Genomic DNA, 71,237 nt, shown 5'->3' with positions numbered 1-71,237 from the left:
CAGAGCAACGAGTAAACTGTTTTGGGAGTATTTGTCAAGAGCATAAAAGCTAAGAACACAAAATGACAGGCAATCTAATCTACCCAATATTTCAGCAGAATTAGTCCTGATACATTTAGAACCAAGAAAGTAGTCCTTAGAAGGTATATTAAATGGGTGGTATCAAAGGACTAGAGTTTCACTGTATTATAAACTGTTTTAACCATTCTATCACTATTAACAACACAGTCTCATATATAACTAAAACCTCAGTGACTTAGAAAATATTTAACCAAATTTGTTAAGAGATTTAAATATTTTTAGTTTGGTTATCTATTCTATGTCTCGAAAAATGGTCCAAAATTTGGTTCTTTTTATGGCTCAAAATATGTTGAAGTAAAAGAAATCAGTCGGTAATAATTGTGAGCATTATCTAATTTTCTTTCTCACTAACAGGAACCATATGTTAAGGGTAAAAATTTAAATAAACACATTTAATTCAAAACTGGTAGAAAAGAAAAATGAACTGTGTTTAATCTACTATTCTTAAACAACCTAAAAGATGGACAGTTAAGGGATAGAGGGTATAGACATAAAAGATTTGAAAAAGATGTGGCACAGCAACAATGGCAATGATGGTGGAAAGTATGAGGATAATAGCTTTAACTTTTGTTAATCAAGCCGTCTTCTTAACTAAATAGGGTTAACTGAGGAATAGATTTTATTGAAGGAAAATGATAAATTCCTTCTTAATCAGCATTTGAATCCATGTCCTCCATGACTTAAGGCTTAGAATGGCCAGCAAGCAACCTAACCAAGTCCTGGATACGTCCATTTAACATTTACTTTGTAGAACAAGCAAATTGTTGCTTTACATGTAGAATCACATGGGCCAGGGTAGATTGCACTCTATTGTCGATATTTGTTGAGAAATCCATCTCATAATCAACAAAATTATGCCTCATCACTATGTTTTGCATATTAGGATACTACATAAATCATTTCACACAATTACATTTTATTTGCATCAAGCGTTTGCCCATGCATGTTCAAAATTAGTGGGATCGATGTTTGGAGTGTGATCATTGATGGTATGTTATGTGATTACACAAACATGCTAAGGTGTTGTTTGGTAACAAAGAATGGAATGATGAGAATGAGAATGAAATTTTTATTCCTACATCATAGGTATTTTGTTAAAAGGAGTGAAATGAGAATAGAAATGGAGAATGGGAATGGGAATGAAAATTAAATATAGTTTCATTTCTATGGGGGAGGTAGAAACAAGGAACAAGAATGAATTTCCTTCTTAAGAAAGATATATTGTTTCTTTTCATTATATATCAATTACTTCTACCATCATCACTACCTCAATAAGTATTGTCATTGTCATCATTGGTGGTGGTGGTGACGACTTTTTTTTACAAAAAATATTATTATTATTATTATTCCACCACCTTCACCACTTTTCTTCCACCGCCACCTCCAATTGTGTTGGCATTAATTTTTTTAAAAATAGATAATTGTTATTATTAAACTATTATTATCACCACCACCACCTACTCCTACATCATCATACCACCACCACCGCAATCTTCTTTATCACTTTTAGTACCATCATAGTTTATGAAATCATTCTTTTAATCATTATTTACTTTTATCTTAAAAATAAGGCTTTAAAAATTTTAAATTTCATTTCAACTTCTTGTAACTATTCCAAATACAGTATTATAATTAAAATGTCATTCCAATTCTTTAGTTTTCATTCCAATTCCTCCATTCTGGATCTTTCATTCCTGATAACCAAATGACACCTGAATTTGTGTATTTATCACATCTTTTTTGGACTTTGATTATGATTGCGTATTCATCACCATTTATGACAGTTTATTAAAAAAGGATTATAGTCCTTAGCTACCCAAAAACATTTATTCTGCATTTACTAGCAGGTACTGCAACTTAGTAGAAAGGCAAAATCATAGTTTCTTTCCTTTCCCTTATATTCAGCTAAACATTAGGTATGAATCGATGTACTGTTGACTCCCATAATAAAGCATCACTCTTATGAATTATGTTATATTCTCAAAACCTTTCTTTAAGACTAAGTTTTCTTGAAAATTGAATCCACTCTGGTAAATGTACTGTATGTTTACCATATAGTATCAAAATTTCTAACTTCTTACTAATAATTCCATGTATCTTTGTAAAATGAAAAGGCAAAAGCATACAAGTTAAACATTGTAACACAGGAAGTTGCTGTTTTGTCAATGTATTTTGTTGTTTACTTTAAATTATTCTATTAACTGCATTGACTTTCATGGAACAAATAGTTTGGGGCCTTGTCAAACCTATTTCTGCCTTTTGGTTTCCATGAATGATATTATTGCCTGGTTTTTTGCTACATGCACCTTTGAAAACACAATTTTCTATAACTGCTCTTTTTGTGCTTTTTTATTGCATGTAAACATTTAGTTAAGAAATGCTAGTGCTAATGCATCAACTAGTTGAATTAGATTTGGTGATGTAAAGTTGATGTTTTCATTCCTTTCTCTCGAGTTGTTTTCAAGACTCTAGGAAGCGCCGGAGACATTCATTGGTGTATCAAAAGAAAAGGAGGAGACTGTTGCCATTTATTCCATCAGCAGATCCCACCCAAAGGCTGAAACAAATGGGCACCCTTGCTTCTGCGTTAACGGCATTGCACATGGAATTTAGTGATGATTTAACCTACTTGCCTGGCATGGCTCCTCAATCAGCCAATCAGGCCAAGTTTGAGCAGGGTGGCATGCAGGTCTGAATTTAAAATTTTCTTTTTTATCCTTATTTTTTCTCCAGACCTTTTATTGTCTTGTATTGCATGTTGGTTGCTTTATCTGGTACTTCTATTAGGTTCTTTCCAAGGAGGACATAGAGACATTGGAACAGTGCAGAGCTATGTGCAAAAGGGGCGAATGCCCTCCTCTTTTAGTTGTTTTTGATTCATGTGAAGGGTACTTGCATCTTGAACAGATTTATTGAGGTAGCAACTATATTTTGGGTACTGCATATTTGAGTAGGTTCAACTCTATTCTTCTGTGCAGATATACAGTTGAGGCAGATGACCAGATAAAGGATTTGACCATCATAGCAGAATACTCAGGTGATGTGGATTACATCAAAAACCGAGAACATGATGATTGTGATAGCATGATGACCCTTCTTTTGGCAAGAGACCCATCCAAAAGCCTTGTCATCTGCCCTGATAAACGTGGAAATATTGCTCGCTTTATCAATGGAATTAACAATCATACACCGTAAGCCCGCCTAACCCATTGCTTCTCCTATTATGATATATATTGAAGCAAAATATGACCAGTTTATTGTCAAACCTTTTTATTACTTGTCTTCTGCTCTATACGACACATGATGCCCTTCAACATATCCTATGTGACCTCACATATAAAATTCTACTTTTTCTGTGAAAATTGTATCCGAATTAGAAATTATCAGCCCATCCTCTGTTAAGCTTAAAGTTATATCCAATTCTGTGCAGGGATGGTAAGAAGAAGCAGAATTGTAAATGTGTGAGATACAGTGTAAATGGGGAATGCCAGGTCATTTTGGTTGCTACTCGTGATATTGCTAAAGGGGAGAAGCTATACTATGATTATAATGGATATGAGCATGAATACCCTACTCAACATTTTGTTTGAGAAAACTTATAGATATCTAACAATCCTACGGAACTGGGATGCAATTTTGGATCCAGCTAGATCCTTTCTCATCCGGCGTTTTATTTCAGGGCTTACTCATTGCTATTGCAGAGTCAAAAAGCATTTCTTCTAATGTATCCATGGGCTATTTAGTAATTTATCATGTAGAGCTGGCCTTTTCTGAGACCATGACATAAATAGAGCAGGAGAGAAACTTTCCTTAGAATTTAGCCTAGGAATATTTTGAAGGAAATTTTTTTGTAATACAGATTTCAATGGAATATTGTAATTCTCATTCCTTGGCATCCTCTGTGTTAATAATCTGTTGGTCATTTACAAGGTATTTCCATTTAAAAATATCCATTCGAGCTTTTTTTTAATTGTTTCCCCCTCTACATTTCACTAACTAAATTTTTTTAAATGCAATTTTGCATTTTCACCTTTGTTATGATTTGCTGGTTCATAATTTGTAGGAAAGCAAGTATTGCTATCAGTTGCTTTACATATTGATGCTATATTTTCTGTCAGCCCCATTTGTGATTCAATTTGATCCATCATGTTGAACTAGAACACTGGAATGAATGCTTAATTGCAGAGGCTTTCATGGTGTATCTAATCAACTCTGGTTCAATATATGCTGCAGCTTGTCATGAAATTTCACTGACATATCTTTCTGTATTCTCTTCAGTTTTTACATTCTGACTTCTCAATTGTGAATTTTGAGATATTCCATTTATCCATGGATAATTCAAAGGGATTCTTCAAAGCTGCTGATAAGAGTTAACTGGGACATGAGATGTGCCGTGCTTCTTTGGATGCTTGTTGCTGGTTGTCTCATGTTGGCCCCCTATTCCTATGCATACAAAATTTATGTTTATTTTGAAAGACCAATTAAGGTGCTGGGTCCAGTGCCTATACACCAAGGCTGTTCAAGATATTGATGTGAATGCCCTCGCTTGTTGCTTAATGCATGCATTATAGAGGCTGTTTCTAGGAATCACAAGGCTTGAGATTCAAGTCTCGAGAGCAGCCAATTAATTCATTTGGCATAACTGAAAGGGTTGTACAATCTCCAAATTCTCGTTCAAATTCACTTATGTGGATTCGTGGAAATTTTGGTTTCACTTATATTTATACCTACTCATCACAATGCACGTGTGATGCATTATTTTCAGGTTTGACAAGATGGTTTGCTTCTTTGAAGTTGCTGTTGTTGATGCTTCATCTAAACAGACAGTGAGAATCCTTATGGACAGCATCACCACTCTAGTTGCTTCCCTTTGTTTTAGGAGGTATGAATTTTGTCAGCTGGAAATTTCATCAGATGAAAAAATCTTCACAAATTTTGAAATCTTCAAGCCGAGGTGCTCCCCTTCTCTTTTGTAAAATACATTTGTGAATTTGAAAAAATACATAAGAAAAAGATAAATAAATCTCCGATCAAATTTATAGTATAAATTCTGAAATTTGTTTTGAAAATTCATACCGAGTTTTTCCAAATTGGAATATGTAAACTGATAAGCAAATAGGCTATAGGATGCTCTGGCATCCATGACCTTGGCCATGTTATTCTCCCCTGATGATGTTTTATTCTTTGACATATAGAGTTCCCATTTCATTAAATTTTGAATTAGATGGCATCTTTCTTTTCAGGGTTCTACATGCTTGAGAGTCAGATTCAAGTTGTGCATCTAAAGCTGTGTTCCAATTATTTGATTTGCAGCTCAGCATTGAATAGAAAGATCATTTCCAGCTGCTGATCTTAGGTATCGGGCAATCACAGGTGACTGAAACTAGATATCGAATGACTAAGACAGTTTTGATGCAGGTAAAATATAGTTAGTTCATCTGTTAAGCTTTCAAACTGTGCATATCACGGTCTGTACAGAATGTCAAGCTTGGGTAACGTTTCTTTTACCTGTTGTTAGCTTGCCTAACTGATTAAATGAACTTGATGTTCAATGATTTGTCAGATATTCCGCACTCTATTAAAAGTTTATGCAATGAAATTAAATAATGTAATCCTCTTCCCTTACCAATTGAAGTCTTCCACTGTCTATAATGTCAAAAGTGAGTTCTGTGTTTGGTATTGTGGCAACTTTTTGTGGTTGTGGTTTGAAAAAAGTTGTTTTATGGTACTGCACCTGCGTTGTGTTCTTTTGTTGGGACTTACAGGTTGAATTTTGCATGGTAAAAACAGATTGCAAGGACCAATTGCTAGAAGTTTCTCAAGGTATCGCATTTTATGGACCTGGGTTCACTTTCCTGAGTAGGTGAGGGCACCTGAATCTAACTTTTGGCTTGTGTGGTGAATTCTAACCAATTCAATGGTCTATTAATTTTGACATGGTAATAGAAGCTCGAAATGCCAAATTCATGATTACATACAGAGGTTGTCACCGTTATTATTTCAGTCCCAGTTAATCCCAGTCCCACACAAGGTATCCTTGTGCATCGATTTCTTCAGCTATCATATCTTGTTTTTGCAGGGGATTTAGCACTTATTGATTTTAATTAAAGTTTCCAAAATCCAATATAACAATCAAAATTGGAAGTGTCCCCCATTATTGCTTGCCTTCTCACAGGACAAAATCTTGGTCATGCGATTTGCCTACACCAAAACGCATGCCCTAACCTTCAATATAACACAGTTTCATTCTGATAGGACCCGTTGTAAAAATCTGAAAACAAAAGCTTTTCTGCAAAACTTCATACTCTTCTTTAACAGATAATTAACCAAAACTCTAAACTGTGAGGGTTTTTCATTGTAGTAGTAGATATAGTTAACTGTGAATTGCTATTGTCAAATCACTCTTTTGCCCATGAGTTAAAAAAAAAAAAGTGTAATGGTATTGAGGATGTTTTGGTTTTTATAATTGGTCCATTAGTCATTAAAAAATTATTTAGGGATAGCTTAATATTTTTTTTAACAATTTCTTGAGTTATTTCCCAAGAGTTTTTTAGTCTTTTTAAAAACATTGAAATAGTTAAAATACTTATTTTACCTTTGAAGTAAAAAAAATGAGTTATTAATGGAGGGTTTTTTTAGTTTTTTGTACTTTGAAATACAATAGAAATACTACTATAGAAAAGATAAAAATCAAGATGTGTTTAGGGGTATTTATGTATTTTTATTATGGTTTTTTTTTTTTGTGTTCATGAAGGGCATTATGATATTTCTATATCAAAAAAATAATTATTTTATTTAAAAAAGATACTAGCGTGTTATGTTCATGCGCTAGTGACAAGGTGTCATATTGATGTAGTATTATGGTTAGTTTCTTATTGGTGGTTTTTCTCTTTCTTTCTTTTTCTCTTCTTCTCTCTTTTTTAGAGAAAGTGCAAATTTGTTCTTTAAAAAAAATTGTCAATTTCAATCCTTTTATTTTTTTAATTGTTTATTGATGTCCTTGGTCTTATTAAAGTTTTAGTTATCTTCAATTTAGTTCTTGAATTACAATGTCATAGATTATTATTTTTTTAATGCAATTCTTATTTTTTTGATTTCTAATTTTTTTTTCTTGATGCTTTTGTTAAAATTTTGTTGATTTTTAATTTAATTCTAGGTTTGTTCTAGTCTCATAGCCAAAACTATGAGTTTCGCATGTTTTTTTTTAATAATTTTTTTAAATGATTTTTTAATTTAATTTTTGAATAATTCTTTTTTATTTTATAAAGGTGAGCTTTATTTTATAAATAAAAAAATATTTATTTTTAAATAATATTTCTTATATGTTTGGTCTTGTATGATGTTTTCAGTTCTGTATTTGTTTTTGTTTGTATCATTTTATATTGATTTTAATAAGTAAATTTGATAGACATAAATAGGTAAATATCTCATCCTACATCAAATATCTTAGTCTATATCTATCTATTAATTTTTCTAGTTTATCTTTTAGTTATTGTTAATGGTTTTTTTTTTACACATGATTATTGGTTTATTTGATTAGACATGAGCTTTTTGATTTATAGTTTGATTTTATTTTTTTAGAAAATAGCTTGCATACCTCGGGGTTTTTTCTATATAAAAACAAAATGCAGTGCGTGAGTTAAATTGTTAGTATAAAGTTAAAAAACGTGGGAAAACAGAAAACACTATTTTGCCACACTCATTAGCATTAGAGATTATAATCATTAATTTTTTTTCTTTTGCATTTTGACCCTCTTTTCCCTTTAATTATTGATTTTTTTTTTAATTTAGTCTTTGTATGATATGTTTGTAGGGATTTAAAGTTGATAATTTATTTTCATTTGCCTTTTATATGGTTATCATTATATCAAAAAAATCTCAACATTGCGATATAGTCTATTTTTTAAAAGTTTAGTTAAATAAAAAATGATTTTGAAAAAAAAATAGATTATTAAATTTTATGGAGTTAAAGATCTAATTTGCAAGTTTGGCGAGACAATCTTAGTTGTATCAGTTCATGGTTTAGTAGAGCTTTTTATTTTTACTCATTGTACTTGATTATGTAATCATGTATTCTTCTTTTTATCACATAGTTTAAAAACATTTTTTAAAAAATCAATGTTATTAAATTTTAAGAAGTCCATGGACATGTTGACTAGTTTATCAAGTTTAATTTTATTAGGTAAAAAAAAATCAACATGACATAGTTCAACATGTTACTTTAAGATTTGGTCAAATATTGTCAACATGCTAAATCATTTAATTTATTAGATAAAAAAACAGTCAAATGGTACTACCAAAAAAATATTTGTATTCTTTAACATTTTGATTGATTAGATTGATAAATTTCAAGATTGAATTGCTTAATTAGATTCAAATGATACTATTAAAAAAATATTTGTACTCTTTAACATTTTTTTTCAAGTTAAAAAAAAAAAGAATAATTCAATTCACAGTGAAACGCAAACGAATGTACTAATATAAAGTTAAAAAACATTGTTTCCTTACACCTATTGCCACTGTAATTATAATATATATATATATATATATATATATATATACACATATATATATATATATAGTGTTTTGACCTTTGTTATTTATTTTTAAATTTTTTAATTATATGATGTGTTGCTAGGGATTTAAAGTTGATAGTTTATTTTAATTTATTTTTTATATAATTATCATGATATCAAAAAAATATCCTAACATAGGGTTAGTATCAGAAAAATATTTCAGCATCGCAATATTAATATGGTATATTTAAAAAAATAGTAAAAAAAAATTCAATTATGAAATTTTATTTTAACGAGCTAATCTTGGTTGCCTCGGTTTGCAGGTTTAGTAGTGGTTGTTCTTTTTACTTATTGATCATGATTGATCATTTATTTTTTTATAATATGGTTTTAAAAAACAAAATCTTATTAAATTTTAAAAAGTTCATGAGCCTATTGACGAGTTCAACTTAAAAAAGTTATTTTTTTTTAATTTTATTTTTTAATATTATGCTAATTGAGAATTGAGTTTTATAATTTGTTTAATTTTATTTTTTATGAGTTTATTATAGTCTTAAAAAAAATCCTAGTATTTGTTTGATAGTTGATTTTATGATTGTCTATTTTTACTATTATATAGTTAAATAAACAAGTTTTTTTTTAAAAGAAGTTATTAATTCTAATAAAGTTCCTTGCCCGATTTACAAGTTTGACGTGTTGACCCGGTTACCTGATTTATAAGTTTAGTTGGTTTACTAATCAAACTTAATTTTTTTTTTATTTTTTTTATTTTTGGTCCTTTAATATTATTTTTTATTTTTATTTTTCTTTAATATTGGATTGGCTGGGAAATAAAATTCATGATTTATTTATTTTTACTTTTCTATAGAGTTATTATGATTTCAAATAAATGTTTTTTAGGGTGAATGATCGATTTTGCCAATATCTAATTTTATCATAAAATTAAATAAAAAAATTTACAAAAACAACAAAGTTAGTAAATCCATTTAAGTCTGTGATTTATTTAGGTCCCTAGACGATTGAGGTGATCCAATCTAACTTCGTCTCACTATTAAAAAATATTATCTAAATTTTTTTATTATTATTCTAATTATCTTTGGACCCATTGAATATAAAACTCAAGTTAAACAAGGAGTCAAATTAGTAGGTTTTAAAATCAAACTATTTAATTAAATTTATTGATATTGCTAAAATATTTCTATACTTTTAATATTTTCTTAAAAAAATTCTAACATGTAACGAAGTGCAAGAGAATATGCTAGTATTATATATAATATGGTTTATTAATTTCTAGATGGTTAATAATTTATCATGTCAAATTATCTAAACCAAATCCCAGGTTCCTAATATTGACCATAGTTATTAAAACTAGACTAACTGGGTAGATCGACTATGGACCTGGTCTACTTGGTAGCTAGATCAATCCAAGTAAGATAAAAGACTGATAAAAGCTGTAAAATAGTCAAACTTGGTAGACCTATGACTTGAGCGACCTAGCAAAACTTAATAATAACTTTTTTTTTAAATATGTTTTTTTATAGCAAGATTCTATTTTTTAATATTTTTTAATCGGTTATTAATACTTTTTGAAGTTCACTGTATAAATATTAAAAGAATTTTTTATTTTTTCAATGAAGGATTTGAAACTTTTTAATATATATATTTTATGTTTATAAGAAAAAAATTATGTTTCGTCAATGTGGGATAATTTTTTTTATTTAAATGCTTCAACTTAAAAAGATAATATAATATCTTTTAAATATGAAATAAAAAATCTTTTAAAATAATATTTTAAACTTTGTTATTTATAACATGTATAACATATATTTAATTTCTTAATTTTTTTATATAAAATATTAAAACTTGAAAAAAAAATTAATTTTTTTCAAATTAATTTGAATTGAACTAAATTAATCTATATAACCTAAAATATGATTTTTTAAAATTAAATTAACCCGGATAAGGTTTCGATAATACCGACAAATATCTAGTGCATGGGCAAATCCAAAACTATAAAAAGCAAAATTGAAGATGGACATGCCCCTCCATGCACGTGAAGGCCTTGTGAACTTTTGTCCTGGCCATGAGGTTCAACCCTATTCTGCATAGGGCAAGCATGAGTATCTGATCGGTACTGCTGCCTCCGTCAGGCCGTAATAAAGACCACAAATTGCCTGTGAGAGAGATGCCCTCAACCACTTTATAGTGCACTACTGTATAGGATTAGTCCTTACAAACACGTTCTGAAATCTAGATCATTATAATTAACCTTCTATAAATTATTATAATTAAAGTACAGGATGTTTTGATTCATGTTATATATATATATAAGTTGCATATAGTTCTTTTTAAAATATCAAGATACTATAAACAAATATTGGTCAAATTGAACACATTAACTTCCACTGTTATTACTAATAAAACGTTAATTTTTTATTAATAAAAAATTAATTCAAGACGTGATAAGATTATGGTCAAAAAATCAATTTTCAATAGGTTTGATAAATTTCTAGTAATTTTAAAAAAATTAAAATGGCTTATAGTTCAAATGTTGAAATAGAAAGAGAAATTGAAGTGCTATGGGTTTGTAGTTAAAAAGAGATAAATAAGGACTTGAAGTGTTAAGTGCATGGAAAACTGCATCCGAGATCAGGACAACTGGAATAGGACAATATCTCACTATCACTTTCACGGTCTTTTTAAATCTATCAAAGATAAGGATATCCTCTTCTAGTATTCTCTTCCTATTTATAGTTTCCCATCAATATTTACCATATAATGCCACCTCCGGTTGTGACCTCATCTGTCATCCTTTTAAGGCTGTAAATTCAACCGCCTGCTATAAAAGCAAGGCTTTCAAGAACACAATAGCCTGTACTAAGAGGAAGAAAAACCAAGATAAAATCTTCATCAAGTTCTTAGTTCAAAAGGGATGGTTAGCTTAGAAGAAGAAAGGCTGGTTCAAATGGTACATGACTTCATAGAATCAGAATCATCAACACCACCCATATTTCCTGCTTCCTCAAACTGCCTTTCTATCAACCAAGCCAGGTGTTTTACTTTACAGGTAAATCTTTCTTTAATATTGTCGTGTCTTGAAATATTCCTTCTTGTTCTTTGTCTGGCTTTGCCTTTATCCATGTGTGTCTCCTAATATTATGGGTTCATTTTGATCTTATTTTTTGTTAGGAGATACTTGGGAGAGTAACGGAAGCTGAGACTAGAGTTCTTGAGACTCTATTGAAGAATATGAGAAGCAGAAATGATGCAGAGAAAACAACCAGTTCGAAGATGTGGCTCCTGAAGAGGCTGAAAATGGATGGTTTTAATGCTTCTATTTGTCGAACTTCTTGGGCCACTTCCTTAGGATGCCCAGCTGGTGAGTCCCTCTCCCCTCTCTCTATTCACACACCTCCACACATACTCAAGTCTATAACTCTCTCATTTTCTCTGTTACGTATCCCTGTAAATATCTGTTGGAGTACTTGATCTTGATTGACATGTCTAGGCTAGCTAGTTTGGCCTTTTCCCTTACAAATTAGTTTTCAAGAAGCTGTTTTACAAGTATGTCTCACAAATTAATTTTCACAAAGTAGATACAAACTTCTTTTTTTGTGTGGGTGTGTGTACGTGGGTAGTGCCAGAAATCTTCAGCATAAAAAAAAATAAAAAATCAATCCCTTCTTAATCAGAAAAAAGTCAGACATGGCATGTAATTACACTCTGAACAGGACGCTTCTTGTCGACAGCACCCTTATCTTTGGAGATCTTGTATGCAAAGCTCTGGCTTTTTTCTTTTTCTTTTTCTTTTTCTGTTTCTGTTTTGAACTTCAAGCTCTGGCTCCTAGGGAAATGGTGTAGAGTCCAAGGGAAGTAATTTTAATTTTCTGAAGCTCATTTATGTGTTTGTTTTTTGTGGGAGGTAACTCTCTTCTTTAATGCTGTTTTACAGGTGCTTACGAGTACATTGACATCACATTGAAAGGGGAAAATGGTGACACAGTGAGGCTCATAGTGGACATAGACTTCAGGTCCCAGTTTGAACTGGCAAGACCAACCCCATTCTATAAAGAACTAACAGACACACTCCCATCTTTTTTTGTTGGCAGCGAAGATAAGCTCAGCCAAATCATCTCCCTGCTCTGCTCAGCTGCCAAACAGTCTCTTAGAGAGAGAGGGCTCCATGTGCCCCCTTGGAGGACTAGCTCATACATGCAGTCCAAATGGCTATCTAGGTGTTGCAAAGTCACTAATGACAGTAACATTGGTCACAGCAGCAGAGAAAATGGTGAAGCTAAAAATGGCTCACGTCATGGGTATAGCAGTCTGTGGACACCTCCAATGGTTAAGCCCAAGATAAGGGGTTTGGGTGGTGGGTCCAGCTTATCTAGTCAGCTCTCCAGCGTGGGCATAAATTGTTGCTGACCATGTTTTGCTGCAACCCAGTTTTTAAATTTGACAGACTGATAGATTATTTTTTTTAGATTAATGTGGGTGTCCGGATTAGTTTGTGTATATCACAACTAATTACACGGGCCCTGAAGGTAACGATCATGTAAGTCGTAAACTTCCAATGACTATCATATAAGTAACCAAGGACTCGAATCTGAAACCACAAAGGAAATAAATCTCTTAATCCCGAGTCCTTACCCCGAGGAACTTTTTGTAATGTAACAGAGATATTTGCAAGAATAATACATTGTGCTACTGTTAACTCCCAAGCACACAAGTCTGTAGTGCAGAGCAGTCCCTCTCTTTTCCCGTCTTCAATTATCAAAAGCAAGTTGCGCTTCAATTCAATTGATAAAGTCTTTTGACATGATTTATTTTATTACAGCTGTTGCTAAAAAGTTTTTGGTAATTTTTATTGTATAAAAAAATAGAGTATTATACAAAAAATATAATAAAACAATGACAATGACAAGAAGGAAAAAAAAAGGGGAGTGAAACAGCACGCTGGATACACGCAATTCCACATCACTCATGCGTAGGTGGCCTATATTTTCAGTCCTGTATTTTCAATGATTTGTCACTTTGGCCCTTATAGTTTGGATTTTGTGAATATCATCCCTGATGTTTCTAGAATTTTACTATGCAGCCCCTAAATGTTAAACACCCAACTGCAAGAGCGAATTTTGAATCACTTCCTCGAATTAATTTGTTCGAAGCTTACAAGCATATTTTTGGTATTATCACATGGACGAGGGTGTGTGTGTGTGTGTGTGTGTGAGGGGGAGAGAGAGAGAGAGAAGAGAGCATGAAAAAAGTGGATTTGTCACTAAGATCCATTATGTTGGTCAGGGACTATATTGAAACATTCTAAAAACGTTAGGGTTGATGTTGGTAAGTGTAAATTGTAACTGCCGAAAGGGGACGAACTCCTCCGCTGTCCAGCTTTCGTGTTTTTTTTTTTTCTTTTAATTATATATAGTTATTCAATTTGGTTTATTTACAAATAAATATAATAATTTATTAAACTAAAATCTGAATTAAATTGAGTTTTTTTAAAAAAAATTATATTAAAAAACCATCTATAAATTATTAAATAAAATCTTAATATATAATTTATAACTAGTTGGACTTGAAACTTGGATAAATTTATATTATTTTATTTTTTATTTTTTATCAAGTAAATAATAATAGAAATATTTTAATTTATGATTGTTTTATTATTAAGATTTTCATATTATATTAAAAAATTATTTTAATTTAATAATTTAAATTATTAGATAAAATTTTAAGATATAATTTATATTATTTTAAGGTATTATTATTTTATTAAAAAACTTAATAAATTTTGACTGATTGGCCATCAAAAAAGCTGATCACCCCAGCTCATAAATCATGGATAGAACTAGAACATCCGGATTAAAGATTCCTAGCACAAGATTTAAACTAATCAGATCATTAAATCGATCGTAACAGTCATTCTGATCATATCCAACCATATTTTTTCATGACACAGTGCAATAATTATCAAGCACATCCAAGAGTGACGTTGGGGCCGCAAGCTAGCAGGTGAGAAATACAAGACAATGACACAGTCTTGAAAGGCAAAAACCAGTGGCTCTTCTAAAAACAAGTGGCAAAAAACAGGGGGGAGGGCAGGCTTTCTTTTTCCTCTCGCAGATAGAAAGGAAGAGTATATATTAATGCTTTTGGTTTTTGTTTTTGTTTTTGTCAGGCTTTATTGTATTTTGTCTATATTTGGCGTATACGCTACAGAAGCGTGAGTATTGACAGCACAAGCAAGAAGACAGATGCCCATGGTGATCAATCATGGAGTTATTAGATATTTAGATCTCCAGAAAGCTTGCTAACGTTCACGTTGCGGTCCATGATTCTATGATTTTCTTAAGTTAGTCCATGATTATCTTATCTCTGATCCTCGATCCTTATCTTCAAATAGTGACCGCAGCTTCTGAGTAGAGAATGGGGTGTTCATATTCAATAGTTTGATTTGTCTTGAGGATATATACTAGGTTTGCAGATTGGCTTGTGAATCAAGGCTTGTTCGCTTCAATTGGAGTGCATTGTTTTGATTCCTCGCCTATAAGAATTATTGATAAGAGCAAGGGGTTGCTGTTCTTTGTCTCTGTGCTTTGTTGTCCTTTTTTTTTTGAACATTTATCACTTTAATTTAACAAAAATAAATTAAAAAATTATTATTAAATAGAAACTACCCCTACGAACAAAGACTTAAGAAATTTGCAATTGATTATCTCATTGAAAGCAAGAACATCTATGATTAATTATCTCCTTGTTAAAAAAACACCAGCAAAAAGTTAATATGTAGTGAGCATGCATGACTTTCATGCCCAAGGAAGAATATATATATATATATTAGTTTGTTTATCTAGACTCTATCATTAAACCCATTATAAAAAGTAAATCTTTAGAAATTAACTTGAATTTTTGTCAATTATATATGAAAAAGTAGTATGACTCAATGTTCAACAAATTTAATATTAAATAATAAATTATCATTAAGCATTACTATTTTTATTATCATTATTATTATTATTTAACATTACTATTTTTATTATTATTTTATTATTATTGTTATCATCATAATTATTACTATTATTACTATTAGAATCGTTATTGGTGCTTTTACTATTACTAATATTATTTTTATTTTTATTTTTATTATCACTATTATTATTATCATAATCACTACTATTATTATTATGATAAATTATTATTATTACCACTACTATTATTATTATAATAAATTATTATTATTAATATAGTTACTGTTACAATTATTAGCAACACTATTATTATTATTATTATTATATCAACGGTTCATATGCAAATATTCTTCTCTTTGCTCTTTAAAAATACAAGATTTTCGAGGCTTAAAGCCACAGTACATGGAACAGACAAGACGAAATGCAAGTAAATCCATGAATATGCTTCAGGTAATGGAATGAGAACAGGAAAATTTCCATGATAAGAATATTAATCTTTAATCAAATTCATTAGTTCAAATTCACTGATAGCAAAAAATAAGTTTTGTTTGTCATTTCAAATCCTCCACTTCTCCTCTGTCTAGCAAATAAAAACTAGCCAAACTAAAACAGAAACATCCATGAATTTCACCACCAATACTAGCGTGACTTTCGCACAGTTGAATTACTAATATCTGCATTAATTAAATATCTCAAATGTCATTAGAAAAGGAGTCCAAAAATAAAAAAGAAAATTTCAAACCAGCAGCCTCGAGATATATATATTATAATTTGTGCTTGAAAATAACTTTTAACTGGTTACAATGAAATGATTCCTTGTAGAAATAGGGAAGTGGAACACATTGACAAAACTTTAATTCAATTTAATAACCACATTAAAAGTTCATCTGTTTTCATCATCAAATTTGTTTAACTTATCAAGACTTTTATATATATATAGTGTTTCATGTTAAAAAATCATTTTTATTTAATAGTTTAAGTTTTTAAATGATATCTCAAAATATAATATATATTATTTTTTTAATATATCTCTTTAAGGAAAATCTTTTGAGTTTGAGAAATTTGGACAAACTTATATTACTTTATATTTAATTTTTATTAAATAAATAAGAATAATAAGAATCTAATTTTTAACTACTTTGATTATTAAAATTCTAATATTATACAAGAATTATCTTTACCCAATAACTTAAGTATTTAAATAAGTTTCCAAGGTATAATATATATTATTATATAATATTTCATATGTCTATTAAATATTTTGCTCCATCTCAAAGCTTAACAAAAAAAAAATATTATGACATCATTTATTGTGACATAAATTTAGTTTTTATCTTTCCAAAATAAATTATAAAAAAATGGCTAAATTAACTAGCTAAGTGGTGTAACCGGTTTTCTATATAATAACGATGGCTTTCAAGCAACTACTTAGCAGATCTTGTATGAACGTTGAAGCAATTTAGCATACGGTTCACCTGATTTGTTTTGTTCGTTTATAATAACAGTGCTCAAATATTAATTATACATCAACCCATTTGCTTACCAAATCTTCTCTCTCTGCTCCTCAAACATTAAAAAATAAATTATATTCTCTTTTTTTCTTTTTGTTTCTTGAAAAAATTAAAACACAAAATTTTCACGTAGCTACAGTCATAGTACAATGAAGTGATCCAAGAAGCGCCAAGCAATCCCATATATTACTCCAGTACGTAATGGAACTTCTACTTTTTTCAAATTCATTTGGCCAATCTGATAAATCAATGTAGAAAAGTAAGCAAACAAATTATTTATTAATGCCATTTCACGAAATTCTGAAGTTTCCTGATTTAGCAAATAATAACTAGAGAAAAAAACACTCTATGATGATATTTTATGCTATTTAACGACGACTTTAACATCTTATTTTCTTGCGCAGCAATAAATCTTTTATAGACGTACCCAAAGTTATTAAATCAAACTTAATTTTAAGATTGACTTACAAGTTAAATGAATTAATTCATATTTTCCGTGTTAATTTAAAAGAATAATATTTTAAGATTTTTTAAAAAATCAAATTAAATCAATCAAGTAGCAAGTTGATATGTGGGATTGATCAAGCTACACCAAATTAATTGTTATTTAAAATCTAATATATATCAAAAATAAATTAATAAATCATCAAGATAACCTCCTCGTTCAAGTTTAATAATACCGGCTGCATGTATTACAAATTCGATCCCTGATAAAAGATTTTCAGATGATACAAAACAAAAAAGCCATAAATAAGAGTACCCTTGCTGAGTTTACCGATGGAAGCTTAGCTCAATGGTTATAATAATGCCCCCCGCCATTAATTATACGCCGCTAGTTATTGCTACAGGGCAATATTTGTAAGATCATGCAATGCCAAATCCTTGACTGGTGCTGATCTTCTGTCTAGCAAAGAATGAGTATATCTATTCAAGCCAAACCAGAAACATGAATGGATCGAGTTCACCACTCACTCACAGGAATCTCTTTCTTTCTTTCTTTCATGCATGCATATATTAATTCATAAGTTGAAACCACTACATAAAATGAAATCATAGTTCTTGGAAAATTAGCAGAATTTGAATAAAAATATCATTTGGTACATTTCCTTTGTACGATTTGTTGGCCACCAATTTGATCCTTTTCTTCTGATTTGGTGTTGTATTAATATCAAAGAAGAAAATGATGGGAATCTGGCTAATTTTTGACTATGTACATTAGCACTGGATTAATTTATTTGAATTAATTTAGGTGTTGGTGAGGAAAGAATATTATATATTAGATGGCTAATCCTGACTTTAACAACACCAAACACTGGACTGTTATCCTGCAGATTCATGTTAGGTCTGCTATAACACTTTCTTTATATGTTTTTTTTTAAAAAAAAGCCATATATTTTTTTTCTCCCAATACCCAACTTCATCCCTCTAAGGAACCACTAGCTTTGGTCTCGGAGCTTCTCCGTAGATATTTTTGTGCAGAAAATAATATTCAAGTGTGTTTTCAAATAGACTGAGTTATAGGTGCGATGTTTGGCATCCTTTTATAATGCAAAACACTGCAATGTTTATTGTGCATGTCTTTTCATACTCTCTGGTCTTTCTAGCATAGTTTTTAGATTTTATATTTGGATCATGGAATTGTATTTATGTCATATTTTTTAATTCCTAACCAAAAAAACATTAGGCGTGTACATTTCGACAATAAAAAAAATATTAATCTTGATATTACTAGGGTTTTTTTAAACAACATAGTTTAATGTTGGTCATTTAAGCTTTAAATTATGTAAAAAGAAGTATATAAAAATACAATGTATTTTGATTTAATTTTGAACTTTTTGATTAATTAGAATGTGTGTTAGGGTTGAAAATAAAGTCATAATAGTTTATATGATGTGATTTTTTATATTATTTTTAGATGCAAACATATAAAAAATATATTGAGTTTTGAAGGTCAACAAACTGGGAGGTTGATTTTTCAAACAATGAGAATAATATATTTAATGAGAATAATATATCCATTTTTAATTTTTTTAATTTATGATTTTTTAATTGAGTTTTTTTATTTTATTTTTTATGAAATCACATAAAAATTATCAAAATATAATATATATATATTTTTTTTATCAAAACTTGCCTTTTAAATTATGATAAGTTTTTATATAAAAAAAACTATGATACGATAAAAAGAAAAAAAAAATGAATGAAGATATGCATTAATTAACTGGAGAAGATAGCACTAACTAAAGAAAAATTTGGCGAAAACTCGTCAGATTAAAACTGTTTGTCCAACACAATAGTATCTAGCTAGATAGTTAATTTCTTGAAAAAAAAAGAGAGATTTTTTCATGTCAAAGACGTATTATTCCTTACTTTATCATTAAAAAAAATTGATTTTCATGTACCATTATGAAATTACTATGTAAATAAAGTAAAGCAAACTGTGCATATTAAAAAAATTTTCGATTTTGGATAAAAAATAAAGAATAAAAAAACACAATTAATTTATTTTCATCTACTCCTACAAAGTATTCATAGATTAAAATAACAATCCGTAGCATAGCATGGTTAATCAGACTAGTTAGATCCTAATTTTGTAATGGCGAGATTCACGATTCATTACTGGTGGAGGAGATATACACTTAGCTAATTGATCGAGACTCTAATTTGAAATTCATAATGAAACAATAGCAACAAGAACAATGGCTAGTGAGAGATCAATGCCATGTATATATGACCTAATCTACAGAGAGGTAAATGGGCTGAAGTGATCTTCTTATTCGAGCACTTAGACTGATCAGAGGCCTAACAGCTACTAAATTTGATTACCAGGCTGATCCAGCAATGCAATAAAGGCATTGAAGGTCATCACAGCTGAAACTTGGGTTGATAGAATAAAATAAATCCAGTGGCCAAGTTCAATGCTTGTGCAATGTCGACACAAAAGTTTTTTTATTTTGTTCTAGCGGTGTTTTTGGATAATAATAATAATTTTTAAAAATATGTTAAAATTTTTGTTTTATTTTTAAAAAAATTATTTTTAATATCAACCTATTAAAATATAAAAAAATATTTATTTAAAAATATAAAAAATAATTATTTTTTAAAAACATTTTTAAAACATAAAAACAAACAATTTTTTACTCCTATACCTCATTAAAGTTTAATTTCTTCCTGTTTGAAATCAACCCTGCTTATTTTTCCAGAATATTAATAGCAAATGCTATATATATATATATATATATATATATATATATTATATATATGTGTGTGTGTGTCAATGCAAGTCAAGACGTTTTTAATTGTAAGTCTGAGCCTTACCCCATGTATTGGCTGCGTTTTCTTGTTAAAAAATTTATGGTACTCAAACTATAAATTATCAAATCTTATAAATTACAGCTTGATAGGAAATATTAAATCCTTAACACCAGCACACATTTTAAAGGAATATATTTATATTTATATTAACACTTAAATTAAAGATCTCGTGAATGCATTTAATTCGAACATGAATATGTTATTTTTTGAAGAAATAATTATATTAATACATGTATAGTAAAAATGAGATAAAAAGAAAAGACTCCCCCGAGTTTTTTGAAGAAATAATTATATTAATACATGTATATGTTATTTTTTGGTTCTTTACACACGAATACGTAACATATTCTGTACTTACTAGCAAGTATGTGCCTTTCAGCTATGGAAATGAAGAGAAGATCAATGAAATCAAAATTGAGCTTAGAAACGAGGCTGTTTTTAGCCATTTCATGTTTTTTCTTTTTTTGAAAAAAATAATTGGTTGCTAGTTGATTCTCTTTGCAGTGGGTATGACATCCGATGATAACCCAACCCAGTTGATTTAAAAAACTTGAGATTTGAACTCTAGATTTGATCTGGGTTTTTAGTTGAATTATACACTTAATTACATTAATTTGATAAAACTTGAAACTAAAAATTCGGAGCATATGATGATTTACAATAATTAGATGGAAATCTCTCCTAGAGAGAACATATAAATAATTTATTTTTATGAATAAATATAACAAATCTAGGCTCTAGAGAAGATTTCATTGCGTTAAACTAGAATAGTAACTTAAAATAGTAACAACAAGAGATCCGATCTTTGAATCATTTTTCAAATGTTTTTAGATGATTTTACAAGTATTTTTTAAAAATTTATTTTATCACTCATTGAACTGTTGAATTTCACAAAACTTTTGATTACAAAGTTTATTATTATAATACAAATAAATTTATAATATATAAAATTATTATACTCTTAAAGTTAAGAAGTAAAAAAAGTTAGAGAGTCTTTATTGAATATTCATGAGATTGGAGTAATAATAACTTTAACTCGATGATGAGTTTCTTTTATTCTGGAGAGGCTGATGCAACATAATTTTTAAAAGAATTTATTTGTTTTTTTAATTGTTTTTATTTTTATTTATTATAGAAAAATATTTATTCTTTCTATTTAGTTTAAAAATTTTATTTAGTTTAGGTCTAAAACAAATACAAATATGGTTATTTGGTTTATATTCCAGGAGATTACTTGAAAAAAAATTCAAGAGTAAAATTTTAAAATTAAAGTTTTATGAATTTTATTTTTATTATGTTGTGGCTCTCATTTTTCAATTGGCCCTATTAATCATATTTTTAAAACAAATTTTCTAACAAGGTGTTTGAAGGGAAATATCTTTTCTACACCTTAGTAAACCAGCCATGCCTTCACTGAAACTATCATCCACGTTGATATCTATAATGGAACTTTTATGCAAATCAATCTTCATGCCTAAACGAAGCTCAAAACACATCAAAATCCTTTTTATATTAAGCGAGCTGTCCTGATCATCCATGCTGAAAATCACTATATCATTAGCATATTGGAGACGGGTAAATGTTCGACCATGTCCCAAGGAGATACCAGTAAAGAATCCGCCATCCTCAGCTCTCTCAGTAAGAACAGACAAGCCTTCTGAATTCACTAAGCTAATTGGTCTGAATTCCGAAAAAGTAACAGCATCCTTCTCCTTTGAAATCAAACTAATATAGGCATCATTGATTCTTCTTGGTGAAATTCTCTTTCTGGAAAATCTCGAAGCCTGATAAAAAAGGTCTCCACTGAAAAAATTCCAAGCCCGTTTGTGGAAAATGAAGTTATAACATGAGGTCCTGGAGCTATAGAACAATCACAGCTCCGTACAGTAGCGTCATTTCATTTAAAGACACTTTCCTCCAAGAAACCATCCGAGAGACTGCTGAGCTTTCTGAAATCGTGTCCTCCAATACTCAGTCTCGCAATTTTCGGTTGAAGACAGACCTGAGAAGAAATTAACTGCTTTGGCCTTGAGTTCTGTAGGGTCAGTTATCAAACCGCCATTGGATTAAATCCTCTCTACAAAATTTCTTCTTCCCCGATTAGTTGCTGGTGGCTGGAAAAATCTAGTATTATGATCACCCAATTTTACACCAAGTACGTAGCTCTAGACTTCTGACGCCACAAAGATTCCAACCTTTAGCTAATGCTCCACATCTTCGCGGCCAACTATCTGTATGTGTTCTTCTCCTTTTTGGATAATCCTTGTCCTTCTTTGATGATGTCTAGGCCATGGATTTGTCCTTCCTCCTCCATTAGCTGATGTTCCAAATTATCAAATGAAGAGGCATTCCATTGCCACAGCTATACTCTCAGTTTGCTCAGTTTTCTGACCACTCTGTATTGATTTGGCTCTGTCAACCACACATCTTCCCACCTACGCTTAGAAATTCGTAATGAATTTGGATAATCCCACCAATAGTCTAATAATCTTAAAGGTCGTAATCCCCAGTTGACTAAGTTTCTTCTCATCAGAATAGGGCAATGGCCAGAAAGCCCTCTCTTAAGACGTGTTACACAAAGGAAGAGAACTGAAGAAGCCATTCTAACTTGCAGAAGTCCTATCAATCCTGCTCATAGAGTCACCGTCTCCTAGTCAAAGGCAACTCTATGAAGTTGCAGACATGCAAAAATCTCTCTATGAACTCGAGCCAGTATTGTGCAGAAAACCACCACTTGTGTCTTCGGGCTGCAAGGTTTCATTAAAATCTCCTATCAATACCCAAGGAACACCCTAGGCACACCTTAACATGGTTAATTCTTTTACAGTATGTCAAAATGTAAAGAATATTACAGAAAACAAGTTTAATTCTAACACAATTTTCATTATTTTTATTTTTCTCCAAATAAAAAACAACATAATATGATCATATTTTCTAGTTTTCTAAGTTGGAATAATATTCTAAAACTTAAAAAAATGAACATGTTATTTTTATTTTTTATTGGAATAAAAAAAACTGGGGAAAAAAAAAAGAAAACTGGAAAAAGGAAAGGAAAATGTTCTCTGTTACTGAAAAGAGTGTGTTTTTTTTTTCCTGACAGTAATTCTGCTCATATCTTGAGCTGATTCTAATTCATTAACACTAGCCTCCACTAGCTCATCATTTTCTTCATGGACAGTTCTAGCCTCACACTCCCTGCATAATCTAAATAAGATTCAAGAAATTTAATATAGAAAATACATGAAAAACGAGTAAAAAGACTTCAAAAAAAATTATTAAAAAGAAAAAACCACTATAAAAACGAATACTAAATCACCAACGACAGAAAAAATATAAAAAATCTTCATAATATGTGATAAAAATAAAATGATGAAATTAAACCGATAATTGATAACATAAAAAAAAAGAGATAAAAAAAACATAACACAAGAGAATCAAAACCAATTCAGATTGCAAAAATAAAAATGGAACTGATTTTAGTATATTATTATTAGCAAATTATTTTTTTATTATAAGAAAATAAACATGATTTAAAAATTAGATAGAACAAAACGATACAAAAGTCATCAATTAAAAAGATCAGAAAATTAACTGGATTGAATATATTTGAAGTTATCACCAAACATTCTCTTCCTTTATTCATCTATGTAGGAAATATCAACATGAATTACGTAGAAAGTACGTATTTAAAAACTAAATTTATAAAATGAATGGATTTTTCTTATATAAATAGGGGCTGGATGATTAGAATAAGCATGCCTTCTCATCACTCCAAGGACATATCTCAATTTTAATTTATTAATAATAATAATAATAATAATAATTTCTTCTCGATACCTGTTGTTTCATGGTAATGTTGAATGATGTATAAAATTCATTTAATTAACAAATCTTGAGTAAGTATTTGAAAAAAAATATTAAATTTGTTTAAATATACTAGGTTACTACGGAAATGTACCCATAAAATATTTTAAAAAAAATAAGCTCAATTTTTATTGGAGTTATTGTTTTCATATAAAATGGAGTAATTAATAGTATTTTATTAGTTATTTTATGAACTTATTTTAAAGAAAGATATAGACAAATGAAAAGGAGAAAAAAAATAAAATTCATGATTCATAAAAAATAATAATAATGTCAAAGAACCATATGAATCCAAAAGTTTAAATTTTTAGGTAAAGTTTAAGATATAATTTATATTATTCTTTTTAACACACCCTCTCAAATGAAAGTCTTTTGGGCTTGAAACTTGCACCTCATATTATCTTATATTTAATTTTTATCAAATAAATAGAGTTTGTGAGATTTAAATTTAAAATCACTTAGTCATCAAAACTTTAATACCATGTCAAAGAATCATGTTAATCCAATAGTTTAAACTGTTATGTTAAATTTTAGGATATAATTTATATTATTTTCTAATAAATAATATCTCATATTTTTCTCTTATTTGTTTTCAACTCTTCTTTTAAATAATAATTAATAAAATATTATTTTTTTATGTACCATCAAATTATTAGATGGATTGATCCTCAGGATTTTTGAGTGCAGGTTACATGAACAAATGTTTATATATAAAAGCATTTGAAATTAAATATGATTTTTTGAAAACTAATTTGAAAAAGTCAGTACCACTACAAAGAAAAAAACAAAACAAAAAAAATAAATTACTGTAATTTCTCCTTAATAGATTCTCCTTCCATATGTACGGTTGGATCTTCCAAAAATACCTTTCTTTTATATAATCAACTTCCGGACGGTAATTGATTTCATTCCATATAAAATAAATGTCACTGTCATTTCTTAGAAAATGCCTATTTTATCTTTTGCATTTCTTTCGATTAGCAAACAATTAAAAAGTTATTTAAAAAGAAATATGATTCAATCATGATAGCTCAAAACCTCCTTAACAGATAAACTATTTCGTCCCATACACACACACACACATTCTATCCTTAGTGTATATTTGAGATTGCCGTCGAAACAAAGATGAGTTGAAGTTTATTATTTTATTTAATATTAATTATTTTTATATTATTTTAATACATGATTTGAAAAATAAATTTTAAAAAATAAAAAAATATATTGTTTTAATTAAAAAAAACTAGAAAGCAAACCATCTCAATCCACGAGGGCCAAAACATCGGCCTCGTCCAATGGGTCCCAGTCAATCTCCAAACCCAAAATTATCGATCGCAATTAAAATTCCGTTAAAAACAAAATTAAGTTATTACACAAGGTCAAATAGACAGCGAAAGAAAGGAAACAAAACAAATAGAGAAAATCGGACGACCCCTTCAAAACGGCCTCCCTCCATCCCGAAAACGGCGCACCTCCACTCCCCTTTTCATCTCTATTACCACCCTCGCTCTCATTCCCCTCCACGTGTCCTAAAATGTACGGACTAACAACGCGCGCGTTTTTTTGTGTTTCCTCGTCCATTTAATCTCTCAGTAGACTCTCTTTCCCTCTTTGCCTCTCCTCTCGCCTCTCTGCGAAAGGTTATTAAATTCCAAAGAAAAATCTGTATCTCTCTCTAACATTTTCTTCTTTCTCTCTAGAAATTTCCGGTTTTCCATCATAAACTTGATTTTGTTTTTGTTTCTTTATAGGCGAAGTAGGTGATTAAAATACTCCTCTATCCATCTCTCCTTGTAAAACGCGTAAGCTTCATGTTTCTGGAATCTCCTCCTCCTTCTTTGTTTTGTGTTTTCTGTTTGATTGCTGAGAAAAGATAAGGAATAATGAATGCGAGATTTATTTTTTATTTCGTACATTTTCTGCATGTCCTTACGTATAGTTTCTTGTTACTAGACGGAGTTGGCTGGTAATTATTAACTTGATACATATTATTGAAGGATTATGAAGCATTTGCCTTTGCTTGGCTACGTGGCCATTAAGATAATCAGTATTTGCATCCGTTTAAGTCGTTACTGTTTGGTTTCTGAGAAACGGTAGGAAGATTAAAGAGAATGAGTGCTTGTTGTAGAGAAAGAACAAATTAGACGGAGAAGTTTGAGTTTAATTATAACGTGCGTTTTTATTTTATTTGTTTTTCTCTGTTTGTTTCCGAGAAACGAAAAAGAATTCTGAAATATTTGTTTGTTTGTTTGTTCATCTCTCTGTTTGTTTTCTAAGAAGGAAAGCAAAAATAGGTTAGAAGTTATAATTGCTAATATATTGTTTCTCTTTGTGCTGTTTGGTTTATGAGAAACCACTGGAAAAGAAAGGAGGGAACGTATGTGCACTGTTGTTTTCTGTTTGGTTGCCGGGAAAAATAAAAAGAAAAGGAAAAACGAGAATCTGAGAGTAGAATTAAATGAGATTTCATACATATTTATTTGCTTTTACTTCTTTGTTTTTTTATCTGTTTGGTTGCCGATAAATAACAGGAAAATCAAACGAGAAAATGTAACTGCACCATTAACAAGGAATAAGCCGAGTTTTAATTCAATTAGATGCTAAATAAATGAATTTCACGAGAGTTTTTGCTTTAATTTATTATTTCCAATTTAAGCTATAATCAAGCTGAAAATGTAGCTGTAGCGCAAAAGCAATGTTCAGATAATTAGCTTGTTTCTTACGTTTTTTCGTCTCTTTCCTACATATTTTCTCATTTCCCAACCAGACTTAAAAAAAAAAAAAAAGAAGAAGATAAATTCATAATTACTGATTTTCATTACTTTACTCTCTAGCAGGTGGTTAAAATTAGCGAAATAAGACACTGTTAGGAGCAAAAGGTGGCTAGCTCACGAGCTAGCATTTGATTGAATAACAATGTCGAACCTGGAACCATCTGGGTCACAGATGCTGAGCCGGAGGCCGTCTCGCAGCGCTGCCACCACTACATTCTCTCTTGAGGTTTTTGATAATGAGGTCGTCCCTTCCTCACTCGGTTCCATCGCCCCTGTTCTCCGCATTGCAGCTGAAATCGAACATGAACGCCCTCGCGTTGCCTATCTCTGTACGTAATAATATTGCGTCAATTTTAGCGACTATGTTGTAACATGGAAATCGCTATTCTTTTAATCATTGTTTATTATTTATTTTCTTTTTCTTCCTTTCTTTTTTTGATTTGGGGGAATATAGGTAGGTTTTATGCGTTTGAGAAAGCCCATAGACTGGATCCAAATTCAAGTGGTCGTGGTGTGAGGCAGTTCAAGACATCTTTGCTGCAGAGATTGGAGAGGGTAATTTTACTTTTGTTAAATTCTGTTTCTAAATCATCAATGGTTTTGATCACATTCTTTCTTGTGTTGTTTTTCTTATCTGATTTGAGTGAGCATAAGGGGGGGTAATGGAACAGTAATTATATCTATTAAGAATTATGACAAGCCAAAGATCCTCACTGCCTGGTCGAAACACATTCATCGGCGGAGTTTTTGGAAAAATAAAAAAATGTTAAAGAGGAGTGGTGATCAAATGTGCTCAAGTTCATAAAAACCTGTTTGCACTTTAGTACTTTTAATGGGGTCTCAATGGTCATTTTCCAATCTTAAATGCCCGGAGCTGGCGGAGAGAATTTGTGGTCTCATTTGGAAGTGGGAGAGAGAAACCAATTAATTAAATTGCATTGCATTTGTCATTTGTGGAATAAGGAGAATTTCAGAATAGCGGGAATGCGATAATCCCCAAAAGTAGGTAGTTGTCACGATAATTTATTTGTTTCCTTTGCTAGTCTCATGGTGAATGCGTTCTTGGCGTGTTCATTCACATAGATAGCTATTGCACTCAATTTGTTTGTAGGAATGCTTCTTTTTTGCATTTTCTAAAACCAAATCAAATTATCGGGCCCTTTTCATAATAATCCAAAAGAACTTCACATAGTTTTGCCATGGATTGTTTTGAAGCATCAGAAGAAGTCACGTGAAAACTATTTTATTTATCTCAGGACAATAATTCCAGTCTTGCCTCTCGGGTTAAAAAGACTGATGCGCGGGAAATCGAGAGCTTTTATCAGCAGTACTATGAACACTACGTTAGAGCACTTGACCAGGGAGAGCAAGCAGACCGGTAATAGCCTAAATGCTATTTCACTCTCTCAGTTGTTTTATTTACTTCTTTTTCTTTAGAGCATAAATGCTGTTGTGATGACGAACCTTTAATATCTTTGTAGAGCTCAACTTGGAAAAGCCTATCAGACAGCTGGTGTTCTTTTTGAAGTGCTTTGTGCTGTTAACAAAACAGAGAAAGTAGAAGAAGTTGCTCCTGAGGTTAGTCCATGTTATAGTCTGTCGTTTGCTAGTTCTTATGCAGTTGGCCGTTCTACGGCATGAATCCTTTTCAGGGTAGTGAAGTATTTTTTAATGACTTTACTCTGAGCAGATTATTGCAGCAGCCAGAGATGTCCAGGAAAAGAAAGAAATATATGCCCCTTTCAACATCCTTCCTCTGGATTCTGCCGGGGCTTCACAGTCCATAATGCAGCTTGAGGAGGTTACACATATTCTTCATAGTTATCTTGCTGCTGTTGTGATTACTCCTTTTCTCTCGATGCATAGTTTGATATGCTGCTTGAGAATTTCCTGTCCATATGTACCAGGTCAAAGCTGCTGTTGCTGCACTGTGGAACACTCGTGGCTTGAACTGGCCCACTGCATTTGATCCACAAAGGCAGAAAGCTGGTGATTTAGACCTTCTTGATTGGCTAAGGGCCATGTTTGGCTTTCAGGCATGTTCTTGACCCAAGAAAACTTTCAAAAACAAGAGAAGAATAGAGAATTCAATTGCAGAGAGTTACACTAGAATCTTCAGTAACTAAAAATTTGGTTCTTAAATTTGATGAACGCAGAGAGACAATGTCAGGAACCAGAGGGAGCATTTGATTTTGCTACTTGCCAACAAACATATAAGGCTTAATCCTAAGCCTGAACCTATTAGCAAGGTATGCTCTAATCCTTAATCCTTCTTTTTTTTTTTTCCTGTTGTATAGTAGATGTTGCTACAGCTCTAGCATTATCCTACCTTTCGATTGCTATACCATCCAGGATACGGGTAATTGTGATGTTTGTGGTGTTGATTCAGGGTTCGGAGCTGAAGTGAATGTGTATATGTGCATGTGCATTTAATCTGCAAATTATTTGAATAACTTTTGAACCTTTCTAGTTAATCCCTTTTCTAATTCACCAAGTATCCTTGATTAACTATTACTTCCATACTTAATTAATGGCTGTGCTATGCTTAGACTCTCATCTCCTATGCAGCTTGATGATCGAGCTGTTGATGAAGTTATGAACAAGCTTTTTAAGAATTATAAAACATGGTGCAAGTTTTTAGGGCGGAAACATAGTTTAAGGTAAGTAGGTGGACTCTTTTTTATTCATTCAGAACTTAAAGCAAGCTGCAAATGAACGATCATTAATTTGCGATGTTAACATCTATATGTGTGGTTCTTGTAGGCTCCCTCAAGGCCAGCCAGAAATCCAGCAGAGAAAGATACTGTACATGGGCCTTTTTCTTCTGATCTGGGGTGAGGCAGCAAATGTTCGCTTCATGCCTGAATGTCTATGCTATATTTTTCATAACGTAAGTACTGATCATAACATTAACGGACTCCTTAGCTAGTTCAGGACAGAAAATGGGTGATTCTAAGCCAGAATTCAGGATGGAAGGCTGGTGTGCGTTGGATGCTCTTTCCTTTATTTATCCTTTTTTAAAGTAATTAGCACATTTTCTGTTATATAAAAGCTTCATAAGGTTGACCTCTCATTTGTTCAGATGGCATATGAACTCCATGGCCTGTTGGCTGGAAACGTCAGCATTGTTACTGGAGAAAATATTAAGCCTTCTTATGGTGGAGACGACGAGGCTTTCCTGAGGAAGGTTATAACACCAATTTACCATGTAATTGAAAAGGTATGTCATTGTGCAAGGATTCATTTCGTCATCAAATTTCTGGTCCTTTTGTTCTCAATATGAAAATTGTGTTCCAATTATTGCAGGAAGCCAATAAAAGCAAAAATGGTAAAGCTTCACACTCACAGTGGTGCAATTATGATGATCTAAATGAATACTTCTGGTTAGTTTGGATATAATATTAGAATTCTGACTAAGAACAAATCTTTTTGAATTTTTTCTATCACTTCGTTCTGGTTAACAATTAGCTTTGCTTAAATCTTTCAGGTCATCGGACTGCTTTTCTCTTGGTTGGCCCATGCGTGATGATGGAAGTTTTTTTACATCTACAAGAGATGTGGTACAGCGCGCTTATGTTGCCAGTAATACACTACCGTTTGAAATGATTTACCACTGTCTGCTTAACATGATTTCTTTGTCAGGGGAAAAAGGCTTCTTCAGAAAAACCCAGAAGCATGGGCAAAGCATATTTTGTAGAGACACGAACCTTTTGGCATATTTTTCGAAGTTTTGACAGATTGTGGACCTTTTATATTCTTGCTCTTCAGGCATTCAACTTTATTAACCTTTTGGCGCATCTTTCTAGTTTTTATCTTTTTATATAATCTTTTCCAGTAAGACATGGGTTTATTGTTGCAGGCAATGATCATCATTGCTTGGAGTGGGGTCTCGATTTTGAACATTGTTCAAAAGGATGTATTGTATCAGCTATCCAGCATTTTCATCACAGCAGCCTGTCTTCGCTTCCTCCAAAGTATGATGCTCTTAGCCTAATGCTCCCTCTATCCATCTTATTATTTCCTCTCTTAAATCCCAATGTTAATGGGAAATTAATGTTTTCCATAACCTTCTTCTTTCATTATGCTTTATAATCAAGGTAACATGGTAAAGTTATTGAATTTGTTTTATAGAAAACCTGGAAAGAGTATAATTCGTCACATAAAAAAATATAAGCCTCAAATTTCAAATTGTTTTTTTAACATTCTTATTACATTTCTTTTCTTCTTCAACAATTTTCGGACTTTTTTATGACTCTTTTACCATGCAATCACTGCCTAATTTTGTTAACATTATTTCACATGTGTTTTGCATTTTCCGTGACCACCCCCTCCTTTGATGATTTGGTGAAGCTTGTAAGATGACATGAGAGTTAAAATATTAATCAGCATTGCTGACAAAACCTGATAATTTTCTGTTTTTGTTTTAATATTTTATTTTATGTTGACATTACCTTCAACTTGAGCCCAATGCTCTCGTCATTAACCTGGGACCTGATTTGCTGTCTCTGAAATAGCTTTTGTTTCAAGTGACTGTTTTGTCTCACCATTCTTCCTTTTAGGTCTTCTGGACCTTGTTCTGAACTTCCCAGGGTTCCACAAGTGGAAATTCACTGATGTCCTGAGAAATGTTCTCAAGATCATTGTTAGTCTTGCATGGGCAATCATTCTTCCACTATTTTATGTGCATTCCTTCAAAGTGGCCCCTGATAAAATCAAAGATTTGCTGTCATTCTTTAAAGAAGTGAAGGACATACCTGCACTATACCTTTTGGCAGTGGCTGTATACATGCTTCCAAATATATTGGCAGCTGCTTTGTTTATCTTTCCCATGCTCCGAAGATGGATTGAAAACTCAGACTGGCTGATTATCAGATTTCTCTTATGGTGGTCACAGGTATGCTCGCTGGCCTGATTCTCCCACAAGTTATTTGTTTCTCCTAGATACCATTATCTCAGTATCAATTTCATGATTTTTTTATGTCATCCGGCTATAGAAAATTTATCTCTTCTCCTGATTAACTGAGTAAATCTATATTTCTGCAGCCAAGAATTTATGTTGGCAGGGGAATGCATGAGAGTCAATTTGTACTCATAAAGTGAGTCTGATGGGAGTTTATATTTATGCAGTCACCAACATATTTGGTTCAAGTTCACTTTGTTACTAGGTTTTTCTTTTTGTTTCAGGTATACTCTTTTTTGGCTGTTACTTTTATGTTCAAAAATAGCATTCAGCTATTTTGTCCAGGTTGGCTATTTTTAGTTGGCTGTTATCAGCATAATTACCATCATTGTTATTATGGTCATTCATTTGGTATTCCTGTAACCCTTTTACATGTCCTTTGCCCAGATAAAACCTCTGGTGAAGCCAACGAAAGCTATAATGAACATTCGGAATGTAGATTATGAGTGGCATGAATTTTTTCCAAATGGTGTGCATCTCTTTCACTTCATTTTTGCTGTGCTTTTCAACTGAGGTTTTATATTCACATAAGCTTACCCTGTGTATGCAGCTAAAAACAACTATGGAGCTGTTTTGTCACTCTGGTTACCAGTAATCTTGGTTTGTCTGCTGCTATCTCTTTCCTATTTTTCTTTTCTCATATCTTTTATTTGGTAAAATTTATATTTATTCTATGATTGATGTCTCTGGACATGTTACAATATAATCCAGGTCTATTTTATGGATACTCAAATTTGGTATTCTATTTTCTCAACCATATATGGTGGCTTTGCCGGGGCCTTTGATCGTCTAGGAGAGGTAATTATCTCAATTATTTTTGTGTTTCTTGCTTTGCATTGTCATTTTCTGTGTTCATTTGAAATGAGGCATTTGGATGCGTTTACATAAACCATATACAGTTACAAACCTTCATATATCATTTGAAATGAGGCATTTGGATGCGTTTCTTGCTTCCATGTTACATATTCTAGTGAGATAATTGGCCTGTTTTATGTAAACTTGGCTGGGACATTGTATTTTCTGTTCTATTGAGAGATGGAACTTGGTGCATACTTTGGAGATGTGCAATAGACGTCCTTTTCTGTGAATTCCATTTTACCTCCAATGACTAGTTTCTGTGTTTCACATTGTTTACTTGATTTTTTGAAGTTCACCAATATTTTCTATCACTCTCCTTTTCTTGTAATTTATGGAAGATATCAAACACCTTTTGAGAATATAACTCTTATTTAATTTTCACTCTCCTTTTAGTGATTTTTCAAATGTCATTAAATCTTTGGGTGAGTTATGTCAGTGAGCTTAGGTTGCAGGATTTTTTGTATCTCAAGGCTAAAAACTGTGGCCTATTAATTTCCTCCTTCTCTTCTAACAGATTCGAACTCTGGGCATGCTGAGGTCACGGTTCCAGTCCTTACCTGGTGCATTTAACACATATTTGGTTCCTTCAGATAAGAAACGGAAGAAGGGCTTCTCTTTTTCAAAGAGATTTTCTGAGGTTGGATTGATGTTTCAAATTCTCTATATCATTATCATTGTTTTGCATTTTCATGCATCTTACTCAGTTATTACAATGTCATTCCTGTTAGGTTACTGCAAGCAGGAGAAGTGAAGCTGCCAAATTTGCTCAGTTATGGAATGAAGTGATATGTAGTTTCCGTGAAGAAGATCTCATTAGTGACAGGAAAGGCCTCATAAGCTTGATAAAATTTCATTTCTATCTGTTCCTTCCCCTGTTGAGACTAAATCTTTGGTCTCTTTTAATTCAGGGAGATGGATCTGTTGCTGGTTCCATATACATCAGATCCTAGCCTCAAATTAATTCAGTGGCCACCGATTATGCTTGCAAGCAAGGTCAGCATGTATTTTCTTTCCGCAGATTGAGTGAATGGAACTTGTTTTTAACTGTTGAATATTTGCTACATTTACAGATCCCGATAGCTTTGGATATGGCAGTGCAATTCCGATCAAGGGATGCGGACCTCTGGAAACGCATATGTGCAGATGAATACATGAAATGTGCAGTCATTGAATGCTACGAATCCTTTAAACATGTCCTGAATATTTTGATAGTTGGAGAAATTGAGAAAAGGTTGTTGGTGGTGTTCTTTTCCTTACCCCTGATAATCCATATCCATTTTATCCATCCTTTCTTTAAACAACTAATCAGAAACCCCCCCACCCCCCCCAAAAAAAAAGGAAAAAAAAGAGAGAAAAGAACAGAAAGAAACTTACCATAGAAAGATGACTTGTCCTGTGGATTTAAATCTTTTAAATATTACAGATACCTACTTTGGAGAGCAGGTTCTTAGCTGACAATTTCATTATTCCCAATCAAAGCTTAAGTTTGCAAGAGTCCAATCTACGTTATAGTATTTCTGCTACAGCATTTGCATTCCTTCTATGACATTTTGAGTTCCGGCCCAGTATTTAGTGCTCTACTAATATATATATGAGTTTAAAAAAGTTAATCATTTTGGCTGTTAATCTATCTGCTGCAGAATTTTACCTGGCATTTGAATGAAATTAGGATGATGGTTCAGTGTAGTGTGTAACTGTGGTTCTAATGTAACAGGATACTTAGCATCATCTTTAAAGAAGTTGAGAGTAATATTTCAAAGAACACACTTCTTACAAATTTCAGAATGGGTCCCTTACCAGCATTATGTAACAAATTTGTGGAGCTCGTGAGATTATTGGTGAGTGATTTATGAAACTTGGCTAATGGTATATTCAGCTTGCTTTTGTGAATCTGAAATTCTCTTTGCAGCTGTGCATTGGAAAGTGACCACTTCCTTTTTCCTTCCACCTTGCAGAAAGATGCTGATCCCTCCCAGCAAAATACCGTGGTGTTGATACTGCAGGACATGTTAGAAGTATTTACTAATGATATGATGGTGAATGAGAATCGGTTGGTGAACCTTGCATCTTCTACTTGGATTAGTGGCACAGACTTGTCCTTCATATGAGTGCTAACAGTCCAGCCTGTTCTTGTGTGATGATTTTCAGTGAATTGGTAGACCTCGGGCAAAGTGGCAAGGATTCTGGAAGACAAGTGTTTTCTGGTACTGACACAAAACCTGCTATAACATTCCCTCCTGTAGTTACAGCACAATGGGAAGAACAGGTACCCTAGCACTTGCTGAGCTTCAATGATTATTTTAAGTACTAACCCTTCTAGTGTGTGCAAGGATTGACGAAAGCTTTGATTAATGATCTCTTAGATAAGACGCATTCATCTCCTTTTGACTGTGAACGAATTTGCCAATGATGTCCCAACAAACCTTGAAGCACGTAGGAGGATTTCATTCTTTACGAATTCGTTGTTTATGGACATGCCACGTCCTCCTCGAGTCCGTAAAATGCTCTCATTCAGGTCTGATTCATTTTTAATAAAAAATGATAGCAAAGTGAATATTGCAGTGACTTTTCCAAGTTGCAAAGAACTGCCTTCACATTTTGTTGAATTCAGCTGAATTCAACTAATTGTTAACTTACAGTTGTTCTAATAATTGTCTGCCACCTTCAAGTTGTTCAATTGACAAGTGACTAGAATTTGACCAAATACTGGTCATTGGTAGCCACATTGGGTTACACCTGACCGGACATTGTACAACATATGTTCAGAGAATATGATCAAGTTGAGTCTACTTCTGGCTAACAGTCAGCCAAAAGAAAGGCAGTGCCTTTTCTCAAATTCTGCCTTTTCTCAAATTCTGTGATAATATTGCTTGTTCAAATATCATCCTACATGCTTCTATTGAGACTCTTTACTCTCCCAAAGTCAGTGTCTGATTTATTATAGTTTTTGTGAAAGTACATTTGTGGATTCTAGATAGACTTGTCCTGGATAAAGTACACAGTTTTTCAATGTCTTGAGAAATTTGATGAGTTTCTTTGAGGAAATTAAGGGATTTTTAACAACATCAACTTTTATTAATAAGACTACTCTTCTGCCATGCACAGTGTCTTAACCCCCTACTATAGTGAAGAGACAGTTTATTCCAAATCTGATCTTGAAATGGAGAATGAAGATGGTGTATCAATCATCTACTACTTGCAAAAAATTTACCCAGGTTAGGTTGTTTTGTGAACTCCCATAGTACCATACCATGTATGATTTGCATTTGTTTTGAATGAATGAATCAATGGTGTAATTAATTCAGTAGCCATTTGCATTGTCATCAGATGAATGGAATAACTTCATGGAAAGAATAAATTGCAAAAAGGAGAGTGAGGTTTGGGAAAATGAAGAAAATATTTTGCAACTTCGCCATTGGGGCTCTTTAAGAGGTCAAACTCTTTGTCGCACAGGTAGTTGATCCCTTTACATTTTCTCATCTAAATGCATTAATTTATATATATATACACACACACACACAAATGATCATAAATGTTGCAGTTAGAGGGATGATGTACTACAGACGAGCTTTAAGACTTCAAGCTTTCCTTGATATGGCGAAAGAAAGTGGTGAGAGCCTGAATGCTTTTCTTCATTTTGTTTGAAAATGACTTTCAAATGTGGAGTTGCATATGGTCTTCATTTCCTGAAAGTAGCCCTCCTGAGCAAATTAAATAACGAGTTCTAGAAATATGAAAATAACAAACATGTGGCATCCATGTTCCTTTCTTGCAGCATCAGAATCTTCTAAAGAAGATATGATTTCTTACTCTTTAATATAAGCTTTCTTTTGTCAGTCATATCTGACCTTTTTTTATAGCATTAAAAATGATGAAATCACGTAGTCATAAATTTCAAGAAGGAATGATGGCTTAAATAAATGGCATTAACAGCGTTTTTTTCCAAAACTTGGAATCTGATAAGTAATCTGAGGGAGAAAGAACAAAAAATGATTTTTGAAAAAATCTAAAGTTCAAACTTCATTTTCAGTCTTGAAGAGAAAATTATGCTCTTCATGAAAGAATGCGCTGGGAGCTACTATAGTTTAGTTCTCAAGAATAAAATAATTTCCTGAATCCCTTGCTGTTTAATTAATTCACTGTCGATGCCTCAGACTTGCGTCAGGCTTCTTTCATTTGTTTTCCTTGGCATGTAGTAGCATATATTTGCGAGAACACAAATCCAATTGATGTTATAAAGTAGTAATTCATTGAATCTATTTCATTTACTGCTAAAATTGAGCTCAATGCCTCTGACCTTAGTTGTACTTTTCCTGGGGATGTATACCATTTTCTCATGGTTTTGTTTTCAATATAACTGTCAATTCTTTCAGTAGAAATGATGAGTGCCCAGTGAAGCAGTTTCATTTTGGAATAATATGCCAATGTCTGACATATTCTCATAAATGCAGAGATACTAGAAGGTTACAAAGCCATCACAGATCCAACTGAGGAAGATAAGAAAAGTCAAAGATCAGTGAGTGCTCAAATAGAGGCAGTAGCGGACATGAAATTCACTTATGTTGCTACCTGTCAGAACTATGGAAATCAGAAGAGGAGTGGAGATCGTCGTGCAACAGACATTCTCAATTTAATGGTCAAGTATGCTCTCTGTCTAATTATAGCATCTCACTGTTGAATATCATAAGCAGTTTTCTGAGCACATTTTGTTCAAGACTTTGAACCTGCTACATCTTCTACAGTAATCCCTCTCTCCGTGTTGCATATATTGACGAAGTTGAAGAAAGAGAAAGAGAAGGTGGCAAGGTACAGAAGGTTTATTATTCTGTATTGGTAAAAGCTGTTGATAATCTTGATCAGGTAATTTTTATGATATTCCCATTTAATTACATTTGAGATACTTTTTCCATAAAGCTAATTGTTTTCTATCTTCTCCAAAAGGAAATATATCGCATAAGATTGCCAGGTGCAGCTAAATTAGGAGAAGGAAAGCCTGAGAATCAGAATCATGCCATTATATTTACTCGAGGGGAAGCCCTGCAAGCCATTGACATGAATCAGGTAAAACATGGAAAAACTGAATGTACTGTCGCTTCATTATGATTTTTATACCTATTCTGATGATTTTTCATATCAATTTCTTATAGGATAATTACTTGGAAGAAGCTCTTAAAATGCGTAACCTTCTTGAAGAATTTAATGAGGATCATGGAGTGCTTCCACCTACAATTTTGGGTGTTCGGGAGCATATCTTTACTGGAAGGTCTGATGGATGTTTATCTTTTCTAGTTCTCTGATGCTCTATTACCATCAAATATCATGCCTTGTCATTGTTCTAATGTGTTTTTACATCTATGCTGCAGTGTCTCCTCTTTGGCTTGGTTCATGTCAAACCAAGAAACGAGTTTTGTCACCATTGGTCAAAGGGTTCTAGCAAGACCATTGAAGTAAACCTTCTCTTTTTCTTCCTTTCTATGTTTAGATAACAGTGTAGTTCAACTTATGGTCTGCAAAATACCAGCCGTTTTTAAGATACATTATTGAGATAAAGGTTTTAAAGGAATAAATAGTACCACTCCTTTAAAAAAAAAGGTGATTTTGCTGATATTAACATAAATATATTTTTACTATGTACCAGTGCTAAAAAAAAGAGCTTTGAGAATCACTATGCATAGATACGATAATCCACTCCTCTCTTGCACGCATGTGTGTCCGTGTGGTCCCCTATGCATATATGTTCATTTGCTTCTTGGAAATTGGGTCATGCCAAATATTAGGTCATCCACTTTATTTAGCGTGAAGAACATAAGATGTCTTTGCTTTTGTTAAATAAAACCATTCAGGTGGCCTTTTTGTTGATCTTATTAATGTTGACATTTTATCTTGAAATTTGTATTGGTATTTATAGGGTCCGGTTCCATTATGGGCATCCAGATGTGTTTGATAGAATCTTTCACGTAACACGTGGTGGCATCAGCAAGGCTTCTCATGGCATCAATTTGAGTGAGGACATATTTGCTGGTACTATTCTCAAGGAACCTGTTCTCGTCACCTAGAAAAGTAGTTGAAGAGTAACCAACAAAATGTTTGGGAATTTATTTCATCTCCGGTGACACAATTTCATCAGCTTCTCTATTCTTGTTCTACAATGTAGGTTTCAACTCAACACTGAGACGAGGGAATGTCACTCATCATGAGTATATTCAAGTTGGGAAAGGTCGAGATGTCGGGCTCAACCAAATCTCTCTGTTTGAAGCAAAGGTAGCATGTGGTAATGGGGAGCAGGCACTCAGCAGGGATATCTATCGACTAGGTCATCGTTTTGATTTCTTCCGCATGCTGTCCTGTTATTATACAACGATCGGATTTTACGTCAGTTCAATGGTAATTCTTTTTGAATGTGTAATTCATGTTGAAAAGCAATTGGACAAGCAGTGTGAACAAGGCTAATTGAAAAATCTAATAGTTACCTTGTTGTTTTCCAGAGAACTCAATCTAAGCATGAAAAAAGGCAACCAAAATAGTTGCTATCAAGGCCATGATATACCTAGAAAATTACGTACATTATGGGAAAAAGAACAGCTTACAGATTGAAATATTTGGCCATGATATTTCATTAGGGAATAAATGTGTTTGTCGGCTTATGTATGCATTTGTTTGTTTTCACATGCGTGTCAGTGCATTGTTTATAAGATGCATTTTTTGCAGTGCTTAGTTCCAAATAGCAAGGAGCTAAATGACAAAGAATTGAAGAGCAATTCTTCTAATAAATGTCATATGGACTTCATAATTTCAATTGGAAAGAAAAGGGGTATTGTTTCTTGTGGATCACCTAAAGATTTTTTTCCCTCCCTTTTATGATCCAATGATTTATATTTTGTAAAAAAATCATGTAGTTTTTTTATATTTATATTTTTTTTCTTATTTGTCAAACTGCTACATTAAACTGTCCGGAATCTCTCATGTCCTTTCGGTTTTTCTCTCAAGTAAATGGCTGCTTCCTTCTGTGTTCATGAGAAGAGAAGATTTTCGAAGAGGCTTTCAATATTGAAGTCAGTTTCATTTCCAGAGTCAACTATGCATCTTTATGAAAGAACAGCTTTGCTTGCAAACCCTTTTTCTTAAACAACTTAAATATCTTGTTCATTTGATTTTCAAACCATACTCAACGTAATGTCTCCTTTTAAATGTGATCTGTTATTTGCATCTTTATTGTGCAGAAAACTCTTTCTGATATGCTGTGCCCTGCACAGATTATGCAATTATTGAGTTGAATGCTATTCCTGTGTGCATTTGTGGCTGGGATGTTAGGATGTTTCCACATTTGGGAAGTTCAGCTAACAGATAATTTTTATCTTTTTAATATGCAGATAGTTGTCCTTACGGTATATGCTTTCTTGTATTGTAAACTTTATCTGTCATTAAGTGGATTGGAGGATTCAATAATTAAGTATGCACGGGCTAGGGGAAATGATCCCCTAAAAGCAGCCATGGCCTCACAGTCTCTTGTTCAGATTGGTTTTCTGATGGCGTTGCCCATGGTCATGGAGATGGGGCTAGAGAGAGGGTTCAGAACAGCATTAGGTGACATAATAATCATGCAGCTTCAGCTTGCTTCTGTCTTCTTCACCTTTTCCCTTGGGACCAAGGTCCATTATTTTGGGCGCACTATCCTGCATGGTGGAGCAAAATACAGGGCTACTGGACGTGGTTTTGTGGTTCGGCATCAGAAATTTGCCGAGAACTATAGGATGTACTCGAGGAGTCACTTTGTGAAAGGACTGGAGCTTTTAATATTGCTTATATGTTATAAGATATATGGAAAAGCAGCAAGTGGAGTAGGCTTTGCACTTGTCACGGCCTCAATGTGGTTCTTAGTGACTTCTTTTTTGTTTGCTCCTTTCCTTTTCAATCCATCCGGATTTGAGTGGCAGAAGATTGTGGATGATTGGGATGATTGGTCGAAGTGGATAAGCAGCCAGGGTGGTATTGGTGTCCCAGCAAACAAGAGCTGGGAGTCTTGGTGGGATGAGGAACAGGAGCACCTGCAACACACTGGATTTTTAGGCCGGTTCTGGGAGATATTTCTCTCTCTGCGTTTCTTCATCTATCAATATGGAATTGTATACCAGCTAAAAGCAGTCAAGGAAAGCACGCCTGGAAGAAGCCGAAGTGCTATTGTGAGTACATGAAATTTAATATTCTTCTACTCTAAAACGTAGCACAAGTCTTAGTCTAATTTGATAAAGGAACTTCTGAAATCTGTCATTGTCTACCAACGTTTTTTCTCACAAAATGTCAATATCAAAATCTACTTTTCAAGGATTGCAGAGATAGATGTCTTTTATAGTGATTATGACCATGGAACCATAATGATGCGTACAAAGGGATAACTCTCACAAAGCGTCTTGTTTTTGTTTATAGGGGGAGGGGGGCCTTCTAGCCGGGGGGTGTCCCTCATGGTTTCCTTTCAATGCAAAAATAAAATAAGATGAGAACCGGAAACCATCATGCTGGCTGTTTTGCCTAACGAAAATGAATTTGAAGTCCTTAGCTCTATTGTGTTTTGAAATTATATGCCTTTAATGTTCATGTCTATGAATTTGTTTTCTGATTTCAGGTATATGGTCTGTCGTGGCTGGTCATTGTTGCTATGATGATCATCTTAAAGGTTATTGTTCAAACTCTAAAATCTTAAATCTTTTTTAAAAATGAACTTGTCATGTGGAATGCAATTCACCAACTCTAGTGCCTTTGAACCGCAGATTGTTTCCATGGGAAGAAAGAAGTTTAGTGCAGATTTTCAGCTCATGTTTAGACTTCTTAAGCTGTTTCTCTTTATTGGATCTGTGATCACTCTCGTTATCCTGTTCACTACTCTTCACCTCACAGTTGGAGACATCTTTCAGAGTCTGCTAGCTTTTCTGCCAACTGGTTTGGCACTTCTGCAGGTATGTACATGACTATCATGCAAAATCATTTCCTCTACCTCGCAAGCATATCATTTTCCACTACGTTATATCAAACACCTTCTTACATGGAATTTAATGTTACGCACTGCAAAAAGGAGCCTCATTCCCTTAATTTATATTTCTATTCTGTGTTTACATAACATAATGGTGATCATGAGTTTTCCTAGTCAAATATCGATCTTTACAAATTAAGCTGATTTCGTTTTCAGATAGCCCAAGCTTGCAGGCCAGTAGTGAAGGGCCTTAAAATGTGGGGATCTGTAAAAGCTCTAGCCCGTGGGTACGAGTACATGATGGCTTTGGTCATCTTTGCACCAGTGGCTGTTCTTGCCTGGTTCCCATTCGTTTCAGAATTCCAGACCAGGCTGCTGTTTAACCAAGCTTTCAGCCGAGGGCTTCAGATTCAACGTATCCTGGCTGGCGGCAAGAAAAACAAATGAGGTTTGCGTATACGGGGTAGTGATCGTATAGCAATTGAGAAATATAAAAAAAAATAGCTGACACTGAGAATGCATGAACTGCAAGGACTTCCAGTTCATAACACACTTCAACCTGATATTTTTCTTATAAACGAATACTGTCGGTGTGCTGGAGGCACAAATGTCAACATCATGTTGTCATTGTGTTTTCCTGTCTGTTATGTGTTCACCGTTGATTGTATGGACTCCTGAGGAGAATGATATTCAATTAATTGAATTGTTGATCATGGGCATTCATTTATTTATTTCATCTGTTGTTTATAAACATGGAAACGTAGCAATTATAAGGTCCTCGGATTCTCTCAACAAGTACAAGGTAAGCTTCTCTTTTTACTATTAACCAGTCTTGGTTGTCCATCAGGCTAAAGAATATTTGAAGTTTGAACTGCTTTATTTTTCTGGACGTATGCTTCCATAACTAAATGGTTTATAGGATTTTAATATTTCTTTTATCAAACAATAAGTGACTAGATTATTGGCCCCCTCCGGGTTGGAACAAAATCTTTTTAATATAAAAAAAATGTTTAGGAAATAATAATGTTTTTTTGTGGTAGAAAATAAAAATTTAAACTATATAGAGATTATTTTGATATGACTTGATCGACTTAAATGGTTCAAAATTAATTTGAATTATTGGTAAAAATATAATTTAATTTAAAATAAATTTTTAAATAAGTTTTGATAAAATAAAATTAATTTTCTATAAAATAAATATTCATATTTATATGAGTTTTCTTGATTTAAGAATCATAACATTTTTATCTTTTTAGCTAGGGGCATATCCCTCAAGATTATTTTTAGTAAAGGTTGATATTTTATAAAAAAAAAAATTCATACTTTTATAAATTTTTTAGTTTGAAGACAATAGCATTCATGTTCTATTTTGTTTAGAATATATCCGATGAAAATGCATTATCAGCTTTGGAATCAAATTTAGATTGGAGTTTGTTTGGTATATGAACAAAAACTATGCATTCAAAATCTTTTATTTGCAAATCGGATTGTATTTATGTATTAAAAAAAAAATTAGGCAATCTAATGGTGTATGAAATTACAAAACTCAAGTATGCATCATGTTAATCAAATAGTATGTAGTAAAAACAACTTCAGCTTGCAAATGTTTTTGAATATTCATAGAAAATGCAATGGCATAAGCCTTTTCAAGTAAATATTTTTTCTCTCTCTTAATAATTATATTTTGTTACGGAGTGTTACGATATATAAACCAATGTTGAACCCCTTTTTTTTTCAAAAAAATTCACAAATACTTGTTAAAGTATTATATTCCATTATCATAATAAAATATGTTAATCCTTATCTAATAGTGGTTTTTTATCATTTGATAAAAATATTTAAATAATGTTACTACTCAATTTTTTCCCTCCTCAAATAAATCCAACATAATCATCTATGATCATTTATCAATGTAAAAAATTATTCTTTTTAGATAAATAGTGATCTTTGAAGAGACTCACAAACCATTATAAATTAAATAAAATAGTTTTAAACCACAACACATGGGGTTTTGAAGGAAATGTTGTACAATGATTTTTTGATAAATAACAACTTTCACAATGAAAAGATAAACAATTCAATAAAATCTTATCCTAGCAAATCATCTTCCCCAAACTCTAATCCTAAAATATATAGATAGAATTATATAAAAAAAAATAACACTACAATTACAATTTTTATGAATTTATTCAAATACATAACATTGCAAATAAGTTTAGAAAAGTGGAGAAAAAATTTAAGATTTTTACTTTTAAAAATTGTTATTAACCCTTTCCCTACAATATGTAAGAAATTACCATCTATATTTTTTATTTTCTCATTACTAGGACTTGCTAAATAATTTATAAATAGATAAAAATGATTGGTTACATGATCAATTACACCTGAATCAATAATCCAAAAAATAAATTTTGAATAACAAGATAGAGCAAAGACATGCTAAATAATTTGTAAATAGATAAAAATGATTCGTCACATGATCAATTACACCTGAATCAATGATCCAAGAAATAAATTTTGAATAACAAGATAGAGCATAAAGATGATTACTTATTTGAGCTAGTAAAACACTGGAATAATAGATAATGAATTGAACTTGATAAGTTTTAGAATTTGTTTCATATACTTTTTTCTAAAAAAAAAAGCTTTTTTATTTGCTACAGAAACCACATGTTTGTATTTGTTACCAAGTCTGTTGTTTTTCCAAGCATGACCTCTATATAGCTTTCCTTTCTTTAACCTTTGAAATGCCTCTCCAATTAGAGATAGGGGTTTTTATCTATTGTTTTTCTTTTATTTTATCAAACTCAATATTAAGTCTAGTCATGAATTTGTAAATCTAAAAATCCTACTCTGTTTCTTATAATGGTTTCATTTCTATATAGTTTTTCATTAATTTGTAATCATTCTGTTTTTTATAATGGTTTCATTTCTATATATTTTTTCATTAATTTGTAATCATTAAACATATCAATGTCTTGCAATCATTTTAGTGTGTCAAAGTATTTGGTGACATTATATTCTCTTTGTTGGATCTTATTATCTTCCAAAGTCAAGTCATGAATTTAGAATTGATTATCTAGATCAAAATACTTTTGTTAACATTATCCTAAAGTTTCATTGTTATTAAATAACACACATACATGCACACACATATAGATAGAGAGTTTATATCTTCATTTATGGAGTTCATAAGTCATGTCATAACCTAGGATTTTCGAGCATCCTATAGGACTATTAGTTAAATAATATAGCATAATTTTTTAATCTCCTTATCTTCTTTTCAGAATTTAGATATGAGATATTTTTAAAATATAGAGTGAAACTTCCATTTGAAAACAAAAAATTAGGTGATAATAATATCACTGATATAAAGATTGTATAATTCTTAAGTTGTACTTGTGTGTTTGGTATTGTGACTTTTGTGGTTGTGGTTTGAAAAAAGTTCAGGAATAAAATTAAAATTACGATCAAATTCTATAAATGTTATGACATCACGCAATCTCCTTTTAATTTATGTAGTGTAATTAAATAATAGTAAATACTAATTTTTTGAATGAAACATAATTAAAATAAAAAATTTGGATTTATTTTTTCTGAGTCGAACCTGGTCTAATACATTTAGATTCGGACCTGACTCAGTCAGATCATGAACAATGGAGATTGTTCACAGAAAGTGCAAAGTGAATTTCATTTTGCATTTTCCAGTCTTTTAATTGTAGCATAGTAGTTGAGAAGCAGCTTAGAGTTGCTTTTACTTCACTTGTGTTTTCAACAAAAAAAATTAACTAGGATCCACAAGTAGTAAATAATTGTTTATATGTTACCAAATATGTATTTTTTATGGTTTGCTTCAAACACAGAAGTAATCATGAAAATAAATACGCTCTAATACTTTAGAGCATAGAAGAAATATGCACACAAAAAAAAGAAAAAATCACATACAAGCTAATAAAAAATGATAAGAATATCTCTTTTTTTAAAAAAAGTTATTTTTCTAATTCCTCCTCTTGTATATATTCAAATTAAAAAAAAATATTTTTATCACTTTTGGTAAGTTAGAATTCATCTATATTGACGAGTCAACAACAAAAAGCAATTTAATTAGATATTATGTAATCACATAATTAAATGAATTGGTATAGTATTGAGAGTATCTAATAATTCCTCGAGTAATGATACAATATAAAAAATAGTAATTTGGATTGGGTCTAAATGGCTTGAAGACCTAGCCATGTCCCCATATATTTTTTTTTCTTTTTATTGTGCATATTAAATCCATTGCATAAGAATTCTCCTCTCTTAAGTTGTAATGAATAAGAGTCAACTCACAAATTTTATGAGGATTCAATGGCCACAAAACCAAATAAAGAGATCCAATTGCTAAAAAAGAGTAAAGAATAAATGAGTTTGTATAAAATACAAGCAAAAGAAAAGAAAAAAAGAAAAACAAAAAAAGAAAAGAAAGAAAGGATGAGATGTTGAAGTCACAAGCAAGCTCTAATGATAATAGTTTTAGTACCAATGGCTAAAATGGCCAACTTTTCCACAAGTTAGCCATGTTGCTCCTCTAGTAATATAAATCAACCAAATGAATGGATTTTTCTTATTTTCTCTCTCCTCTCTCATTTTTTTTTCCTTACCAAGTAATGTCATACACACACCTCTATACATTTTAAATTTTCAAAAAACACTTCTAAACTTTTCATGTTTGCACAATTTTTTCTATATAATACAAGTAATGTTTTTTAGATAATAGTTATTTCTTGGTACTATAAATGTCAACATTATCACCAATGGTGTCTTTTTAGATAATCATAATTTCTTGTTGCTATAACTGCCAACATCTTCACAAATAAAGAACATAGCACAGCAACCCTCAACTTTCTAAAAAAATATTATTAATAATATCTTCATCAAGAGCGAGCACAATTAGACATTCCATGACTTAATTTTTTAAAACAAATATTTTTCTTTTCCATCAACTTAGTTCTAGAACTAGATGTATAAATACCTCAATGACATGTAAAAATAGATAAGTCTTGGACTCCGTGCACAAACTTAAGAAACAAAAATAGTCTTGCACAAGAATTTTCTTTTCATTATCTATCATTTTCTTCTCTTGTCTTTTCTTTTCCCTCTATTATATTTATTTTTTATATGTATTGACTTAAATATCAGAGTATCTCATATATCCACAAAGAATTTATTTTTCAAGAACAACCTGGATATTCATAAGATAATCATGAAAAGTTCTTTGAAATCTAAGGTTTTTTCACGATCTCAATATCACATAAATTATCACCTTGGTCATTATGGCTTATGGATGTGAATGAACTGACTTGAACCAATAATCCAAGACTATAAAGCATCCCAGTTTGAGGTTGGCCTCATCTTAAAACCCTTAAAATAATTTTACTGGATATTGATTCAAGCCCACTTAGCTTTTGACAAAATCCAAGTGGAGCTCAGCCCATTAACAACTCTATAGTAGATTGGTAGGTGGCATTTGTTGTCAAGAGTTTTTTTTTTTTTTTTTATTGACGGAAAAGAAAATATCTATGAAAGAAAAAAAAAAACACAACCTTGCTCTGTGCACATTGTTTAAAATAGAGATACAAAAATCCACGTGTTATTTTCCAGAGCAAAGTAGTTTCATGTGATGAGATAAATGGGACAGAATCTCATCCACAAGAGTGGAGTCGCCTCAACCTTACATTTCTCTTACAATATCCACTGAAAAATCCAACTAGTTGAAAAGAAAGAGAAAGATCACATGCTTTCCTTTATCTGTTTTGAGTACCCTTTTTTCCCCTCGATATCTGGATATCTAGGATTCATTTTCTAAGTAGACAAAGGATATAAAACCTAGCAAACAGAAGGGAAAAAAGCAGCATATAGTTCATGGCTCTTCACGCAAGCATGAATATGAGCACCATGTCTACTACTAGAGCTGGAGTATTATGTTCAAACCATGTAGCTTGCTCAAAAGAGAAGTTGAAATTGCCCACAGGCGGGGGATTAAGGAGGTCTTCTTCTTTGTCATTTCCATCTTCTTTCTCCTCTTCATATGCTTCAGTCAAAAATTATAAATCCACTATTGTATGCAAAGCTCAAGAAGCTGTCGGTGTAGGTAAGCCCCTCTCCATCCCTCTCAATAGCTGTTTTTTTAAAAAAAAAAAACTATTGTTCATTTTTGCTTGCGCTTGTGCACTGAATGTTCTTGGGATTAATTTTTTTTTCTACAGTGCAAGTGGTGACAGATTCAAGCTGGGATAGCCTGGTTATTGGCTGTGAAATCCCAGTTCTAGTTGAATTCTGGGCACCATGGTGCGGACCATGCCGAATGATAACACCGGTGATTGATGAATTGGCAGCAGAATACGCAGGAAAGATTGCTTGTTACAAAGTGAACACTGATGATTGCCCAAACATTGCATCACAATATGCGATTAGAAGCATTCCCACAGTGCTAATGTTCAAGAATGGAGAGAAGAAGGAAGGTGTTATAGGTGCAGTTCCAAAGGCTACCTTGGCTGCTGCCATTGAAAAATACGTTGAAGTTTGAAGAGAATAAAGAGCAGCAGCAAACACCATTTAGAAATCGTTAGTTACAATTGTCATTGCCTTATATTTGTCATGTCAATGTTGTCCCAAGTTTTTATATCACGATAGTCTAGTTTGATAAAAACATGTATCTGCTGAACCGCAATTGCTGCGTGTCTCGCAATTCTGAGCTTGAGCTAAAAGGCATCCATGAAAATTGGTCGATCATTGCTTACCCAAAAAACCAAGGCGATTGCAAAAACCATCCTTAACCATTTATATGTAACTAAGAACAATATCTTTAAGTAACGAGGATTCCTAGTGATTCGGGTGCGAAGAAATCCGGAAGCAGCAGTGGTAAGGTATTGCAGAATTTCACGTTAGCTTAAAGAAAGATATGGAACAAATGGAACTCATTATCAAAGCAGAATATTCCTTGATTCTTTCTGAAAACATAAAATTCTAATTCATCTCTAGCTAATTAAGAAAATATTGCCTCCCCATCACCATCTGCAGAAATTCCCTATTGGCAGAAGAAGTTCTATAATTGAACAATATGCAGCTGCTGCCAGTCAAAGGAAACAAAATTTTCTCGTGATTCAGCAGAAAGGATAAAATGGCCACGTCTCAAGCCCCTTGTATCACCCCCTGAATGGTATCGTACTAGGTCTGAATTATCACCATGAAAGTATCAGTAAAATTAACTATTCAGGGAGATTTCTAATCAAATTGGTTATCAAGAAATCTATTTACTGCTCCAAGACGCAACTGATAAGCCAGTGCCTGTTGTTGATGATTCATAACAGCATCATGATCCATCACTGGCATGGCAAACCTACCAGACAGTGCTGGAGACATTCCCCATGGCAGCTGTGAATCTGCTAGTAGAGGCAGAGAGATGATTTTCACCATTCAAACTCCCAAATCCTCCACCCATAGTAGCTGACTTCTTGTTTCCCATCACATTGCCCTCCAGGCAAGGGCCACTGGTGAACGCATTTTGTGTTGACCTTGTGACCCTATTTATGTCCTTTATATCATTTCCTTCATAATCAACACTGACCATACCACCTGCCCCACTGAACTGTGAAGAAATCATCATTTCTTGTATAATTTTCCCAACAGAGCTCTGAAATTCATTTGGATCAACCTCATTTGACTGAGATGACTGCTCCATTGGTGTTTGAACAGATGAATGTGCTGAACTGACATGGTTTATTGCAGTTGATGCAGCTAACATATTGTGAGAACTTTGAGGATTATTAGATGATGATGGTGTTAAACAAGAGAAGGGAGAGGAGGGATTGAGCTGAGCTAGTGTCAGAGTGGTTGAAGAGACAGCAGATGGAATCTGAACAAATGTCCCAGTATATGGACTGCCGGGACTAGTCATCTGATTTTCAATCCGTGAATTCACGGAATTCTGATGAAAAAGCTTGGCAACAGTCATGGAAGAGGAAGAGGTGGAGCTTGTGCCGAGGGAATTGTTTGCACTTGCAACACCATTGCTTGTGGAAGGATGCATGACACTAGCCTGTACAGAATGAAGATCATCATTCGATGTAGGTGTGGTATGCTGCTTTTTCTCAGGTGGTTGCTGATCAGAACTGTGCAGCCCAGAAAAAGGCCTAGCTCTGCGGGGGAACTGAGCCAAACTCTCTGGAAAACAAACAAGATGTTATTATGTGAAATAAAAACTTAAATAACCATGAGTCAAAACTCAAAAGATTCAAATTTAGCCTGCATTCTAGGAAACTCTGATGCGTTTGGGACAAATAGAAGAAGTTTGTTTTGTCACATATAGGTTGTCAAGTAATATATTAATCCATTCTCACCAATATATAACCTTTGAAGCTATTCCCCCCTTTTAGCAGAATATTTGGGAATCCTCAACGAACCTAGCAGCAGCTAGCAAGGTGTCATTGCACTCTATTTGTCAGTTTGGCGTTTGTAAAAGCTACTAGCTTTTACTTTAAGGAAGCTCGATGCAAGGATGTATTTTTTAAAAAAAAAATTTGGAAAGAAAGCTTCTGCATATCATCGACAAGCTTACTTGGGTGGTGAAAGGAATGATTATTGGATACTCAACGCACCCTCCCTAGAAAATTTCAATTTTAGGTTTCTTTTCATTTCCTTTTTGATTAAGCATAGATGTGAAAGTTTAGAGAAAGTTTCAATCAGCACAAAAGCATGAGAAAATTAAAGAGAAATAAAAGATAAGAACATCAAACTGTTGCAGCTTATGGCAATCTGTGCTGATAAGAATTGATTGACAGTTATATTTGCAATAAATCAGAACAGGTCAAAAAGAACATATACCAAATGATGGAAGTTTCTTTAAGCTTACCTATTGGTCCCTTGCCAGCCTCTTGAGCAGTATAGTCAATCAAGTCTTTCATGCAATTAACCACCTCTGATATCTGCAGTTTGTTTAACCAAACATGAAGGGGGAAAAAAGACAAAAAGAAAGAAAAAATCAAGATATGATCAGTCCAACATTCTCCAAAACAAGCAGAATGCAAACATCACATTTCAAATATAATGCAACCTGAACAAAAATGGAGATGCATATTTCATCTTATGTGTATGTGCTTTGTTAGTGCTGGATATAGATCTTAAATCCAAAATCCCGAGGGTAAGGTCAATTGGTAGGTAAAATTGGTAAGCACTGTTACTACAAAGATCAAAACATCAAATCAGGCAGGCAGGAATGAAGGGGCTGGGAGAGGATATCATGCATCAATGGCATCAAAAAATCCTAAAAAGAAAAACGCATGGGAGCAAGTTTAAACCACATTCAAATGAATTCACATGAGAAACTAGTTGACTTAAGTAAAATATTATGCCTTGGCCATTTCCAGAACATATCAAACAGTGCACTAGTAACCAATGAAAAAGAGATGAGCCTATTTGGGTCCAATAATCAAGCATGGTTAATAGGAAATCAGACAATTGCAATAAATGGTACCTGGAGACAACGCACATATCTCTTTGTGTATCCTAAATCATTAATTAAAGGTATCTCCAAGGCTTTTGCTAGCTGACAAGCAGATGCAAGAAACCTGGAAATTTCACATAAATAAATATAAGCCAAACAAAGGCCACCTGATATGAATAAAAGTTCCACCAAGTTTATCAACTATCATATGTATCAAATTGAGAATCTAACAATCAATTGAACAAGTTAGCCATCTAAAAATTATCTATATTGAGTTGAATATTCATCGAGTAGCCCCACAGACAAAAATTTAAATGTAACTTTTCTATGACATGCCAGACACATCTTAAATGCATTACATTGCAATCCTTTTTTGTTTCCACTTTATCAGTCATAAAAATGTCAAAGGCTAAGTTGTTTGATGCTAACATTGACATCATCATGAAGGTGAACAGCAGAGTGAGAATCAATTCCTATTTGAGAGTCAGAATTAAATTAGCATAATGCAATAGTTTTACTCAAAATAACTTTAATTGCATTTTCCTTCAGTTATTCATAGGAGGGTGGGCACCAAAATGATATGCCATATAAATCCAATAACATAAAATGCAAAACTGTCCTGGCTGAGTAGGATGGAAAAAGAACTTTATTCACATCGCAGATCTAATGGTTAAGGGCAGTGCTTTGCTGACTTAGTTTCCAAGCTAAATCATCAAAGTTGCTTGTTGAATGCCCAAAGATCCACATGACACAAATTATGTAAATAAGTGGAGCATGTCCATTATAAAGAATACAAGATTTTTCAGATCATGTGGTGAGATGGGGGAGCTTCATGTTACCTCTCAGGTTCAGTAATTTTCATCATTCAGTAAAGTGCAACAAAAAGCAACAAGCTTTCAACTATGAAATTTTCCAAGAGTGGCAAGAAAAAACCACCGCCAACTTATGACCGCAATCAAATGAATTTCAAAGCAAAAGAACTCACATGTTACAGTTACTTTCTAAATCAGGTGAAGATGAGTTCGATGAAGCATTTTGAGCAGAAGCTTGGTATTTCTGTGCTGCAGCTCCAAGCTGGATTACCTACACGATAGGAATTTGATATATAAAAAGTTGCAAAAGAATTTGACAAAACCTCCACCTTACCACCTCAGTAGCACCATTGGATAAGAAAGAATAAATCATGTACAGAAAAAAATTATCCATGTGAAAAAATACACACACACACATGAAAGTGGAAGTCTTCAGAGCAGAATTTAACCAAGTGATTCTGATTTTGGAAAATATTCATAGCTGTGACTCAGAAAATAATTGACCTCTGATGACAAGTATTGCAGTAATTAGATCAGCCCAGCATTGGAAGTATCTCAAATATCATAAAGGGAAATTTCATCCACATCTTCTACAAGCTGATGAAACTTAGATATAGCGACCATCATCAGGCACTTCCAATTAAGTATCGAGGAAAAGAACGAAGAGAATCATTTCATCAAGGATGGAGACCAATTCCCTAGACAAGGAGGCCAAGCATCTCAGGAATTTATTTATGACCCCTCCCTTCACCAATCCCATTAGGAGCCATCCCCTAGATGGCTTATTATGTAGATACGTAAGTATAAGGTTTCACTGCTGGATTAATTTGCAAATTTATGCGTGTTCTACCTTCCTAGATTAGTTTAGCTTGCTGCTTATATGAAGGAGGAAATTTCCCACCTACTTTCACGCAATCTCTAAATTCATAAGAACTTAAAATCTGATTATGGAAAGAAAAAGGACCATTCAACGATAGATTCTGAGAATTGAATAGAACATACACTAAGCATGATAAACTAATTCAATGACTCCACGAAAGGCTGCAGCAAGATTCCCACACACGAGAAAACATAATTTATAATACAGACTAGAAGCATTAAATTAGCAACCTGAGGTGTTATCAACCTTCGCGGAATAAGTTCCTCATGACGGCATGCACAAAACTCCCAAGAGCAAATCTAGAGAATGTGGAAGAAGTAAAATAGTTAGGGAATTAATGATCAAATCAATTAATAATAAAAGTATATAGATCTAAATATTCCCCAGAAGCCCATTTATCAACCAACAAACCTTCAGATATGGAGAGAAAATGATGCGAAGTTGACCATTACGTACTACACGAAGGTGCTCAAAAACACTCTCTTGTATTGCTTTTTCATAGTCAAGTACAATCTGGCCACTTGCATTCTGATATTCATGAGGCATATCAATATAAAGAATCTCTTCCAATGTGCCACTTTCATATTTGATTTTGAACAGCCTGGGAAGAACCTCTACAGTTGTTTCTGAAAGTGCACAAACAAGATTTGAAGAATGAGTACTGCACATGACATCAAATGTTATTTCGGAAAGGGAAAAGAGAATGGTGATGCAATTTCTTCACTTTATATAAATTATTATCTTTGGAACTTTAAAGTTTGTTGAAGACGACGTTTTTTTCATCAAATGTTGATCAACTTCACATCTGCATCATTTAATCAAAAGAAACCGAGAAACTCTAAACTTTGATTTTCTTTGTGCAACTGATATCATCACATTTGAAAAAAAAAATCTGCAACTTCTATTCGCAAACCTACTTCCCCTCAAAACTGATCCATGTCCAACAAGGTTAAGTTTCAAACATTTAAATAGATTGCAATAAATGTCTCACGAATTCAGAGAGAGAACATGTTTCAGTTGTTCTTTCAGCTTTGAAAAGATCAAGCATCCACAAAGGGCAAGTTTTTAAAATCCTGATACAGGAAAAATTAGAGACCTTAAAAAATTTGCATTCATAATTACAGAGCATCACATATTAATCAGCAACAGTTTGAGTTTTGATCCACAATTTGCAAAATATAGTAGGAAGATTGTATAACATGTAGACAAAGATATGATAAATGGCACATTTTTCTTAATATAATACAGCACAAAATTTCACTGTAACTCATAACAAATTGATGATAACAGAAAAGCTCAGGCTATAAAAATAGCATACCAAAACCACGACCAGGTTTGTGATTGCATATCTCACAGTGCCACAAATCCTGCAACATTGCCATTAAATTTCAAATGTTTTCTCACGTCAAGTTCACAAGTACCATATGATTACTCAAGAACTTCACAGTCAACCCTATTGTTTTCATTCCAAGTTGGTCATGACTGCATTGAAGTCTACAAAGATTCAAATAAAAACAACTGCACACATAAGCTAGTGTTTGCTTAAGAGGTAGCATTACGCATAGCACAGGATAGAGTCTAAGCTCAAAAGTTGTGCATTTTACCGATTATCTTTCTCATAAATGCAATTATTCATCACCTCTCTTACATAAAATTGAACAAGGTAACCATTGTAGGAGTATTGAAGCTAAAGCACAGATAAGGTGGTGGACCGAAGATAATTTGTTACTTTAACCCACATCCCTTCAGAAAAATCTCCTTCTGTCAATTAGCATTCGTCAATATAACAGCATACCTGAGGGAAAATGCCATTTGTTTGGCGGCTATTTCCATATAATGAGACGCACAATCTTTTCCTGGCACTGGTTGTAAAAAACTCAGCCACAAATTTCGTCCAGAAATCAATATTGTTGTCCTACATAAAGATCAGTAACTACAAACACACAAAGTAAACTGCCAAAAACTGACAAAACACATTTTCTCCAGGAATCAAACAATTTTACCTGAGGTCTATGCTGCTGCTGATACATGTATTGAGTCAAACGCCTAGCACCTGTTCCAGGTTCATACAGTGGTCTTGCAGCAGATCTAACTGGCAGATTTTTCTGTTGAAACTGTTGCATTTGCGGCTGTTGATGAGGAAATGCCCTCAAAGGTTGCTCCTGCTGTTGCTGCAAGTAATTCATCTGTGTAGCATTAGCCTGAGTAGACTGCCTGGACATGTGGAGGAGCTGCTGCTGTCGTAAATTCGACTGAACAGAAAGTTGATTTTCAACTTTAACAGGTCCAATGCCTCTTCCAATCTGGTTCTGTTGTGGTTCTAGTTTCACTGAACCCAGACTCTGCAAGGACTGCAACCTACGCTGGGGACCAATCTGTTCATTTAATACCTGGGGCTCCAATTTTACAGGTCCCATCGCCCCTAAACTACCTCGAATGGAATGGAATTGCTTCTGCCCATGCGATAACACGAGTGGCTCAAATTGTTGAACTTGAGGTTGGTGATTACCAGAAGAGTTGGCAATTCGCTTGCTTTGAACTTTCCCGGATGAACCAGAACTCACCATAGTAAAACCATCAGATGATGAGCTGAAACCCACATCATTTGCTACCATAGAAATGGGATTAGACTCCAAACCAGAAAGTCCAGAGCTCGAGCCACCATTCCCAAAACAATGATTGATAAGAGAAGACATACTTGGAAAGTCCCCAATCAAATTCATGTTATACTGACCTGGCTGCATGGAACCACCTCCTTGAGACCCCAAAATAGCAGAATTTGATCTCAAAAGCACAGGTTAAACAAAGAGGAACCACCAATTGGAGTCTGTGGCCTACTTGGTATCGTTTTTTGGCCTAAACTCAGAAAACTACAACCTCGCTTCATTACACAAAATGACATGAATTTTCACTACAAGCATGAATCTTGACCGACACCCTTTTGCGCAAATTAGCTTATCTAAACAACCCAACAAAGAAAAACACAAAAATTCAGCATCTTAACCTTTTTGAAGCCAATCATGGTACATTAACCACAATCAAAAGGGAATGCAGCAGTTTTTCCACAGACATTATGACATAGCCAAGGAATTGCAGGCAATCTTTGACAATACTGAACCTCAGATTGTTACATAAAACTGAAGAAAGCATTAAAAAAGAAACTCATTTTTCTTTTTCATTCCTTTCTTTTTCTCAGGAACCGAACAGACTACAAAATGTACAAAAGAAAGTAGTAAATGAAGGTGACAGTAGAAGCCAGCTAGCAGCAAAGAGAGTGTTTGTGTGTCAACATTCATAGAGAGTAAGTGAAAAGGCTGGGTGGCAGTGTTGGTTAGAGTCGTTGATTTTTTTTATCTTTTTTAATTAATTCAGAAAGGGAAACGAAAAGAAATATCCTCAGGAACATAAAATTATTACACTGACTGTACTTACCTCAACCAAATCAACATATATTTTTTTTAGATTGACATAGTTATTTAGGTTAATTTGTGTGCACCATGACTAATTTTATGGGTCTTGAAGTTAACAATCATATAAACCTTTAGTGGCCATTATATAAGCAATCAAGAACTCGAACCTGAGATCCTCAGGAACATAAAATTATTACACTGACTGGACTTACCTCAACCAAATCAACGTATATTTCATAGTGATATAGTTTGTTTCTTATATATATATATATGAAGAGAATAAAAAATCTAAATAGTTAAATTAATGTATATTTCATAATGATATAGTTTATTTCTTTTATATATATATATATATATATATATATATGAAGAGAATAAAAACATATTTATTTAAAGAAATAAATATAAAAATATTAAATAAATCTATTTCTGTGTAATTTTTTTCCTTCAAAACAAACAAAGGATAAAACAACATATTTTTTTATTTTAATATAAGATAGTAATTAAAAGCTATTATAGATAATCTTTAACCGTCAAAATATGAAAACTTTCTTTGAATACTCGTCTTAGGATTTAAATATAAAAAATCAAGAGATAAAATATATATCTTCAACTGTTAAGTCAACCCCTTAAGATTTTGAGAGAGAAAATCTTTTCCAGATTGAGTTTATTGGATAAAAAGATAAATTTATAAGACGATTGATTTGATTTACTTGAATAGATAATAAATTTTTATTTTTTAATTTATAATCCCATGAATCAAGTTCATTGTTCTTTTTTTCTCTTCCTTTTTTTGTACGAAAGGCCAGGGATTAGCGGAAAAACTGGGAATCCAGCTCCGCATGGAGCAGTCTCACATCTGAACTCCAAGCCATCTCTAGACCCGATTTGTCAGCCCGTAACTCCGCCTTCAACGCCTAACCGCTTCAGTCCAAGCCATCTCTAGACCCGACTTGTCAACCCGTAACGCCGCCTTCAACGCCTAACCGCTTCCTCCGCCTTCAAGTCCTCGCAGCTTCCTCCGCCAGCTTCCAAACCTGTAACTAACCTGCCATAAATGTCTCTGATCAGGCCCCCAGCACCAACATTTCCCTTGCTCGCTCCATCTTTGTCAAGTTTTTTCCAACAGTCATGAGGAGGAGTCCAATTAATCAATTTTTTTTTAATGTAACTGGACATGGGAAGACTCGCCAAAAGACCTCCAAGCCTCCTCCATGGTTCAAATGAGTGTTGTCTCTGGGATGAGATACCCTATCGTCATGCCAACTCCACTTGTTTCATGCCAAGACCCCAAATACTACGTCTCAATCCTCCAGACCATAAAGGCATGCCTGCAGAACAGTCTCCTAATAAAACAAGCAGAGTAGTCTCAACTCTCAACACTATCAGAGCATAAAATACAGCTAGCATTTGCAGATAACTTTCTATGAAAGCTTTGCCCATTTGTAAGAAAACCATTATGGACTGCCATCCAAAACACGTCTTAATGCGCTGTGGCCCTCTCCACTTCCAAACTAAATCCCATACCTTGTCCATGGGGTTCCAAAATTAATTCCCACTCTCCAAGCAAGAGCAAGCTGATTTAAGAGGGAGAATTTCTGTCACCGTGTGACCAAAAAATGCAGATGATGACGACCATTGTCAGGGGAGAGGGGGCAAATGGATACAATTCACTGGCCAAACATCTCCTGGCAGCATGATGGTAAAATTATCCGACCAGTTATCTAACCAAAATCTCACTTTTTGCCCATTTCCCGCTGCCCAAAACCTACTCTTCATCACAAATTCCCGCACTAGTCTCACATGCCTCCACAAGTGAGATACTTCACCTGAATTTTTAAGAGACAAGCCCCCATACCCTTCATAAAAGTACTTCGCTTTGATAACTTTAACCCATGACGCCTCTTCGCTTGTCACAACACCCCAAGCTAACTTCATTGAGATTCCGCACTCCTATGTTCCTCGGCTGGCAAATAGTTTTCCATTTGGATTTTCTACGATATTCAGAATCACCCCAAATAAATCCCCTGCTAAGGTTTCTCAATCATCTCACAAACCTCCTTAGGTATCTGTCAATGCGAAGAACAAAAATACAAGGTGAGAGAGGGTTCTCATGGCGATCTTCTCTCAATGGAACAACTCTCGGTAGTATCCCCATTCCACAAAAGCTCGATAGAAGAACTTGTCATGCACTTCCTTATAACACCAACCACACTGCCAGGAAGCCCTGCTAGGTATAAGGTTTCATGAATAAAGCTCCACCGAAGTCTGTCGTATGCTTTCTCAACCAAGTTCTTTGTTCATATAGCAGTTCCTTGGGAGGAACATTGGCAAAGCGAAGGGCATGCCTGGGAAGAGGGTGCATTCATCATTACGTCCTAGAAGATAATTCTTGGATTTCATTATAATTCAGGTGAATATTTTTAAGCTTTAATGTTTTTATAACATAATATCATTAATTTTCTTACACGTTTTATTTATTTAATTTATTTTAACATGCATAAGATTTAAACGAGTTGCCACTGCGAATAAGGATGCTTTGGCCTCCACTTGTAATGGGGCATTTAACTTGAATTGCTGAGAGGAAGGAAGCTTTTGAATCCGTGAACTCCTTTCAAATTTAAGTATTTACCGTTACTGGACAGAGGCTTTTCAGAAAATATACATGAAGAGAAGATTCATCATTCCATTACTATACCATTATATAATCTTGAATGCTGCCATGAGAACCACCATCACCACTATTTTTATCATAAATATTATAATTTTTCATTTTATCACCGTCATTTAAAAATTAAAAGCAAAAAATAATATAAATCATAGAAAAACATATTCCTTGATACATCTAAACAGGGACAAATAACTCATGCTTTCCTCATGAAAATATTTTTCACAAAATAATTTATAGTGGATGAAGCTAAAAATAAATTTAGCAAAAAAATAAAAACCTTGTCACTTTATGCTCTAACCACTAATACAACGATTCTACATAAAGATATACATTATCCAGTTCCTAATTCTCAGAACCCCTCAGCCTCCACAACAACAAAGGTTACAGGGGTAGGCAATGACAAGAGACACCTATTACCTGGATTCAATTGCATTAGTTTCTGACCCTCTCAGAAATGATCGACGCCACCAAATCTGGAAGGCTTTGCTGAGATTGGGACATTCAGTACCATGCTTGGAGAAATACCCAAACCATTCTGTGAAGAACATGTACTGCTGCTTCATAGGAAGTGTAAGGAGTGTCTGACCCATGGCTTCTTCTAATGCTTTCATGTCCAACCCTTTTTTACATCTCTGTAACCAACCGAAGTCCAGTAGCATTGGGCCAAACCATGCCTGGAGAAGCGCTGCTCTTGCTTCTGAGCGGCAATGCAATTTTCTTGTTCCCATTGCAATAAATAGAATTGCAGAAACCCGGCTGAGCTCATATCTAACCATCGGAGATGTACTCTCATGCATTTTTAGCAAGTCCACTTGATCTGCCCACATACCCACAAACTCCTCACCAATCTGACGATCAAGGAGGATTTCCAGCAGCCAAATGATGTTATCAACCTGTCTGGAGATGCGTCCAATCAAGGGCTTACTTGTTTCCTTTTTCACCACTGTCCCTTGTGGTATAATATCAGAGGCTTCCTCCATGAGGCTGACTAACAAACCTAGACAGGAATGGCAAACATCATAAAGATCCTCCTTGGTGAGATCATGTTTGTCCTTCTCGTACACTGAACTTTTGCAAAGGAGACCCTTAACTAATGACTTCAGTTCATTTCTTGCATTGGCATCGGCACTAGTAGTAATAGACCAAACAAGCTGCCTAGCTAGATTTTGTTGAGACTCTTCTGAGCTAAGCAAGTGAAGTCTAGCCAAAATATCTCGAGTTGTGGTCTCATCAAATTTAAACACTGTAAATAGATTCCTAAGTTTGTCCTCTTCTTCCTCCGTCCAAGGAACAGCCTCAAGGTATTTCAAACAGGACAAAACACCTTTATTAAACATGATGCCAGCTGATACCTGCAATAGTTTCAAAAGATCTTGTTAGATCAATAAGCAAATGGATATAGTCAAAGGGACAGTAAGTAAAACACAACCTCATTTGAGTTCTTCAATATGTGGCTACAACAGACAAAATCTAAGCCCTTGTACTGTAAACTTTTCTATGTTACGGTAATTAATTTGCACAATCATTTTTCTAATGCCAGGCTGTGTAATAATCTAGAAAAGGGGAAAGCACAGTACAAGAAGTTGAAGATCATAATAATGGGTGGTTGCTACAACTCGACACTTTGATCATTGACACAATGTCGATAGTCATTAAACCACTAGATGTGAATCTTGTTGATAACCTTTTTCTATTTTATTCAAATCTAGCAGCCCTAATGACATTAAGCCGAAGCTCAAATATTGACATTCTAGACATCACCCATTTTAAGATATCCCACCTAGCATAATCTATGAATTCAACTCCTAATTAATAATGCCTCCAAAATAGGTTAAAAAGAAAAATGCATCAACTGATCTTTCTTTGATCTCTTTATATGAGAAATTTGTTCACAGAAGTGGTTCTAAAGATGACTCTTCAGTTAAAGAAATGGTGAGCAGAAAAATTTAGTTGGTGTATGACATTGTGGCTGCTATGACAAAAAACTCGGGTTTTTTGTCCATTCAAATTGGAAAAGTTTCATATTGATGCTTTTCCAATTAGGATGAAAAGTTTATGACTGCTCCTATAATACCAAACACACTTTAAGAATCCTCAGAAATGATTACAGACTCAATTTCCATCTAGTATATCTATATGGAAGAATATGAAGAAGGGATTAGCTAGGGTCCCTTGCAAAAAGTGAACTGTACATGTCTATAAGCATACATGCATGTGTGTGTTGTGTCTTAGAGAGGATTGAGTAATTGTCAATTCTATTATATTGAATCTCAATCTCTGATTAATAGGGATCAGTTGCATAAATCATTTTCTTCCAACTCATAGCATGATGCTTAAAAACAAATTGTCTGCAAAATATTTAAGCTAAGAAAAAAATTTCTCCATCTTGATTATGTAACATCATTTACAAATTCTTTTCTATTCAAAAGTATAAGATAAAAGACATGTTCAAAGGCACCATGAATTATAAGTCAATTGCAAAGTAGACAGTCAATAAGGCCCTCTCCCCCATTTACTCTTTAACACATCCAGTAATCGGCAATGAATAATAAAACAAAATGTACTTGAACAAGAGACAAGATACGTTTGAGAGATTATTTTGCTATGTCACATGCCTTGCAGTTCATACACACAACTAAATCTATAACCTAGCCCACAATTCTATACCCATAATATCATGAGTTATTTCTCAGAACTCATAATGCGCTTGTTGCAAAGCCTGCCCAAAATGTCCATTGATTCCTTTGAGAACAATTCGATGCAGTGAAAAAAATTGAGGATCACTTGGCTCACTTGTTATCTAAACCATCTATTCAAGATAATCAGGTATCTCAATATTCCAGAAAGCACACAAAGGAAACTGTTAACAGTTGTAATCAATGTGATTGTTCAATCTCAATTGCCCATGTCATGCAATGACACGGGCATGCACATGGGAATCCCATCAGTTCGCATACTCAAGTCATGCACAAACAACGACAAATCGGGCCTGTTTGGGATTGTGATAGTGATTGTTACAATACAAAGTATTTTTTTTTTAGAAATACATCAAAATAATATTTTTTTTATTTTTAAAAAATCTTTTTTGATATCACCACATCAAAACAATATGAAAACAAAAAAATATATAAGTTTTAGCACAAAAAAAAAAAAATCAAAATTTGAGGGAGCGTTACTACACCGCGTTCCCAAACATGGTCGATGTCAGAACTGCTCAAAACCCCTATCCAACTGCTACCTTAACCTATCCATTACTCTAAATTAAAATCGCATAGTACTACTCTAGCTCTTTTAGAGCAATGGTATTGCATCGATACAAAGCAGGATTAAGATATAAGCCTGCGAAGAATGCTTTGAACATTTGCAATTTGATGTGACAGTCCAATCTCAACAATCCGTGCATGACATACACAAGTGTCTCCATAGCATCCTTACGCTTGACCACAAGCACATGTCATGTACAAATAGCTGAGGTTAAACAGTCAAAGCAAAACTATTCACAGCAATTCCTGTAACTACACAAACTTCAGTGATCAAAAGCCCCTAAATCAAAAAAACATTAAAAAAAATTCTCCTCCGGCGTTAATAGAGACAGTACCCAACTAAAATCTTCAAATTAAAAAGAAAAGAAAAGGAAGCAGCAGCAACTAACCTCGAGTATGTCAATGGCTCTATAAGCCCCAATCTTGAGTAACCTTTTAGCAATATCCTCTTCAAACATCAACTCAATTGTGTCCCTAAAAATTCCCAAATTCTCCACATCAGGCACTTCAATTCTACAAATCTTTCTTGAAAAATTACCACCATCCTCGTTACTATTACATTTCGACCCCAGTTTTTTTCGATATTCGCAAATCAAACCCGCAAAAACTTCTGAATTTGCAATCAAGACCTCCGAATTCAGCTCCAACACTAAACCCCCACCATTCCTCCCTCTCAAATTCAGCCTCACATCAAAAACGCCCCGACCCGAATCTGACCCAGTATCCGAGAACGACCTCCTCTCACTCCTTCCCCGGAAAGATTCGGATCTCGATTTCGAGCTCAAATCCACCTGAGGTGACGGGTCGGGTATGATATCTCGGGTCGTGTCGGCAGTAGGATCCGAATCAATAGGCGAGACGCGGCCTGGAGAGAGAATTCTTCTCGGGTCGATCCGACCCACGAAATTTAACCCGGATTTGGGTGAGTTGGGGACCGAGTAGGGGCCAGGCTTAGAGACCGAAATATCTGATTTCTTGTTCTTGCGGAAAGCGGGTTTTGTGAAGGGACGGCTCTCTGGGCTTGAAGGCTGTACAGCGAAGGAACAACACCAAGAAGATCTCCGGCGACGAGGGTGGGTGGTAGAGCATTGCCTTGTGTGATTGGACTGGGCCATGAATCAGTACTGAGTGATAGACCGGGTCAAGCCATAGAGAGAGAGGGTAGGATTGAGGAGTGAGGGAACAGAGGGATTGGGTGTCTATGAAAGATACCTGTTTCCAGCCCTTCAATTTACTCTTATTTATTTATTTAAAAAGAGATTATTTTTTTTTGGTTTTTAGTTTGGTTCTTGGGAATGACGAAGGTTGAATATATTCTGTCAATGCCAGTTTTTGTGTTTTTTGTATTTATTAATTTTATTTTTGTTCACGAGTAGAAGTAAGAAAAGGTTGATAAAGGAGAAAGACAAGTGGGTTCAACGAAGATTGATGGATGCTTGACTACGGAGGGAGGGAATGAGCTGTAGGCTTTTCTGTTTTTTCGGGGATTTTGTTTTTTTTTTAGCTGGATGCTGATGAGAAGAAAGTTGCTGTGTGTTTTTAAAAAAATATATATATTAAAATAATATGTTTTATTTTTTATATTTTTAATACTTTTTAAATTTTATTTTTAATACCAATACATTAAAATAATTTAAAAACATAGATTAAACAAGAAAATAAATACAATATTTTTTTTAAATAGAAAATTATATTTTTTTCTCTTAACTTTTGTTAAAACTAAAAAAATTTAAAAATATTATCAGATCACAAAAATAAACACATCATGGACATAAGCTAGGAAGAGTGTTTTGTTGTTTTTTTTTAGAAAAATTCTCTATTTTTCTTTAACTTTTGTTCATGAACACTGAGAAAAGGTTGTTGATGGGTTATTATACTTTAACTATCTCAATAGCAAGTTTGGTGGTTTGGCTTCCTTCAGTTCAAATTTAGAGTCAATGTTCGAAAATAATTATTCTCTTTACATGTCCACTAGGCTATGAATGGCTAAGTAGGCTATGAATGGCTAAGTGAGGAGTTGGAGCTTAATTTCGATATATCTAAATCTATTACATGTCTTGGCAATAATTCAATTTAATCGGAAAACTCTCTTTACCTGACGAGTACCCACTGACTACCTAACCTTGCTTTATTTTTTTATCTCAAAATTAATTATTAAAAAATAAAGTCTAATTCTAAAAAACAAAATATATTTTTATTTATAATTTATAAACCTGTTTAATAAATTTTAAATTTTAAATTTTAAATCCATGCATGAAATCATAAAAATACTTTGTAAATAATAAGATAAATGTTTGTATATTGATTTCAAAAATAAAATGACAAACCTATAAAATAAAATAAAATAAAAAGGTTTAAAAATTGATAAACAAGGTTGGATAAACCTATTAGAAAATAATATAAATCATATCATGGAACCTCACCTAATAGCTTAAGCTTTTAGATGAGATGGTTCTTCGACATGGTATCATAGTCTTGATGACCAAATGATCTCAAGTTTAAATCTTATTATCCCCATTTATTTAATAAAAATTAAATACAAGGTAATGTGAACCTATACAAGTTTCAAGCCCCAAAAGGCTTTCACTTAAGGGGATGTGTTAGAGAATAATATAAATTATATCATCGGACCTCACCTTATAACTTAAGCTTTTAAGTGAGATAGTTCTTTGACAAAACCTACATCTAAAGAGGGATGTATTAGAGAAGATTTGTTGATTTTTTTACCTGATGAGTACTAACCTTGCATGATTTTTTTATTTCAAAATTAATTATTAAAAAATAAAGTCTAATTCTAAAAAAACAAAATATATTTTTATTTATAAATCACAAACTTGTAAAAAAAAAATTAATTATAAATCCATGCATGAAATCATAAAAATACTTTGTAAATAATAAGAAAAATGTTTGTATATTATTTTGAAAAATACAATGACATATCTATAAAGTAAAATAATAAGGTTAAAAAATTGGGTAGACAAGATTGGGTAAACCTACATCTATCTCCTGGATAAATCAGATAAAAATTTAACCTTATCTTATTTAATTACATAAAATAAACTATGGATCGGGTGAATTGTAATCCCCGTAAAAGTTATTTATTTAAACTGATTAATGAAGGATTTAGTATAAAGTGGCTAAAGTATACAATAGCTATGGAATTGCTCTATCCCATGGGATCGATTATTTTTGCATAAAAAATATTATTTAAATGCTATAAACATATTTTAAATAAGGAAAAAGAATTTATGCCTTGAGTTATAGACATGATTATGTCAAATAATTTGATTTTAATTTAATTAGGCAATAAAAAAATCAACAACAATAAATAGACCAATTTTTTTAAGAAAAAAGTGATCATGATAAGCTAAGGAAAAAATTATTTAAAAATAAATAAATAATGTAACTCAATTTCCAGACCATTAAATGTGTATGGATAAAATTGAGTAAAATAAAAAATCTAAAAAAACTAGTTTTAATTAATCTAAGTTAGCGTGGAAAACTTATAACTCTAATTATTAAGACCTAGCCAACACAAGTTGTTTCGCTAAATTCATAATTTATATCACAAAAATATGATAATTTGACAGGAAAAAAAATAAAAATCACAAAGTTTATATTTTTTTAAAGATCAAAATCAATCTTTATTAACTTTTCAAAGTTGTTATCCTAATTATTATACCAAAAACACCCTTTTTAAAAAAAAATATAAAACTTAATTCTCAATTAATTAAATATTGAAGGGTAGAATTGAAAAATAATTTCAATTGTACAAAAGGATTCAAAACAAAACAAAAAACAATTAAAAAAAAGGATCAAAATCAAAATAAAATGTAAATTTTATATTTAATTGGAGGGTTAAATTAAAAGGAAAAAATCAATTGAACAAAAGGACTGAAATTGAAGTGCGAGATTAAAAGGAAAAATAAATTCAACAAAAAACATAGAAAAATCAAAAGAATAAGGATCGGATTGAAAAACATAATGAACCATAAATTTAGATTAAATGATGAAATTAAAAACTAAGAAAAATTTTACAAAAAAACCAAGAAAAAAAACTAGAAATCAAAAGAATAGAGACTAAATTGAAAGCAAAAATAACAGATGATAAATTAAAATTGAATGATAAAATTAAAAAAAAACAAAACTTCTAAATAATAACTAAGAAAAAAATAAAAATTAAGAATAAAAACTAAAACTGAAATATCAGCAACAAAAAAAAGCAAGCTATAATTTTTTTAAAAAATAAAAAATAAAAAAAACTCACTAGAAATAAACCATGTCAATACCATTGACATGTGTTGCACCATCAGAAAAATGACATAACAATATTTTTAACAACATGATATAATAGTATTTTTTCAATAAAAAATGTTATACATATTATTTAAAATGCATGGGTATCTTTAATATACAGATGTTTTTCATATAGTAACATATACTAACATGTATACGAGCAAAAATCTCAATAGCCTCTAAAACTAAGATGTTTTTTTTTTTCACAATAGCAAAGATTTCATTATATTGTTCAGTAAAGAGTGCCAATAAATCTATTTCTACATTGTTTTTCGAAGAAAGATTAGCATGTGGTAATTTTACCATCGAAGAGGAAAAGTATACTTAAATTGTTGTGCACATAACATCTTCTATTTCAGTTTTCTGTTGACTTTACAATTGAGATAATGAAAAGAGAAACAAGTTTAATTACCAGATTTTTTTTAAAAAAATAACATAATTTGTTAAAAGTTTTTGAACAACAACGTAGGTTGAAAAATTATTTAAAAAATTATACAATTTGAACATAGCCACATTTGAGAATATCATTTTTGTACACATTCGTTATTTCAAATAGCAGTTATTTAGTCATGTTTTTTTTTTTTGCAACTTAATTAAAGTAAATACAAATCAATTTAAATTTTTATAAAAATCCAATAATAAAAAAATTAAAATCCAATAGTCAATAAAAAAAAGAAGAAAACAAGATAACATGGCAGGAAAGATAAATAGGAAAACAAAGAAAAAAAAAAAAGAGGGTTACATGAGCACATTGTAAGATTGTTTTTGATACACTTAATACTATTATAAATAACTTGATAAGAAGATTTAAACTACACCTTAAAAAAACAATAAAAAATGTTATAATTAACCTTAAATTAGTTCCAAATAAAATTTCTAATAAATCATAACTATGTTTGATAATTTTTTAAAATTTGATTAAAATCTCATCGTCAAGATTTTGCTAGCAACACTAAATATATCAAAAACAAAATTTTAAAGTGTTCTTAGTGACTTTATTTTTTTTGTTATTGAATCTTGGATCTTATTTTCTCACCACTTATTTTCATAAAATTTTAAATTGATTTTTTATACATGTTAATTAAATTAAAAAAAAAACATGATTTTTTAAACAATCATTATTCATCATAACAGTTCTATACAACGTTATTTTTAACATCAGTTATATTCAAATTATATTGGTTTTTCAATATTTTTCTAACTTGTGTTACTTTTCTAATTTTTTTTTATCAAAATGTGTTAGAATTCTAAAATACCCTTAATTACGTTATCCATCTAACTCTAACATATTAAAAGTAAATAGTGTTTGGTTGGTAAGTACATCGTTCTTTAACACTTCACTGAAGAGAGTCGTTGATTTCGCCAAAGAGTCAATACGCTATTGATAATGTTCACATGAAAAGTGCACTTGTTCTAATATTAAAGAAACCAAATTAACTTTTTTTCTTTTTTTTCAATAAAACTATTTAACCAGAATCCTAAAAGGTTTTATTAGGATGAAAATGGATTTTACCGCACATGATTTTATTAATAATTTATATTTCAAAAAATATATAAAAAAATACCTAACCAGTTTGGATATAAATAATATGTTTAAAACTCAATGGAAAAAAAAATCAGTCAAGATTTAAAAAATAAAATAAAATAAAGCTGTTTCGAAGCTTCTTCACAAGCATGTATCCAAATTTCATATCTTTGTCTACAATATTATAGCTGAAAAAATATATACTGGTTTTTTTGTTTTTATATTTTAAAAATATTTTAAAAAAATTAATATTTTTTATTTTTTATTAGTTTTAAATTAATATATTTTTATATTTTTAAATTATTTTGATATGCTGATGTTAAAAATAATTTTAAAAAATAAAAAAATATTAGCATATATTTTAACATGAAAAATTATTTGAAAAATAACCTAATTATAATATAAAATTAATATTTTAATAAATAATTTTTTAAATAACACCATAATACTGGACACACAGGAGCATTGACTGAGCTTTGTGTTCACCAAGTAATAAATGCCTAAGATGATTAGATTGATATGAACTAAGCTAAATGCCAGCATACCTAATTTCCTATACATGTATGTGACGTACCCAAAAGTATCCTCACCCTTTTCGTTTTTTTGTCTGCAAATCTCTTGTTTTCCCTCTCTTGACTAGAGATTTCGTTGTTCACAAGATTATGCTGACTATAAAAGTTTTGTTTCGAAACTCAACAGAGAAATAGTTCTTAAATTCAATCCGATTGGGCGGGTCAGTACAGTAAATCCAAGTTCAAGTGTGTGGGACTGGTGGAATTGTAACTCAGTTAACATCGTATAATCTAGATAAAATCAATAATTTTTTTAAAAAATTGATAATTGCATGACCAGTCTGGAGAGGATATGTACATAAATTAGGAAATAAATTAAGGGTTCAATTCATGTAAGAGAATGGAACGATGATATTTGGGTTGTTTGTTTTTATATTTTAAAAGTATTTTTTAAAAAATTAAATTTATTTATTTTTTTCTTGTTTTAAATTAATATTTTTTAATATATTAACATTAAAAATAATTTTTTAAAAATAAAATATTTTATTTTAATATATTTTCAACTAAAACACACTTTTAAATGTAACTAATATTATACTCCCAAATATCCTCTAATACAGTAACGTTTACCGAGGAGGGAGCCAAATTTCTTCGTTTTTCTTTCTACGGTATATCTTTAATGGTTGGCCGACAAATTAAATCAGAAAAGTGGAAATAACGACCGGAAACAAACGACACGACCGGTCAAATCAAGATGAATAGGAAAGATTCTGCAGATCCCACATGTCCTCTCCCAAGCTGACCTAAAACCCATTCATGCATGATGCCGACGGGACACCAGGAAAGAACAGCTCGAGTTTGGCAGGCGTTTGTTTTTTTTATTAAAAAGTGTTTTTGAGAATTTTTTTATTTTTTAATTAATTTAACATGTTAATTTTATAAATAAATTTTTAAAAAATAAAAATTTAAATTTTATTTTATTTAAAATTAATATTTTTAGATTATTTTGATATGTTAATATAAAAATAAATTTTTTTTTTAATTTTTTTTAATATATTTTTAAATAATAAAATTTTAAAAACAATTACAACCTAACCAACTAACTGTAACTTTACTTTAAAATACAGTCAAAGCTTTTAAGCTCGGGCTGTGCTATTTTAGCTTAATTGGGTCATGGGTTAAATGCTATTCTATTTCACTATTTTTATTTTACACTTGTACAGGTTATGACTTAAGATATAGGTGCATGGTCGTAATTACCATGAAAGAAAATTGTCACCTTTCATGTTTTATGGTGAATTACACGATATATTTAATTTTTAAATATTTTTTAAAGCTATATATCCTTAGGTTTTGAGAGTTAAAAAAAAGAGAGATTGAAGGATGTTGAATAATGGAGAAATATCCATAAAAATAGTGTCTTTACACGTATCGGGTTTGCTTTTTGTTGTTTCTGTTCGTCACAGTATTTCCAACACCTCACACCTACCAATCAGGTCATAGATCGTGGCCCTTTTTCATTGCTTGCCGTACCATAAGGAACACGTAACTATCCTATAAACAAAACCAAAAGCCTACGAGTCTGATCCTCTTATGGAATATGTACACGTAGCTAGGGACCAAAAGATTTCTTGAACAGAGCCGGAGATATGATCGATTGACACGTGTGCCGTCAACTATCCCTAGCTTGCCAAGTGGTAGGTTCTTGATGGTTCTAAGTTGAGAAGTTACTTTAGGTAGTGCAACAGCTCACCCTGGCCACGTATCACCTCACCTGTATAAAGATTTTGCTGCTCTTTTTCATGTACGTGCAGGTCCAATATTGCACAAGAATACCATATCCTCCAGGCCCTCTTCCCTGCTCATAGAGCTCCATTCAATCTCTCTCTCTCTCTCTCTCTCTCTAAATGATGGAAGGTGATGCAGCCATGGTGAGGATTCAAAGAAAATCATCAATAGAAAGTGAGCCAAGGACTCTAACCATGGATCAGATCCACTTTGCTAGAGTAAGGCATATGTTATATGTTTCTTAGTTTGGGTATATCTGCGCGAGAGGGTTTTGGATGGTCCTGTAGCACTACAGGCAGCGCTTCTATGTTTGGAATGTCTGTGGGATTGATGATTAGGTAGGATGGGGGTGGGGTTATTTCATATTCGGTGATGCATGCTAAGATTAGGTCAAATTTTTTATCACAGGAGGCAGCTCTGTATGTGGTGAATACGAGGAGCATAGAAGAAGCATTAAGTATATTTACAGAGGTAAATAACATCTTGAGTCGGTGCATATTTATATAATCTACAATCTGCATGCTTTTCATTTCATTTTGCAGAGAATAATTATTCTAGAGCTACAGTACTGTGCGAGATTTTCTCTTCAATGTTTATCATTTTTTCCAAAGGAGCAATCATATATAACAAGAAGGCAAGCCCTAACATTTTCCAATTAATGACGGGACAGCTGCGTAAAAAAATTATTTCAACCTTTTTAATAAAGTGTCAGTAATCGCTTTTTCATTAAAGTTTCTATACTAATTATCTTTAATATTATTATTTTTCATTGAAATCCTGA

At 32.5% G+C, this 71,237-nt stretch overlaps 6 protein-coding genes, 1 long non-coding RNA gene and 1 pseudogene across 15 annotated transcripts in view; 5 read left to right on the top strand and 3 right to left on the bottom strand.

Moving 5' to 3' along the window:
• LOC105131195 (probable Histone-lysine N-methyltransferase ATXR5) overlaps nt 1-6,058 on the top strand; it is an 8,498-nt gene extending 2,440 nt beyond the window's left edge. The window contains exons 3-8 of one of the 6 annotated variants that reach the window (XM_011034043.1): nt 2,547-2,770; nt 2,869-2,969; nt 3,060-3,272; nt 3,512-4,731; nt 4,847-4,963; nt 5,325-6,054. In XM_011034043.1, coding sequence (XP_011032345.1) covers nt 2,547-2,770; nt 2,869-2,969; nt 3,060-3,272; nt 3,512-3,671 — 698 coding nt within the window. In that variant the 3' untranslated portion in view covers nt 3,672-4,731; nt 4,847-4,963; nt 5,325-6,054. Of the gene's footprint in view, nt 1-2,546; nt 2,771-2,868; nt 2,970-3,059; nt 3,273-3,511; nt 5,036-5,324 lie in introns of all 6 variants that reach the window. The other 5 variants (XM_011034047.1, XM_011034045.1, XM_011034042.1 and 2 more) reach the window with 5 other exon arrangements.
• Nucleotides 6,059-7,752: 1,694 nt separating this feature from the next.
• On the bottom strand, nt 7,753-13,429 carry LOC105131194 (uncharacterized). The gene is made up of 3 exons (XR_843383.1): nt 13,248-13,429; nt 8,079-8,081; nt 7,753-7,766 (listed from the first exon to the last, which is right to left on the bottom strand). It is a non-coding gene; the product is annotated as an uncharacterized LOC105131194 (long non-coding RNA).
• LOC105131193 (uncharacterized) lies at nt 11,427-13,127 on the top strand. 2 transcript variants are annotated; one of them, XM_011034041.1, is made up of 4 exons: nt 11,427-11,664; nt 11,787-11,976; nt 12,550-12,582; nt 12,707-13,127. In XM_011034041.1, exons 1-4 carry the CDS (start codon nt 11,530-11,532, stop codon nt 12,955-12,957), a joined length of 609 nt encoding a protein of 202 aa, XP_011032343.1. In that variant the 5' UTR covers nt 11,427-11,529; the 3' UTR covers nt 12,958-13,127. The 2 variants fall into 2 exon arrangements, with proteins under 2 accessions (XP_011032343.1, XP_011032342.1); XM_011034040.1 differs by having other exon boundaries at nt 11,462-11,664; nt 12,550-13,056.
• Nucleotides 13,430-27,044: 13,615 nt separating the features above from the next.
• On the top strand, nt 27,045-42,528 carry CALS5 (callose synthase 5). Its single transcript, XM_011034038.1, has 42 exons — nt 27,045-27,361; nt 27,487-27,587; nt 28,289-28,410; nt 28,514-28,610; nt 28,723-28,833; nt 28,940-29,068; nt 29,189-29,281; nt 29,601-29,692; nt 29,796-29,922; nt 30,115-30,252; nt 30,339-30,415; nt 30,520-30,592; nt 30,675-30,800; nt 30,892-31,006; nt 31,592-31,926; nt 32,076-32,128; nt 32,217-32,277; nt 32,380-32,461; nt 32,543-32,592; nt 32,704-32,790; nt 33,365-33,487; nt 33,579-33,673; nt 33,759-33,843; nt 33,921-34,081; nt 34,565-34,688; nt 34,806-34,900; nt 34,999-35,116; nt 35,214-35,365; nt 35,956-36,065; nt 36,178-36,303; nt 36,392-36,460; nt 37,302-37,491; nt 37,593-37,710; nt 37,792-37,911; nt 37,998-38,113; nt 38,214-38,297; nt 38,759-38,871; nt 39,005-39,234; nt 40,221-41,030; nt 41,471-41,521; nt 41,616-41,801; nt 42,032-42,528. The coding sequence occupies exons 1-42, from the start codon at nt 27,175-27,177 to the stop codon at nt 42,260-42,262; spliced, it is 5,763 nt and encodes a 1,920-aa protein (XP_011032340.1). The 5' UTR covers nt 27,045-27,174; the 3' UTR covers nt 42,263-42,528.
• Nucleotides 42,529-47,563: 5,035 nt separating this feature from the next.
• LOC105131191 (thioredoxin M-type, chloroplastic-like) lies at nt 47,564-48,589 on the top strand. The gene is made up of 2 exons (XM_011034037.1): nt 47,564-47,948; nt 48,064-48,589. Exons 1-2 carry the CDS (start codon nt 47,720-47,722, stop codon nt 48,381-48,383), a joined length of 549 nt encoding a protein of 182 aa, XP_011032339.1. The 5' UTR covers nt 47,564-47,719; the 3' UTR covers nt 48,384-48,589.
• Nucleotides 48,590-48,755: 166 nt separating this feature from the next.
• On the bottom strand, nt 48,756-56,444 carry LOC105131190 (transcriptional corepressor SEUSS-like; annotated as a pseudogene).
• A 2,924-nt stretch (nt 56,445-59,368) lies between these two features.
• Nucleotides 59,369-63,648, bottom strand: LOC105131188 (BTB/POZ domain-containing protein At2g13690). The gene is made up of 2 exons (XM_011034036.1): nt 62,725-63,648; nt 59,369-60,424 (listed from the first exon to the last, which is right to left on the bottom strand). Exons 1-2 carry the CDS (start codon nt 63,448-63,450, stop codon nt 59,486-59,488), a joined length of 1,665 nt encoding a protein of 554 aa, XP_011032338.1. The 5' UTR covers nt 63,451-63,648; the 3' UTR covers nt 59,369-59,485.
• A 6,799-nt stretch (nt 63,649-70,447) lies between these two features.
• LOC105131187 (uncharacterized) overlaps nt 70,448-71,237 on the top strand; it is a 1,173-nt gene continuing 383 nt past the window's right edge. Inside the window, exons 1-3 of one of the 3 annotated variants that reach the window (XM_011034035.1) lie at nt 70,564-70,674; nt 70,865-70,927; nt 70,999-71,090. In XM_011034035.1, the coding sequence (XP_011032337.1) occupies nt 70,576-70,674; nt 70,865-70,927; nt 70,999-71,090 (254 nt within the window). In that variant the 5' untranslated portion in view covers nt 70,564-70,575. Of the gene's footprint in view, nt 70,675-70,864; nt 70,944-70,998; nt 71,091-71,237 lie in introns of all 3 variants that reach the window. The other 2 variants (XM_011034033.1, XM_011034034.1) reach the window with 2 other exon arrangements.

This window comes from Populus euphratica, unplaced genomic scaffold (genome assembly GCF_000495115.2).
Source record: "Populus euphratica unplaced genomic scaffold, PopEup_1.0 scaffold103.1, whole genome shotgun sequence".
Lineage (NCBI taxonomy): Eukaryota > Viridiplantae > Streptophyta > Magnoliopsida > Malpighiales > Salicaceae > Populus > Populus euphratica.
Note: the sequence above shows the minus strand (reverse complement) of the source record. Positions and strands in the feature narration are given on the sequence as shown.

Excerpts from the sequence above, each read along its gene's own strand:
- LOC105131191 (XM_011034037.1), top strand. The coding sequence starts at position 47,720 with ATGGCTCTTCACGCAAGCATGAATATGAGCACCATGTCTACTACTAGA. Across the intron at positions 47,949-48,063 it reads TCAAGAAGCTGTCGGTGTAG|TGCAAGTGGTGACAGATTCA; the intron begins GTAAGCCCCTCT and ends TTTTTTCTACAG.
- LOC105131193 (XM_011034040.1), top strand. The coding sequence starts at position 11,530 with ATGGTTAGCTTAGAAGAAGAAAGGCTGGTTCAAATGGTACATGACTTC. Across the intron at positions 11,665-11,786 it reads CCAGGTGTTTTACTTTACAG|GAGATACTTGGGAGAGTAAC; the intron begins GTAAATCTTTCT and ends ATTTTTTGTTAG. Across the intron at positions 11,977-12,549 it reads TTCCTTAGGATGCCCAGCTG|GTGCTTACGAGTACATTGAC; the intron begins GTGAGTCCCTCT and ends GCTGTTTTACAG.
- CALS5 (XM_011034038.1), top strand. The coding sequence starts at position 27,175 with ATGTCGAACCTGGAACCATCTGGGTCACAGATGCTGAGCCGGAGGCCG. Across the intron at positions 32,129-32,216 it reads AGTCAATTTGTACTCATAAA|GTATACTCTTTTTTGGCTGT; the intron begins GTGAGTCTGATG and ends TTTTTGTTTCAG. Across the intron at positions 34,689-34,805 it reads TGGAGCTCGTGAGATTATTG|AAAGATGCTGATCCCTCCCA; the intron begins GTGAGTGATTTA and ends TCCACCTTGCAG.
- LOC105131188 (XM_011034036.1), bottom strand. The coding sequence starts at position 63,450 with ATGGCCCAGTCCAATCACACAAGGCAATGCTCTACCACCCACCCTCGT. Across the intron at positions 60,425-62,724 it reads GAGCCATTGACATACTCGAG|GTATCAGCTGGCATCATGTT; the intron begins GTTAGTTGCTGC and ends AAACTATTGCAG.